We start from the raw sequence: 71,315 nt of genomic DNA, 5'->3' as shown, positions 1-71,315 counted from the left end.
TCCTCATACTAAAGACAGGGAACTGAGGCAAAGACACACGAAATGACTAGGCCAAGGTCATCCAGAAGCCTGGGGCAGAGCTAGCTTTCCCCAAGTCCCAATCCAGTGCACTCAGCACAGAGCCATCCTTCCTTTTGGAATAGACTCATAGACTTTAAGGTCCGAAGGGACCATTATGATCCTCTAGTCTGACCTCCTGCACAATGCAGGCCAAGGAATCTAACCCACCCACTCCTGTAACAAATCCCTAACCTATGTCTGTGCTATTGAAGTCCTCAACTCGTGGTTTAAAGACTTCAAGGAGCAGAGAATCCTCCAGCAAGTGACCCGTGCCCCACGCTGCAGGGGAAGGTGAAAATGCACATTCTCTGCTCTGGGCTCGGCACTCCCAGCAGACACTATTCCAGTGTGAGACCAACTAACTGAGTCAATGTCAAGGTTTGCAAGGGGACTCCCCAGCATGGAATTTCCTCTCAGCCAGCAGCGCGCTGTGCCCAATACGCTATATAATTTGGTCATTGCATCCTACAAAAAAGCTTCTATTGCTCGAGTCAAGACTGGCAGCATGCCCGCTTTTGAGGCTGCAAACCCAGCCTGCTGCCGCACTTGTTCTTTAGTTTCCCTTTCAGAGCCCACTCCTGTTCCCTCCTGCCTCAAGAGAAGCTTAGTGGCAGCAGCGTCAAGGCCTTTGGGATGCTCCCGCAGGTTGTGAGGCACCTCGCTACCACCTGCCTTTAGCATGAGGAGGTCCTGTCTGAGCCTGCTGTGGGTCAGGTCCCTGAAACCCCCAGCCTCTGGCAACACAAGCAATAGCTTCCAGGCCTCAATAGGCCTTGCCCTCTCTGCACAGGTTAGCAAGGGGCACCCACCAACCCCCAAGTCCTCCAAACGTCCACCTGGAGTGCCCAGCCCCAGTTCCACTGAGCACTCACAGAGCTCTCAGATTCGCTCCTCCCAAAGGAACAGCACACACCAGCTTACAGGTTTTAACTCGGGATGACCACTCCACTTAACACACAGCGCTTAGCAATATTTATAGTGAAAATGAGAGTAAGTTTATTATGAAAGAACAGAGAGATTCAAATGACAGTAAACAGGATCACTGGAAACAGACAGTTACATATACAACAAAATCATAACACGCGTTCTACAGCCTCAACTTAACTCCTGTCTCCTACAGGAGAGCTTACTCCAAGTCCTTTTCCCAGCATTCTCAGCCAGGTTGGCTGAGATCCCCCTTTCATAAGATCAAGACCACCGGCAGCTTGTCGTCACAGACTGAAGGATGCCAGAGTGTCTCTGTGCACCCACAGATACACCAGACTGGACCACTGACCTTCACTTCAAAACAGCCTCCCTCCCCACGACTTTTTAGCTCTTCCTGATCATTTCCTTTTGAAGTCACCCCAAGCTCTTCAGCAGCATTTGGCTCAGTATGCGGATAGATTTCTATTGTGAGACGCACAATACACTGTGGTCCAGCGGGGAGATAAGTGTTTCCCACCTCCCTTCCGGAGAAGTTTGTCACAGGGTTCATACCTTTGAGTGACCTCCCTTTAACTTACTACTAGGCCTAGAGCACATAACTTTCCAGCATATATCCATAACTCCTCACATATTCCCCATACAGTCATCTCGCAGTGAATGTGATGATCGGTGTGACACAGGCTTTTATTACAGACCTTGCACAATATCCTTTTGGTGAACCGAGGGGATCCCTATACCCCTATGACTCCTTGGGTCGCTGCCAATTGGCATCAAGATTTCCCTGGGTCACACAGCCTTAAACATCTTGACTGATGGCTGTGCTGCCAAGGCCAGGAATGGTGCACACAAGCGAGGGCTGGCAGGACTGGCGCCAAGTCCTGAGGTGAGCAGCAGATGCAGCCTAACACATAAAGCCGCTCTCCTGGATGTACAGTCCTGCACGTGAATCAAGACGGGATATTACCCTCCATTCTGTGTCAGGGTGAGGGCTTTTCAGGGGGCAGGCTATCTTCAGGACTGAACATCCTATTGAAGCCACTGCTCCTCATTTGACAGCCTACCATGAGCATGATCCAACATCCACTGAAGCCAGTGGGGGTCTTTCCACAGACGTCCATGGGAGCTGAATCAGGCCCCTTGCTGGGGCTACAGTACCTTTTTTTATTAATTAGTTTTGACCCTCTTCTCTCTTTGGCTTCTTTGCTCCATGAATGACATTTCTCTCCCCCTCTTCTAACCCTCCTGGCCTAGCTGCCTAAATATTTAGCTCCTTCCTGCACTCAGTCTCTTCAGTCTTGTCTACACTAGGTTCTTGCAGCTGGATCCATTTTAACATAGCAGGTTTCATTGACATAGTGATAAAAATCCTGGGAGCTACCAGAGCCATGTCCACACTAGGGCCCACACTGGTGTTTGCTCAGTAAAATTCCCGAGTGTAGCCATGGCCTGAATGCTTGATCCCCTTATAGCTGGGCTAATGACCTTAGCCTGCCCCCTGCACGCTGACACTGCAGGGCAGTGCTGGCCTGGGGGAGGTAGTGGGTAGTGAACTGTGGGCATGCCATTCTTCTGAGGGGCCATTAAATAGTCTCTTGTGGAAGATGCTCCCTGTGGAACTTAAAATCCCAAGAAGACTAGTCATTATCATCATCAACTCCATTTTTATAGATGGTAAAACTGAGGCACAGAGGCAAAGTGACTTGCCCAAGGTCACGCAACGAGCCAGTGTCAGAGCTGCAAATAGAACCCAGCTCTCCAGACCTCCCAGCCCCATGTCTCTGATCACTAGACAGGCTCCTTCTCTGCTGAGAGCACCCTCTCTTTGCTGTTCATTACAGAAATACAGAGCAATGTTTTTCTCTCTGGTCAGCCAGACCCACCCTCCCATTCCACTCCACTGCCTCTTCCCCACGCAAACAAGGATGGTCCTTGGCTCAGCTGTAGGGCCCCATTTCTCTGGCTGAGTGGGAAGCCAGCTTCACACTCCAAACATTTGCAACCATATTAGCTCCCCACTCACGTTAATTGGATTTAAGTAATGAAGATTAAGGCAGGTCTCTCCATGCTTTCGGCACATGTGCTCAAACTGTCAGCGATCCAAGCAAGGGGCAGGATGCTGGAGGAGACTGTGCAAAGCTATCAGCTGCTCTACAGATGGTAACTTCCCTTGTAGCCAACACAGGACAACTCACCCTTCACTTAAGGCCTGATGCAAAACCCACTGAAATCAAGAGGGTTTTCCCATTGACTTCAAGGAGCTCTTTATTATTGGCCTGCTGCTGCACTGTGCCGCCCAGTGCCACAAAAGCCCATCATCAAGTTAATTTTCTTTCTGGGGATGGCACAATAATCATATTGTGTCACCTGCACCTTCACGTCCCCATGCTGCTGTGTGCAATGATTTCACTGTGTCATGATGCTTTGTCCCAACAGCCAGATTAAATACAGGGCTCTAATTATCTGGCAAGACTGCAGGCTCCAGCCAGTCTGGTTGAGAGTCAGGGAGGGCAGCAATATGACATGTATGACAGTAGCACCTGGAGGCCCCGAATGGGATCAAAGCTTCATCGTGCTTGGTGTTGTACAGACCCACAGCAAGAGACCGTCCCTGACCCAAAGAGCTTGCAGTCCAAGTGGACAGGTATTATCATACTCCATTTACAGATGGGGAAGTGAGAAACAGACTGAGCCTGATTATTCTCTCAGTTTTGCTGGTTTTACACGAGTATAACTCTGTTGACTGCAATGAAATCACTCCAGTGTAAATGAGAGGGGGTTTAGGCACCAAGGCTCACATTTTCAAAAGTGCCTAAGTGAGTTAGGCACTGCCTAAGGCTTACTGAAAGTAACAAACTGCTGACCTCAGGTCACCCAGGGCCAGGAATTTAACCACGGTTGTGTCCTGTAGTCACTCCAAGCCAAGGAGTCTGACAGAGCCATGCTTCATTCAATGCAATAAAAGACCCGCAGCACCACTGCAGCTGTCCTGGGTCAGCTGTCTCAGGCTCGCAGGTCTTGGGCTGCGGGGCTAAAATTGCAGTGTACACATTTGAGCTTGGGCTGGAGCCAGACTCTGGGATCCAGTGAGGTGGGAGGGTCTCAGAGCTCAGGCTGCAGTCTGAGCCCGAACATCTACACTGTAATTTTTAGACTCACAGCCCAAACCCCACAAGCCTGAGTCAGATGCCTCGGTGCTGCAGGTTTTTTCTCTCAGCCTAGACATATTGTGAGTTCTCACTGATCAGCACCATGTAACATGAGCCTCTGCATAACATCAAACTAACGAGATCTTATTTAGATGAGATTACAAATTTGGTTGATAAAGGTAACAGTGTCAATGTAATACACTGAGACTTCTGAGAGGCATATGACTTGGTACGGCATGACATTTTGATTAAAAAACTAGAACGACATAAAATTAACATGACACACATTAAACGGATTAAAAACTGGCTAACTAATAAGTCTCAAAATGTAAGTGTAAACAGGCAATCATCATCAAACTCGTAGGTTTCTAGTGGGATCCTGCAGGGATCAGTTCTTGGCCATATACTATTTAACATTTTTAATAATGACCTGGAAGAAAACATAAAATCATCACTGGTAAAGTTTGCAGATGACACAAAAATTGTGGGAAAGTGGTAAATTGAGTAAATAATGAAGTGAAGAGGAGAGGTCACTGACACAGAGTGTGATCTGGATCTCTTGGTAAACTGGGTGCAAGCAAACAATATGGTTTTAATATTGCTAGATGGAAACACTTATATCTAGGAATAAAGAATGTAGGTCATACTTAGAAGATGGAGGACTCTATTCTGAGAAGCAATGACTCTAAAAATGATTTTGGGGTCATGGTGGATCATCAGCTGAACACAATCTTCCAATGTGATGTTGTGGTCAAAACGGCCAATGCAGCCCTGGGATGCATAAACAGGGGAATCATGAGTGGGAGTAGAAAGGCTATTTCACCTTTGTATTTGGCACTGGTGTGGCTACTGCTGGAGTACTGTGTCCAGTTATGCTGTCCACAATTCAAGAAGGATGTTGATAAATTGGAGAGGGCGCAGCGAAGAGCCACGAGAATGATTAAAGGATTAGAAAACCTGCGTTTATAGTGATAAACTCCAGGAGCTCAATCTATGTAGCTTAACAAAGATAAGGTTATGTGGTGACTTGATTACCGTCTATAAGTATCTACATAGGGAATAAAAATTTAATAATGGGCTCTTCAGTCTAGCAGAGAAAGGTATAGCACAAACCAATGAGTGGAAGTTGAAGATAGAATTCTGGCAAAATTCAGACTGGAAATCAGGCGTAAATTTTTAACAATGAAAGTAATTATTGGAACAACTTATCAAGGATCATGGTGGAGTCTCCTTATCTGCCCATTTTAAAATCTAGATTGAATGTTTGTCTAAAAGACATGCCCTAGGAATCATTTTGGGGAAGTTCTCTGGCCTGGGCTATGCAGGAGGTCACACTAGATGATTTCAATGGTCCCTTCTGGCCTGGGAATCTACAAATCTATTAATCGCAATGGGTTCCAAAGGGCTCTTGCCAGAACCTCTTAAAGGTACAGTTCCCCATATCTCCCTTCCCCAGACAAATGTAACAATCAACATTAACATAATACAGAATGTCAAATAGTTATAGCCTGCCTACTGACTAAACTAAGTAGCAATGTTCAATAGTCTCTGAGGTGCACTGTGCCATTGCATAGACCTGTTGGGTTCCCCTGAGACGTCAGCCCCATTGCTGTCCGGCAGCAGTGAGTCCATGAATTCTGGTTGTGCCGTTTCCTGGAGTTAGCCATCTCAACCTGCTGTGGTTGTCATCTGTCTGAGACATTCTCAGGCAAGATGGCCAACTCAGTGCCACTTATCTCCCTCCCTTTGGAGAAGGTGTCATCTATTGCACTGCAGTAGGTACTCGTCTGGGGTGCCAACCTCATATGATCTTGGGGCTGCCTCATGTGATACCACTGGTGTTTGTAACCATTTCCTGCTATAGATATGCACAAGTGTCATTTTCACTAAGTGGTAGCAGCTCCCAGGATATAAAATCATATTGCTGTTGTTTAGCCGTATCCATGTATATGTCTTCAAGTCCCCAGTGCTCTGGCATCAGTTTCTAACTGCAGGCATTTTTGTTTTCAGTTTTCTGTTGAACACATCAGCAGGTGCCAACCCATCCTTCACTGGGTCCGTTCGGTCATTTAACCGGGCTAAATATGGGTCAGTTTCTGACTCCACAGCCTTTTCCAGTAGATGCTTTGTTATTATGGCACCATTTTCCACCAACCTGTTGACCTGGAAATAATGGGGACTAGAGATTACATATCGAAACCCATACTTCATTTTAAACTCATGCCCACTAAACTGCGGGCCATTGTCAGACATTACTACATCAGGTATACCATGTCTCGCAGAAACAGATTTGACACGTATAATCACCTGTTTAACTGTAGTATCGTCCAGTGAGGCTATCTCAGGGAAGTGAGAATAATACTTTAGGACAAGCACATATTTTTCTTTGCAGCCAATGTAAACAAATCTATGCATACTTTGCTCCATGGTGGGCAATTTTTCCTGTGCCACTAATATGGGCTCTCTTGCTTGATTTGGCCTGTATTTTTGGCATATACGACAAGCCTTGACAGCTTCTTCAACGTTGCTGTTCATTTGAGGCCAGTATAAAATGTCTTTGGACCTTCTCTTCAATCCCTAAATTACCTTAATCGATCCCTTTAAACATTTTTTTGTAACATCATCCTAGTGAGTTTAAAAAATAACCCATTTAGTACTGAGAGCTCCACCGTAAAGTGATAATAGGGACCAGGAATATACTTCCCTGGACACACTGTAATAGCCTCAATTATTTTCTCCAGGGTCTCAGCGTGAGATGTAGGCCTAGCAATCACAGTCTACATTTCATCTGAGACCGGACGGGTTTTGTTGAATCAGATTAACATGTACTATACCTAGCTCCAGACTTCGCTCCACTGCCCTTCTGTCAAATTCTTTAGCATGTGTCTGCGATCACCAAATCTCCCCCATGTTTGTGTTCCATTTGCAAACCAGACATTAGTAGCTGAAAAAATAATCTCTGTATTCTTGGGGGAGGGGGTGTGTTTGGCAGGTCCTTTCTGGCAACAGCAATCAGTGGTTTATGGTCAGTTTCCACTAGCACCAGCCTCCCATAAAAAAAGACATGAACCTTTTGACCCTATTCTTTGTAAAAGATAAGAAAAGCCATCCCATGTGAAATCTCCAAGCAAATCATTTTCATCCTTTTCCCAGACAGAGGCTGACTTGGGGCAGACATGAGGCTAGTTGGACCCTGATAAATGGACTGTAGATATGCATGACAGTCATCAAGAAAGTATAAATTCAGCCCTAGCCACAGATTGCAGATTTCATGCTTCTTAGTGTGCACGATGGGTATTTGAAGAGCAGGAATCAATCAGGGGCTATAATTTTCATTTCCTTGTCATTCTTTAAAGTAAATGAGTGGAAGCTTTTCACTGTAATGATGCCTGTACAGTGATTTTGGGTTAGATTATGGTGATTACAGCCAAGAATTAATCAAACTCCATGTGCTTCACTGGGAATCTCCACCCCAAGTTCGAATGCTTACTCAAATAGGGAGAGGAAGATATGGGGTAAGATCTGCAGCTGGGGTAAATCAGCAATGTCCCATTGACTACATCATTTTACATCAGCTAAGGATCTGGCCATGGCTTAGATTGGTACATTCTCCCATCTTTAAATCCCTGCTCTGTGGAAGTATAGTCCTGTTCGTGTTCCCTCTGAAGTCAGTGGGAGTTATATCATTGATTTCAGTGTGAGCAGGATTGGGCGTTAATTTTGGAGTAGGAAGTCATTTCTTTTCTTGTCAGTAAGCATTTGATTTTGGGATCTGTTTTATTCATGTATCCATTGCACTTTGCACAAGTCCTTGTGTCTAATGGCATCCTACAGCCATTCAAATAGCCACATGTACTTTTTTTGCTGCATAAATCTTTGTACCACATACTCATGAGAGGAAGGAGGGTCTTTCGGTTACAGCACAGGTGTTCAGGAGATGTGGGTTTCAATTCCTGCCTCTGCCACATTCTATGTGTCTCCTTGGGCAAGTCACTTAATCACTCTGTGCCTCAGTTCCCCTCTGTAAAATGAGAATAATGATCCTCCCTTTGTCTTGTCTATTCCGATTGTAAACTCTTTGGACAGGGAGAGTGTCTTATTATATGTTCGTATAGCACCTTGCATAATGGGGCCCTGATCTAGTTTGGGGCCTCAAGGTGCTACAGAAATCCCACTAATTATTACAGTCTAATGGAGCCAGAGCGCTCATCTCAACTCGGAACGCTGCAAGTTGGGAGTGGCACTTCCATATTAAAAATGAGGGTGGTGGTCACAGGTGGCATTTCAGTTCTCCATGGGTTTGGCACATCTTCTAGGATGCCCTTTGGGGACTACTCTTACCCAGAGAGGAGGCCATTTCAGAAAAGCTAGGGGATTTTGTGCTATAAAGAAAGCTTCCTACAACAGGGGGACTTTTAAAGGAGAGAAAACCCCTCTATTTAAAGACTTCCTTCGAATCCAGAGATGCTGAAAGAATGCTCTGCATTCTCCAGCTCTCCACAGCCCTTTCATTCTGTGCTGGTGAGAAGGGAAAATGTATTTTTAGTAGGAAGGTAGGTGAGTCCAGTTACTCCAGTTTTCAGAGGCCGTCACTCTTCAAGCATCCAAAAGCTCTCTCCTATTACTCACCCTCTGCTGCCATCATGGGGCCATTTAATTAATCATCATGATGAATCTTTTCCTTGTGCCTTTCATCTGAGTGCTTCAAAGGGCTTTGCAAAACACTAATCGAGCTCCATCAAAGGTGGCGTGAAATTCAGGACTATTAACAGATCCCTGGAAAAGGAGAAAATTGCTTGGGTCCTTTTTAGCTACCTATGATGTTAAAAGAAGCCTGAAAGCTTTTTTCTTCTTAGTTTGTACATCCATGATTCAGCTCCCGTGCCTAAGAAGGGTGTCTGAGTCAAAATGCCTCTGGGGGCTCCTCCTAGGGTGGTGAAATTTACACACCATTCCTTGTTTAAGGCTGTCCCTTATAGTCACATTCTGGCCCTCCGTCACATTATTTATAACTCTGTTATCTGTTTGCTTTTGTTAACTCTCGTTTAACCCTAATGTATGCCAAACAGTCAGGATAAAAGATCTCTTTGTGAAAATTCAGGTCCCTTCCATCTCTTTAACTGAGAGCTGAGAAAGCTCCAATCCTCTACTCCTCCAAAGAATCCTCCAGAAAAAAACAGGGAAGACAAGACTTAATATTCCTCAAACTTCTATGGTAGAGGACAAGGAGATTCATTTTTTTAATGAAAAATACTTTCAAGCTACCTTATATGTCATGAAGATGCAACGAAAGGGCATAATTCTATTTTCTCTCTCTTTCCAGCCCTTTAAGAACATTGACTGAACCTAACCTGATCCAAAGGCCACAGAAGTCAACGGGAGTCTTTCCACTGATGTCAGTAAAAAGAAAAGGAGTACTTGTGGCACCTTAGAGACTAACCAATTTATTTGAGCATGAGCTTTCGTGAGCTACAGCTCACTTCATCAGATGTATACCGTGGAAACTGCAGCAGACTTTATATACACACAGAGAATATGAAACAATACAAAAAAAGTATTGTTTCATATTCTCTGTGTGTATATAAAGTCTGCTGCAGTTTCCACGGTATACATCTGATGAAGTGAGCTGTAGCTCACGAAAGCTCATGCTCAAATAAATTGGTTAGTCTCTAAGGTGCCACAAGTACTCCTTTTCTTTTTGCGAATACAGACTAACACGGCTGTTCCTCTGAAAACTGATGTCAGTGTATTTTGATTAGGCCCAGCCCATTCCCCACACAATTCTAAGTAGGCAGCCCACTGCTGAGCTGCAGCAAACTCTGCTATTCCAGGAAATGACTCTTCCCTGGTCTGTCCAGGCAACTCCAGTCTCAGCAGCATCAGCCTTGTTTTTCCAAAGCTGGGGTTATTCCTACCTAAGACCAGTCAAGGTTTGCCCTAAAATGAGTCAGAGTTTAAGACCAGAAGAGACCACCAGATCATCTAGTCCAACCTCCCCTGTGTATCACAGGTTGTCAACACCAGCCAGCAGCTGCACACTAAACCCAGCAACTGAAATTAGACCAAAGTATACAGGCCACCGGAGATTAGACTACAATGTGATAAAGGCAGAGAATAGGAAGGATCGAGGTGCACCAGTGCCCAAGGCCCCTACAATGGTAGGACAATGAGCAAATGAGATATACCCAGAAAATGCTGACAAGTGAGCCACCCACATGGTGCAGAGAAGGATGAAAAAAACCTCACCGTCACTGCCAAGCTGATCTGGAGGCTCCTTCCCAGCCCCACCTATGGCCGTCAGTTAGATCCTGCACATGTGAGCAGGGACCAGCCAGCCCAGCACCTCAGTGCCACCCCAGAGACCCGGCTATCCCCATCCAATATACCACTTCCAGCTGTGGCCATCCCTGATGCTTCAGAGGAAGGACATAAAAATCCCTCACAGAAAACATTTGGGGGGTAAGGAGGGGGGAGAATCTCTTCCTGACCCCTGCTGGTGGCCGGTTGAAACTTTGAAGCATGAGCTTTAGGAGTCCCAGCCTGGCCCCCCACTGTCACAAGCAACTCCATCAGACAACTGCACTCATAAATTTTTCAAGCTCTCAGTTAGGTTGTTTGCCTCCACAGCTCCTACTCTGGGAGGGTGTTCCAGAACCTCACCCACTGTGCAGATACTGAATCTCGACAATTACTGTTTGCAAATTATTGTAATATACATCCAAATATCAAGAGCGTTCCTTGTATGGATACACACACTCTCTCTCTCTCAGCTATTTGAAAACAAAACCCTAACAAAAATGGGGGAAATGTATTAAAATCCCATCAAGCAGATAGTTAAAGCTAGGAGAGGTCATGCTGGTGACATTCAAAACCAATTAGTCATTACTGATATCATCAGTATCAGTCCAGGGATGTTTGTCTGACAAATTAGTTTTATTACATCCCCAAAACAGGAACCAACAAACATTGGCAAAATGGTCAGTCAAACGGCTGTACCTACCTGCTTGGGTTTACAGTGCAATTAAAAATACATTTCAGCCAGGATATCAGTGCCATTAATAAATGTTAATCTCATTTCCATCTTTACCTAATTTAGTGTACCTGATAAGGGATGAATATTTATAGGGGGTACAGGCAAGAATGGATTAGTGGCACATCGCGGGTGTGAGAGAGTGAAGAAGCCCTGCGTGAACATAGCAAGTAAGTACTGAAAATCTATGCTGACATTTGTTAATGGTGCTGAATGGGAGGTGAATTAGACAGAGGGGCACATTTCTATTGAATCACAGTGTTTTCTCTTTCTTTGCAATGTAGAATATGGTTATCCAGTGGCCCTAGCTCATGGCTTTTATTCCCCCTGGTTATAGTAAGAGAATAATGGGTCAGCTGTTAAAAATGAATGTTAGGTAAATGAAAATTCTTCACATGGTAGGGTCAGAGCAAGGCAGTGAGTCAAATGCCAAAAATCAGGGTTTTAGAGAGGGCTGAATAATTTTCTGACCAATAGCAAGATTTGTATGCATGGGAAGAGGCAAAGAGGCTAATGACATCTGATCCTTGTATGTCAGCTTCTCACCATTCACCTCTGTGCCTTTTCTCATGGGGCTCCCTGTGCAGAGTACAACCTCCCAGAACTCATCTGCAAGGCCCCTCCCCTCCTGTTCCCTTTGCTTCTCTCTACTTCTCTCTCCTTGGATAATAAACTCCTCAGAGGAATTGCAGGGGAACCATATTCTGTCAGAATACGTAGTTCTGTCGAAATTGAAAACAAGGCTGATTTTGCTGGAATTCTGTTTCAGAAGAAAAATGGGGGGAAAGTTCCAACAATGTCCCATTTCGACATTTTCAGAACAATACATTTTGATTTTTTGTTTTGAAGGGACTTTTTGTTTTGAATTTTTTAAAAATTTGTATTATTAGTTTCCTTCGGAAACTATTTCAAATATGTTTGGCTTTCATTCTGATTCAGAACAAAGTCAAATTTAAGAATCTCAAAATCCTTTGTGAAACAGAACTTCTGTCCTCCTCACAGCTCTCCTAACATATTGGATGTTACCTTAAGTAATCTCTTTCCTACTGTCTGCTCAGATTCTCATTTGAGCATCCAAGCATGAGGACCCTGAATTCTGTAGAAGTATTCTACTGTTAGCTCTCACATGCACAGATATGCACTGAGGGTTTTGAACCAAGACATTTGGGAGAAAATTGTGCGTGTTATTTTGAAATTTAGGATCTATTTCTTTGCAAGCAGAAAACCATGATATCTTTGATCTGGATAGTGGTTTAATTTATCTATCCAAAGGAGTATATGGCACCACAGTACCTGAGCACATCACAAGCTTTATTTTTTCTCAGCACGCCTCTGTGAGGTAGAGAAGTACTGTTTGCATTTTACAGATGAGAACGGCGGCACAGAGAGGCAAAGTAATCTGCCCAGGTTCACAACAGGCAATCAGTGGTGGAGCAGGGACTTGACTCCAGGTTTCCCAAGCCCTAAGAGATGTGCAGTAGGCTAAAATAATTTGTGCTGATGGCATGGGCTTTGGAATGGAGCTGTTTGGGTGTCTGCTGGTTCAGGGGTGATCCTTCAGACTGGAATTTAGTGAAGTTTAGGTATTCTTTCTGTGGGGTTCTGGGGAACAGGGAGGCCAGTACATATCTAGTCAGCCTAGACAAAGCTCACTGAAAGGAACCTCTCATGTAGCAAGCATTCTCTGCAGGTTGCCACTGTCCTCTTCCTCCTTCTCCATTCCATCAGCCTGGAGTAGAACATGCTTCTCTTCCCACTGCTTTCCTATGATCTTGCCCTTTCTGGGGGATTTGTCCTTATTTATGCTATGGCTACACCCCAATGTCCATAAAACATCTCATGCTCCAACTGCAGGTGATAATCTTTCAGGGTTTTTAAAAAAAATACACATATAAACATCTGCCTGAAGATTTTCCTTGAAGGTGCAGATGTTGAGACTGGCTACTCACCCCTTTCCAGTGTCAAATGGATGCTTGCACATGGCTATAAGCACTGGCAAGCCCCCAGCTTGTCCGGATGAAATATAGTGTTGCATATACTTTTTTGCCTTACAGTTTGAAATATTAGACTTGGATTTTCTATAGGTATTTTGACAGCTGAATGTGTTCAGTGGTGGTGGTGAGTTTTTTTTAATCCTCCCAATTCTAAATATATGGCCAAATTCATCCATGGAGTTTTGACTTATATTGAGTTGCAACAGAGTGGGATTTGCTCCATTGTGTTTTGCCCCAGATGTATTATCAGTCTATTCATTCTATATTGCGCTGAATACCAACATTAAAACATCAAAACCGTGGTTTCACTGGGGCATATAGAGTACAAACAGCTTGTAATTTACTGGCTGGGCAAATTATTTGGGTCTGCTCATCTTTTACGTTTAACAGAATGCTCTCTCTGTTGGCAAGAACTGCCTTATTTAATTAGAATGGTGTTAGTAACATAGCAATATCTGGTGCTGTGCAACCGGTAAATTGTTCCAAACAAATTACAGGGTCATTCATTTTACTGCTCACAAAACCTAGTGCTTCATTTCAGGAGACATCATGGCCTCCCTGCTGACTGGACTCTGGCAGCTAGTTATTTCTGTGGTTGTCCTGTCTCAGCTCTCAGCAACGCTTCCTCCTCTAGAGAGGTAAGAGTCTTTTTGGGACTCCATCCCCCTTCTTCTTTCCATGACTTTCTGTTCTAAGGCTCCAGCAGCTAGAAAACTAAGGTCTAGTCTATATAGAGAAGTTGCAACTGTTTGTTTGGTTTTTAAACTGATTTGGCTAAACCAATGCAAGTTTTTGTGTAGACACTCTTATTTTTGGCAGTCAGAACAGAATAAGCTAAACTGAAATGACCCACTCACTCTTCAACCATTTTAAGTGTCTACACTCAAGTTTGCAACAGTGTAACTAAATTAGGGCTTTTCTACATAGCGAATTCATGGGGAAATTAGTACAAAATAGCTAGGGTATTAATTTAAAGCACAATAGCTATTCTGCACTAGCTCCCTGTGTGCATATTCTTATTCCACACTAAGAGTTCCTCTGTATAGATTAGTTTAGTCCAACCAACTGGTGACAAAACATGGGTACTGCCAGGCCCTCAGCCAGGGTAAATCAGTGTGACTCCACTAAAGTAGAGCCCCTGAAGGTCTGACCTTATGGGCTCTGAGGAGTGATATTATGTAGACCCTGGACATTTCTTTTCAGTGAAACATCCATTTAAGTGAGGTGTCTTTTTTGTTTTGAAGAAGTTCTTTGCTACACCAAGTATCATTACCTGATCTACACAATGCCAAAACATGCTAGGTGCTTTATTAGACCTGTAGGCATAGAGATCCTTGCACCAAAGAGACACTCTAGTGGCCCAGGCTTGCAAATCCCATCTCTCTCAGGCATAGGTGCTGGAACTAGGAGTGCAGGGGGATGCTGCAGCACCCTCTGATTTGAAGAGGTTTCCATTATATACAGGGCTTACAGTTTGGTTCAATGGCTCTCAGCACCCCCACTATAAAAACTGTTCCAGCACCCCTGCTCTCAGGTACTTTTATGTCCCCTATTACTCTACCACCTCAGAGACTTTGTTGTATTTCTCCTCACAGCACCCCTGTGGAGATAGGACAGTACCTTCCGCATTTTACAGATGGGGAACTACAGCACAGAAGGGCGAAGTGGCTCGCCCAACATCACACAGGAAGCCTTGGAGTGTTTGTCCCTCCTTTTTATAATTTCAGGGGAATCTTATAACTTCACATACAATGTTGCCACACACGTTTTACCAGGACAATACTGACCCACAAATTATGGGTTTTCAAACAATATGTTACAAGGCATACTTTGTAAAAAGACTACTACACTCGTGTGTAGGGTGTGAACACAGGGGTGTATTCCATCATATATGATCAGCAGGCTTTTCTAAATCTAGCAAGAAAGGAAAATAAGACATTTTTACTTTCTGGTTAGTTTAAAATATATTTAAACCTTTAAATATTTGCTCCTTCTATGCTTTGAACCTTTGCCTTTTTACCCTCTTCCCCCGCCCCTACTTGGAAAGCTCCCGTTTCCCATTTTGGGTCAAGGTCATTATGATTTCTATTAATGGCTAGCTATGATCCTGCCTCCCAGGTTCCCCCCCTCTCCCAAAGGGATGGTTTTAAACACCCACACCATATAAAGCATGGCATTGCAGCCATTTTGGTTTTCTGTTCTAAACTCCCAGGGCTCGGAGACATGCTGACGGGGTATTTAACAGTGAACTCAGCAAGATGAATGAAAATGCCTACGTGCAGAAGTTAGTCAAATCTCTTGTGGGCCTCAATCAAAGGTAAAAAATACTGGTTCTTCCCTGCTTGGTGCTGTTGTGACCTCTGAACTCCAAAGTATAAGAAGATCATGATGAGCCTCAAAAAAAAGAGACTATAGACTGGGTCTAGAGATCAAGCCAGTCATACTAGCAAGCAAACTGCCTGGCCTTCTCCGGAGCCTGATTCCAAATCTGGGGCCAGATCCTCAGGTGCACCTTGAGTTTCTGAACCGTCCATCCTGACGATACCCAGAAGCCAGATCAGCTGCTGCAAAAGCTAAAGCCATCTCAGGGCTGCTCTAACTGGCACACACTGTAATGCCCCCCCCCCCCCCGGGGATGTTCCAATGGCCCATTACTTCCAACAAGAGGGGGGCTAGGAGTGAGTGGCATAAAGCCAGCTAAGCCACAGGTGATTACTTTCCACACAGGAATCCATAACTGCTGCTTCAAGGCAGCTTCAAATTCTCTAGGTGAAATCTTTGGTAGCGAGAGCAGCCCAAAAGGGGAGCCAGCATGGGGCAGAATCCAGCCCTAGTGCTTCAGGAACATACCCTACCTTGCATGCAACCAGGTCTGACTCTAGAGAGCTCATTCATCAGCCCTGCAGAGCTCACTCAGGCATAGCTCCCTCTGAACGCACTGGAAGGGAGTTTTGCCTGAGGAAGGTTGGAATAAGGACTTCCCCTTTCCCCTGGGGTGTCCATGCCAATGGAGGTGTGGTGTGTCGCTGTACACTCACAATTCCAAGCCTGAGGTAACAAGTGAAAAAACAGAGAGAGTCTGCTGCCTTCTCCTCTTCCTTGCATGTCAGACTAAGGGGCTAAATCATCACTCACCCTACGTGCCTGCACACCAAGGGGGAAAAGGTTATCGCTTAGAAGGTTTTCTTACCCTGTATGTTCCTTGGGGCAGGGACCATTTTTTTTTGTTGCTCTGTCTGGGCAGTGCCTAGCACAATGGAGTCTCAGTCCATGACTAGGGCTCCTAGCCACCACTGCAATACAAATAATAAGGTACGGTGCTCCCTTACTCCCCTGCATGGGACACCCACATTTCAGGTCGCAGCACCGGTGGGAGAGCAGCTTCTGCAGGGCCAGTTCTCCCCTTCCTGAGCAGGTGCAGGGTGGGAAGGAGCAGGGACTGGGTGCAGCCATGGGCTGAGCTGAGCTGGTGTGAAGTGGGAAGGGAACTGCTCTAATGGTGTAGTCTGGTAGCCGGCGGCTTCCCCCCTCGAGCAAGTCTGAGAGTCGCAATTCCCTCCCTGGTGTGCTCCTGGGCCAGCACAGCTGCGCAGGGCCACTTACCCAGGGCAGGTGGTAAAGTGACAATCTAGCCAGAGGTAGGGCCACATCCAGCCCACGGGACCCTCCTGCCCGGCCCCTGAGCTCCTGGCCCAGGAGGCTAGCCCGCGGCCCCTCCCCTGCTGTTCCCCCTCCCCCACAGCCTCAGCTCACTGCACCGCCCGCGCAATGCTCTGGGGGGGGGGGCTGCGAGCTCCTGGGGCAGCGCAGCTGCAGAGCCGTGGCCTGACCCGGTGCTCGGTGCTGCACGGTGCGTGGCTGTAATGCCGCCAGCCACCGGTGCTCCAGGCAGCGCGGTAAGGGGGCAGGGAACAGGGGAGGTTGGATAGAGGGCAGGAGAGTTCGAGGGGGTAGTCAGGGGCCAGGGGTGTGGATAGGGGTCGGGGCAGTCAGAGGGTGGGAAACAGGAGGTTTGAATAGAGGCAGGGGTCCTGGGAGGGCAGTCAGGAAGGAAAGGGGGGGTTGGATGGGGCGGGTCGGGGGCAGTCAGGAATGGAGGGTCCAGGGGTGGTCGGGGACAGGGAAAAGGGGTGGTTGGATGGGGCAGGAGTCCCGGGGAGGCTGTCAGGGGACAGGGAACAGGGGGACTGGATGGGGTAGGAGTCCTGGGGGAGCCATCAGGGAGCGAGAAGCAGGGAGGGGCCGGGCCATGCCTTGCTGTTTGGGGAGGCACAGCCTCCCCTAACCGGCCCTCCATACAATTTTGGAAACCCGATGTGGCCCTCAGGCCAAAAAGTTTGCCCGGCCCTGATCTAGCCCAAGGTTTGTAACTTTATACAGATGCCAACATTTCAAAGCTATCGTTAAGGAACAGGGGGAAGCGACACACCATTTAACTCCCTTGAAATTCATGCAACTAGAGGATGTTTTTGCCGGGGGGCGGGTGGGGGGAGAACAGCACCGTTATATAAAAAAAATTGATCATCCTTTCTAAATATGAACAGCTGGCTTGATCGTATGTTGTCTAGAGTAAGCCATATGCCCATCTAGAACTGTTCCTTTTCAGTTACCTACGCCAGGGCATAATTCATACACACAAGAGAGGCAGCTTGTCTCCCCTTTAAGTTCTGAGCCTGTGGGACAATCCCAATACACAGTGCTGGGAGCAGGAGCCTATCTGAGCGGGAAAGGCCCCGCTGTGCAGCAATGGCAGGTGTAATCGAAGTCCCGTAGAACAGAGAGAGCAGCCTCAGGGCAGGTCCATGCCTCTTCTCTCTTTCCCGAAGCACAGGTACCAGAGGCACTCTGACGGCACGTTCACCAGCGAACTCAGCAAGATGAGAGGAAACGCTCAGGTTCAGAAACTAATCAAGTCTCTGGTGGGCTACAAGCGCAGGTAACAAATATATCCACTGGGAAAGGAAAGTGACTTATTGGCCATTCAACCCATCACAGGTGTCAGCTTACAGCTAGAAAACAGGCACCCAGAATGCAGAGTGACAGGTCCCCATCCTCCAGGGAGAGAGAGCAGTGTGTACTTCCTGGACTTCTGAAAGCCTCAGACACCAGAGCTAGCTCTGTACTGTTCCCCGCCCACTCACTACGACAGCTCAGCCTTCCTTGACTGCCTGTGTCTGATGTACAGTCGCAAGCATGTAAACACCCCTCTGCAACATGACCCCGCCCCCACTTGTGTAGCATCACCTATTAAGGTTGCCCTACACATCTCATCATACGACACACGTGCATTCACAGATAGTAAGAGAGAGAGTTTGTCCTGAAGGGCTTACAATCTAAATAAACCAGGCAGACACAGGGTGAGTGGTGGGCAAACAGAGGTGAGATGACTTGCCCAAGGTCACATAGCAGGTCTGTAGCAGAGCTAGGAACAGACCAGAGGTCTCCCAAGTACCCGTCCAATGCCCTTTCCATTGCCCCACCTGTCAAGTCTTGCCTTTTATATCAATTTGCAGCGACAGGGGCAGGGACTGTCTTTTTCCATGCAATACCTAGTGCAATGAGCCCCAATCTAAGTCAGGCCTCTAGGCACTTAGTACAATACATTCCACCCCCATCCCACCCCTGGGCTGTAGCAAATAACTAGAGCACAACGATCAATGGAAGCATTAAGGCCTAATTCAGTCCTGGCCTTTTCCTGGTCAAGAGAAGGGAAAGGAAAGGAACTCCCACTGGCAGTGCTACTGAGGGGCATAACAAGCCATCTCTTGGTGTTCTTTTCTCTGGGCATCACTATTTCCCCATCTTTTCTCCCCTTCTCATCCCCATTTGTGACCATTGACTCATATAGTAACTCTAGCCATGTAAGAATACTGTGCATCTTTCTCCAGAGCTAACATCTACAATGGATTAGAAGGTCAGTTTATAGAGAGATGTTGCAAGATTGAGGCCACTGTTTCCCTGCCTTATCATTCCTCTTGTGTCAGATGAGGTTATGATAATCCTGAATTTCATTTCCATGTCTTGAATTTCATATTTACATAAATGTTTCCTGTATATTAGGGGACAGATAAGTCACCCAAAAACAACTCTAACAGCCTCTCTCTGCTGCCACTTCTGTTCCCCAGCTGAGGTGTAGCTAGAGACACTGTCTGGTTCATTGACCCCTACAGTGCACCTATACGTACCCGAAGTAGACGTGATATTTTGTACAATACAATCATTAGCATAGCAGGAGTCAGCTATATAACTATAGCCTGTCCTCTGCTAGTATGCAAGGGGAAGATGGTCATAGAAGGAAAAATCATTCCTCTTGCTTCAATACCACAAACGAGGCAGAATCCTTCCACACTACACAAGAATGCACTGGGAGGAATGCCGGCTTAATTGCTGAGCATATCCAGCCCCCTACTCCAGCTGGCTAGTATATATACTGCCATCAGCAGCCAGGAAGGAGATCAGAGCACAATTTGCCCCTATTCAGAGGATCAACAAAGTGGATTTCTGTTGGAGAGGAAGCATCTACCGGCATTTCTGTTTGTCTTTGTTGTATTGGCTTCCTCTCCCTAGAACAGAAGTGAGCTCCTAGAATAGCAGCAGCAAATTAATTAAAGGCCCAAAATTTTTTGCCCCAGAAAATTAATGATTTTCAATGGCACATGTGCTTTCACCTATGTCACAACCGCAATAAGCCTTCACACCCAGCTGTAGCACATCCCATCAATAATTAGGCAGGGAAGTATGTGGGAGGTCAGTTTGATATGTCATCAGAAGTCACTGCTTCTACATGTCACAACTGCAGCCTAGCAGGAGGTGGCAAGGCAACCTGTGTCAGTCTGTGAACATGATGGAGATAGGCCCTGTAATGCCATGCTTACTTGCAGTATATTATTCAGCCACTAAATGTCTCTGTGTGCTACATAGCGTTCCAGGCAGCATGCAGACCTTGCTGAATAAGGGAGCCAAAACTGGGACTCAAGCTGTACAGGAACTTGTTTCGTTTGTATCAGTTGTTGTAGCTGTTTTCTTTACTAAACTTCTCTGGTTTAAGAAATACTAGAGTGCCTTTGGAAACACAGAAGGAAACAGGCTGTCACTGTATATTAAGATACAGGGGAATCAGTGTAACCTTCAGGAACTGGCTTTACTCAAGGTGTCAGATCACAACATCTTGTTCACAGTAGCTCAGCTTTTGCTTGGAAAAACATTCCCCAAAAGCAGGTGGCATGGGTGACATTAACAGTATTCTTCCCCCCTCTCCTCCAAATCAGTGATGAGGTGGATGGCTCTGAAGGATTAATCCATACAGATATACCAAGGACACATCAGACCGGCAGCTCTTACGATGACTTTTGCTTCATGTGGTTATACCAGAGCTTTCTGAATGATAGGTATGTACAGTATGTTTCTATTCTATCAGCAAGAATAACCTGGACTGATTGTGGTACTTCTATGGCCTTCATTATCATAGCATCTGAGTGGCTAAAGTATTTACTTGAACAGGGACTTGAACCCTGCCAAAGGCTGATGTTCTGTCAATGGGCTAGCCAGGCTCACATGTCTAATTTTATTACACTTCTCTTTTCCTTCCATTGGCTTCAGTGGAACACTTCACATGAGCAAAGCTGTCCATGTGTTTAGCATGTGATTTAGGAGCACAAATCCTATTGACTACATGACATAGGACCACATTTACAAAGTTCTTTGGGCATTTAAAGATGCAGATAGGTGCCCAGGCACCTCAGTCATTCTCAAAGCATCTTAGATGCCTAAGGCCTGTTGATTTCAGTTATGAGTTAGACTTAGCCACTTTTCAAAATCCCACTGGGAGCCTCTCTGCATCTTTAGGCACCTAAAAACCTTTGAAATCTGGCTCTAAGTCACTTCGGAAAATCCTACCCTTACGGGCTTTGCAGAACTAGGTCTTTAGCTCATAGCTTCAACACAAGGGGAAAAATGCACAGCTGAGATGACAAGTTCTATGCCAATGGACTCAAGAGATGGTAATTAAGGTTTGTAGTGTTTTGAAATAATGGGGGTTAATTATAATGCAACTGATGCCAATTCCTTAGATCTAATGTTATAAATGTGATACTCCGATAGGATCTCTATTAAATTCTCATAAAGGTAATGGTTAGCCTCAAAAGACAATGTATGAGAGAGGAAAATGAACTGGATTCTGTACATGCTAGATGGTGACATCTCATGACTGGGTACTATAGGTCACTCATTTTAGACTCAAAGTTGTGGCTTGATCCTGCAAATACTTATCAAGGGTTCTGCTCTCATGAATCCCAATGGGACTATTCCCACAAGCGAGAATTCACAGGATCACAGCCTTAACTTTACATAGAACCTTGGTGTACCTCACTATTATCATCAGAGACATTTAACACTAAAGCTACCGGGACAGAGTCTCAGCTGTGTGAATCAATATAGCTTAGTTGACCTCCGTGGACTTACAGCAGCTGATCCAGAGAAAATTTTAAACACATTTTTAACTAAATCAAACCTGCATCATTCCTCATCCCTTCCTGAAGCGTTTTATTGTTGCTTATTTGTCTCTTATTTTGGGTCTGTCACAAATTTTTACATCCAGTGTCATCCTGCCAAGGCCTGCATGTATGAGAGGTTGTTTGCATAGAGATCAGGGACAATTCCATAGCTGAAACACAAGTTAGCATGTAGCTATCATCATAGAAATGCATTTAAATTCTATGCAATTCTTCAGGATAATTTTGATGTTATTCTTATGGAGATCTAAGCGCATACGACACTCAGTTTCACCTTCTGACACTTACCTGTCTTTGAGATAGATGGCTAAAAAACCCCTTGTATGAGGTAGTTATTAAAATGAAGTAATATGGAGGAAAATAAAATATTTCTCTGATTGTAGAGAGGCTGGATCTAACATTCTGGACCAAGCCATCTTCCACTTCTTGTTGAAAAGTCTAACTATTCTAACTCATTTTCCATACCATCTTTATTTAGTTTTTCTGAATTTGAAATATTCTGAGCCAGGTCATCAGTTAATTTTTAAAGTTACTGACAGTGCCACAAAGGTGATCTCACTATTTTTTCTTATTGGCATTTAATCAACCATCCTGGTCCCCTTAGGAGAGGGAAGGGTGGTCTTGTGGTTAAGGAACTGGACAGGGACTCAGGAGATCCGCACTCAGTTTCTGGCTCTGCCACAGATTTCTTGTGTGATCTTGGGCAAGTCATGTAGCCCAGTCTACACTCAAAACTCAGGTCGCCATGGTGATGGATCTCAGGGGTCTGAAAAATCCAGAGCCACGGAGTGCCGAAGCTATGCCAACCTAACCCCCAGTGTGGCCGAAGCTATGTTGATGGAAGAATGCTTCCAGTTGGTCCAGCTACTGTCATTCAGGGATGTGGTGTTCCTACAGTAGTGGAAAAGCCTCTTGTGTCTCAGTAGGATGTGTCTATACTGCAGGGTTTTCAGAGCATAGCTATGATGCTGTAGCTAGGCCGCTTTAGTCCCTACAGTGTAGACATGGCCTTAATCTCTCTGTGCCTTAGCTCCTCCATCTGTAAATGGGGATAATACTTGCCTTCTCCCACCCTTTGTCCATCTTGTCCCTGTAGGTTGTAAGTATTTTGGGACAGCAACTGCCTCTTACTTTGTGTTTGTACTGTGCCGAGTACAACGAGACCTGCTCTGGCTGTAGTCTACCACCATCAGGTGGATGATGATAATTTAGGGCAACTGGCAGGTGTTTCATTTTACTTTTTTCCTTAACTTTGTAACTCAGTCTCATCACTACCCTCTAGTCCACTTCCCCTGTGGAATCCTGGACTTCTTCCCTGTTGTTTGTCCTACTACAGCCTGTCAGAGAGTGATGCAAGAGAAGCCACTCAGATGACCGGCCAATACATTTGCCCAGCCTCCAAACCACTGATTGAAGAGATGAAAGAAGACATGTCTGTTCTGGACTAGAAATGAAGGGGACAACAGCAGCCAAACCTCTCCATAAACTACAGCCTGGTGGGGTGGGTTCCGTGTGCAGCCTACAAATAAATAAGGAAGCTACTGAATCAGGTTCAAGTGTAAATGATGGAATCAGAAACTGCCAAAATAACAGTAAAGCATGTAATCAAGGGCACTGTGTATATTAGTGTAAAATAGAGGGTGGGGTTAGTAGATGGTGCGTGAATGATGGAAGCAGCTTACACAATACTTTGTTCCAGGCCTGACTGTTTCTAAACTTTAATAAAAATTCTTCAGCATCTATTGTGCTTTGGCTTGTGTTTTGGTTCCTCTGGTCAAGCACCAGAAAGCAGTTGAGAATACAGGAGCAAGGCTGCTATGCACAGCACTGTGGGGATTGCTAGGTCAGGGCAAGAAATGTCCTTCCCTCTCTGTCCCATATCTATATATGTATGTGTGTACGTACGTGTGCGCACACACACCCACACACCCCCCTCAGCTGGCATCACACAGCATAGCTCTAGTGAAGTCAGTGGATTTAGCCCAGCTGAAGATCTGGTCCTCTTTGTTCAGCGAGAGTCTCACCACTACTCTGGTACCCCGATGTTAGAAAGACAGAGCAGGAGACATCACACAGACAAAGAGATCAGTGCTTTTGTTTAAGCAGAAAACGTCAGATGGGCGGTGGGTTTTGTGACAAAGATCTCCGTGAGAACTATACTACACTGATGGCAGCTACATATGGATCAATTTCCAATAGATTCTGCCCTTCTGTTTACAGGACTGGTCTTCTAGCAGTTAGAGACAGGCACTGTAGCCAACCAAAAAGCAGAAATTCATTCTTAATACTCAAGTTTGTACATGCTACTCACACTGCATGGTTTTGATTATCTTTCCTGAAAAGATCAAGGGATCTACTTCTAATGCAGAAGTAATAGATTCAGCTATCATCTCTAAACATAAGGCAGCTAAAGAACAATGTAGAGATCATTCCATGTTGCCTGTAAGACTGTTTATGATGTAGCTCATCAGAAAACTACCATTCATTTTTCTTTCAGAGACATCTACAAAGGACTTAGTCTTACACAAACATATGTCTTTCCCTTAATGTAACACTTAAAGAACCATTTCCACATCTCACAGGCCAGCTTCCATTTATTGCAGCATGTGGGAAACCATGCTGTTGTAACTTTCTATTACAAAAACATTAGAAAAATCTCAAAGGAATATTTGGAGGAATTTTTATGTGATTAAACCACTAAAAGCAGCATGGCTAAAATTTTCAAACCTGGCTTTGACAGCACCTTGATTGGGATTTTCAGAGCAGTTTAAGTGAATTAGGTGCCCAAATCCCATTGAAATTCAGCCCTACATGTTTAATTAAGTGCCTAAAACATGGAATTGGACTCTTCAAATCTTGCCTATATTCAAACATAGCCTCAATTCAGCCAGAGTCCAGCAATTGTTCTAGTGTTAACCCCTAAGAATTTGTTTTCACTAGGAAATGTAATCATGTTTAAACAGGCTTTAACAATTGAGTTAGCTGGCACAATGCTAACCTTGCCCTTGTCTGCAGTGGTCAGTCAGTTAAGTCACATTTTGCTTTGTGCCAGCCAGACATGATGCTGAGTGGGACTTGCACTGCCCTAAACTGGCCGCTCAGCATTGTGCCAGCTAACTCAACGGCTAAAAAGCAAAGTTAAGATATGATTACATGCCTGGTGAGGAAGGTGCCTCAGTGTAGCTGGGGTTTGGACCTGCTGCGCTTATTGGAGTTCACCCTGATTACAAGGATTATCCTGATTAGATCTACACTTAGGGGGTCAGCACTAGTGCTAGCTACTGATGTACGAATCAGGGTTATCCCCAAGTGTAGACAAGGCCTAACTTTAGGTCCCCACGTTTGAACATTTTGGCCCAGCTGAACAGCAGTGAATACAAGGCATTGTCATTCTGCACCCATTTCAAACGGAACAAAGTTACATTCCTCTTTATATGACTCTGTCTCCCACCAGAAGACAAGCTGAGTTTTGGATGATGCAGGCACCTAAGAGACAGAGGAAAAGAAAGAAAAATGATGTAAAAAATGGTGTGCTGTTATATTGCCAAGCAGCAGAACAAGGACTAAGATGGTAGAAGCAAATAACAGCTTCAGAATTGTTGTTAGATTGGAAATCACTAGTAGCAGCAGGTAAAGGAGCAGAGCACTCCATGCAAAACACACAGCAAAAAAGCATGTGTTATTCAGCCTTCCCCCCTGAAAATAATCCTCAAAACAGAAGAATGCCCATAAGGTTTGCCAAGTGGGGTGAATATCGAGAGGAGCGTTTCAGATTAGATTTCTTACACTCCCTTCTGTATTTAAAACCCCATTATGAGAAATTGCTTTCCAACTCCACAGCAGAAATAAGAAGTGACACAATCATTGCAGGTAAAAGACATGGTGAAATGTAATCTCACAAAGCCAAGAGCAAAACCAAACCAAACCAAAAGGGGGGGCGGGGACAGAAATCTGCAGAGATCCTGGTCTTTTCAGCAAGAAGAAAGTCCACCGCTTGTGAAAATGATTGGATTTTGTTCAGATTGGCTAAACTGATTGTTCTAGTACAGCGTATACTCTCCTTAGTCAAACCTGGGTTCACCTCACAGACTACTTGTATGACCTTGGGGAGGTCACTTAAGGGTCTGTCTTTGCTACCCAGGCTTAAGCAGCCCCCTTGCAAACCCCTACCCAAGTTACCGTGCCCGGACTGGTGCTGTGCCCACCCACGTGTCACTATGGTTTCTGGGGACACATCCCATAGTTCTCTGCGCTGCAGTAAACTGATCCACTCTGATTCTTCCCCAGTGAATTGTAGGAGAGAGTTCATCCTTTGGGGACACGGTGGGGAGGAATTGTTGGAAGGCACCGGAGGACTATCAGCACTCAGGGATTTAGTCTGCGGATTATCCTCACTGCAGTGTGGGCAGTGTTACCAGCCAGAGGTAAAGCAGCACTCAGGTTTTAGCCTAAAGCCTTAGGCAAGTCAGCCAGTCTGGGCTGAAAGCACCACTAAACTCCAGTGTGCGCTGTGTGTGTGGAAGGGAGACAGGTTAAAGATGACACCCAAGTAAGAGGCCTGGTTAACTCTCTGTGAAAACAGACCCTTAGAAGTCATTGGAAAATGAGTTCCCACCCCCTTGAAGACTGATGAAAACAAGAAGTTTTTGTTCAAATTTTAGCTGAAAGTTTCAAAATTTCCATAAAACCACAAAAGTGCTGAAAACATTTTTTTTTTTTGGCTTTTTATCAAAAAATCAAATTTGGAGAAAGCAGCCACTTTCCAAAGATTTTGTTTAATCAAAATCTCCGTTTTCCATGGAAAAAGTGTATTGAGACAAAGATTTTCAACCAGCCCCCACACCTCATCTCTGCACCTTATTTCCCAAGGTTTAATAGGGGAAGATAATCCTCCCTTTCTCCCACTTTTTTTAGAACATGAACTCTTCAGGTCAGAGTATCCAGTACCGGGTTTACACTGGTGCCAGGCCCACACTCAGACAGGGCCCAGGCACCCAGATTGTGACCCCACCCCCTGCTCTGCCCCAAGACCCTGCCCCTGCTCAGCCTCTTCCTCCCAAGGCCACACCCACTGCTTACCCCTTTCCGCCCCCTCCCACCCTGCAAGTGCTGGGCGGGGCCTTGGGGGAAGAGGCCGAGTGGGGATGGGGCCTCAGGGCAGAACGCAGGTGGAGTGTGGGGGCGGGGCCCCAGTCCAGGCGCCGGGGCCCACAAAAGATTAATCTGGCCCTGAGAGTACGTCATTGTGTGTGTATGCACATTGCCCAGCACAATGGGACACTGATTGCAGAGAACCATTATTATGTCCCTAGTCACAGATATCATCCTAAAATACAAATTGCGAAGAGTCAGGAAAGTAACAAGCTTCAAATTATCCATCAACCATTTCACAGCCAGCTCTCAAGTTCCTTGCTTTGTAAGGTACTTAGTTACCTCACCATTCTGTTATGGAGATTAAACCTATTTTCACACTCATCTAGTCTCATTCTCAGTAAATTTTTTTCTATTAATGATTCTCATAAGTGAATCATACCCTACTAACAAAAGCCACCATATTCTCTGCAGCCCTCAAGACTTCTATCCTGAAAGTGGCAGCCTTGTCTCATTAAGTAATGACCTTGCATCCCACAAAGAATCCACTCTGCTTCGTGGCTGGCTCACTACAGCAATCAAACCTTTTAAACATCTTTAGCCAACGTGTGCCACACAAAGAAACATCAAAATGAATTAAAGCTTGAGGACAATGGCTTGTCATGAGAGTGCAAGATACTGGGTATAATAAGAACATAAGAATGGCCATACTGGGTCAGACCAAAGGTCCATCAAGCCCAGTATCCTGTCCTCTGATGGTGGCCAATGGCAGGTGCCCCAAAGGGAATGAAAAGACAGGTTATCATCAAGTGATAATAAAAATCTTTGCTTATCTTCAAGGCCAAGCCACAAAACACTGCTGTAAAATTCCTCTTAGGAAAGCTTTGCCATGTGCAGTATGACCGTCTGTAACCGCAATTACAAGACTATGGTGAATTTTGTACAAAGTATGCCTTGTGAAGTATCATTTGAAAACAGAGAAGTAACTGGTCATTATTGCCCTGGTAAAATAAGTGTGGCAACATTGTATGTAAAGTTATAAAAAATTCTACTGTATGACATTACTGAGACATATTCCAAATCTGGGGAAGCAGACACAAACCAGTTCATCAGAGAAAAAGGCAAACTGATGCCTCAGCCAGGTATCAACAAAATCAAATGGACCATCACCTGGTTAAGTGGCCATTCTTTGGCAGGAAAAACGGTGTGAGTGAGAAATTTACACTTTGTCTCCTGAACCCCAGCTGGAGATGATTCTCAAAGAAGGGAATAAGAATGGGGAACAGGTGCCCCCAAAATATTCCTCCCTTTCTCTCCATCCTCAGCAACCACAACACCTAGGGAACAAAGTAACAGCTTTGGACTGAGGGAGGGATCCTATCTGAAATGAATTCAGCCAGTAAGACAGCTGAAGCATGTGCTGAGAGACCTTTTGCTTTGAATTCACTTAGCTTGTTAAGTTAGGTATTACCTTTAATTTCTTTGTAACCAATTCTGACTTTTATGCCTCATTACTTGTAACCACTTAAAATCTGTCTGTAGTAAATAAACTTGCTTTATTATTTTATCTAAACTGGTGTGTTTGGACTGAAGTGTTTGGGGAAATCCCATTTGAGAACAGAATTTGTGCATATCATTTTCTATTAATGAAATGATGGATTTATATGAGCGTGTGTTGTCCAGGAGAGGGCTGGGCTGTACAAAATGCACATTTCTGGGAGAACGTCTGGGGCTGTGAATTTTCTGGTGTTGCTTGAGTGTAATTCATGAATAGCTGGCCATAGCACTCATACAGAACAGCTGGGCTTAATTTACATGCTGGAGGCTGTGTGTGAGCTGACCAGCAGTGTTTGCTCTCACAGCAAAGCAGTGTAAAAGGCATCTCAGGCTGGAGAATTGAGTCCAGATTGTACCCTGGTAATGTCACAAGCAGTCAGATGAAAATCCAAAGGAAAGGCAGGGAAGACAAGTTAGAAGTTGTTTTATTTGTGTTATGGTAGTACCTCAAGATTTCACCTGAGGGCTTGTACTTGAAATGCTGCAGCTGGACTGCTGTAGCACTTCAATGTAGACACTACCTACGCTGACAGGAGAGCTTCTCTCATCGGCATAGGTAATCCGCCTCCGCGAGAAGTTGACAGAAGATTGTCTACACCCGGGGTTAGGTTTGCTTAACTACGTCACTCAGGAGTGTGGATTTTTCACACCTGAGTGATGTAGCTGGGTCAACCTAACTTTTTAGTGTAGACCAGGCCTGCGATGAGGGCCTCAATGTGCTAGGTGCTGTACATACACATAGTAAGAGACAGTCCCTACCCTCAGGAGCTTACAATTTAAATAGACATGACAAAGAAAGGTTTATTATCCCTATTTTACAGATGGAGAACTGAGGCACAGAGAGTTTAAGTGACTTGCTCAGGATCACCCAGGGACTCTGATAGAGCAGGGAGTTAAACCCTGATTTCCTGAGTGCCAGTCCAGGGCCTTAAAACAGAGCCATCCTCTCTCATTTTCCCAGTCCAATGCTTTCACCACAAGACCTGTCCTCCTCTTCAAGCGCAGTAAAATCAGTGGCTCTCAACCTTTCCAGACTAACATACCCCTTTCAGGAGTCTGATTTGTCTTGTGAACCCCCAAGTTACATCTCTCTTAAAAACTACTTGCTTACAAAATCAGACACAAAAATACAAAAGTGTCACAGCACGCTATTACTGAAAAATTGCTGACTTTCTCATTTTTACAATATAATTATAAAATAAATCATTTAGAATATAAATATTGTACTTACATTTCAGTGTATAGTACACAGAGCAGTATAAACAAGTCATTGTATGAAATTTTAGTTTGTACTGACGTTGCTAGTGCTTTTTACGTAGCCTGTTGTAAAATTGGGCAAATATCTAGATGAGTTGATGTGCCCTCTGGAAAACCTCTGCATTCCGCCAGGGGTACATATACCCCTGGTTGAGAACCACTGCAGTAAATCAATAGTCCATGCATTCTTCTGTTACAGCCTCCAGTCATTCACCCTTTCACTTCAATGATCCTTTTAATAAGATTTTTTTAAAACCTATTTAGAAAGTTTTAGGTTTACAAATCCTTGCCAAGTAAATATAAGAGACAAAACAATAATGATTACAACAGTGAGTTTTTGTTCAGAGAAACATCATACAGTAATATCAGGTCTCTATTTAACAGGGTGTTACCATAATGCAGCGCGAGCCTCTTTACACAAATGAGATTTTAAAGCACATATTCCTCTATTGAGCAATCTTCTCACTAACTAGCATCTTTGTTAGTAACTCCATCACTTGTTAGGCTCTGACATGGTGCATGATCATATGGGAATCGACTGACTTATTCATGCTCCAGTAGTTTTATAGAGAGACAAAGGGAAACGTTCTATGATAGAATTTGAATACTCTGAATGCACCAGTGCCTTTCAGCCCAGGATGGCAAAATACTTTGCAGATACGGCAGCCTGCAGCATTTGCAAAAGTGATCGGCAATTCTGGGCACCCAGCTTGAAACAGTTTAAAGAGCAGGAGTACTTGTGGCACCTTAGAGACTAACCAATTTATTTGAGCATGAGCTTTCGTGAGCTACAGCCCACTTCATCGGATGCATTCAGTGGAAAATACTCACGAAAGCTCATGCTCAAATAAATTGGTTAGTCTCTAAGGTGCCACAAGTCCTCCTTTTCTTTTTGCGACTACAGACTAACACGGCTGTTCCTCTGAAACCAGTTTAAAGAGCGTAGATTTTCATAAAGTGCTAAGCACCAGCTCTCTGAAAATCAGCCTCCCTCAAAGGTGTCTCAGGTCGGGCAGCCAAAAAATACTTGTCACTTTTGAAAATTTAGGCCTTCTAACATCCCTCTGAGGTAGAGAAGTTTTATCAACATATTACAAATGTGTGTGGGGGGGGGGGGAGGGGGGGGGACCTGATTTGCTCCAGGCCACCAAAGAAAGAAGCAGCAGAGTTAGTAGGAGAACAGAGGCTTCCTGCTGGTCCAAACAAAGCAGGAGTTCTAGCTCCCAGTCCATTGCACTACCAAGATCTTTCATTGTAGTTAAACATCCCAGAGAGCTATGAGAAGCAGGAGGAGAGCATAGAGAATGTGCTGGAGAACACGGCTTGCTATGGAGCTGAGCATAGACCTGATGTGGGCTGCATAGGACAGTACTGGCTAGTAGTGAGTTGAGATCTGACACGGAAGGTTTGCTTAAGCCCATATTATTTCTACCATGAAACATTCCCATGAAGTAGGGTGACCAGATAGCAACTGTGAAAAAACAGGATGGGGGTGAGGGCTAATAGGCACCTATATAAGAAAAAGTCCCCAGAAAAGGGACTGTCCCTTTAAAAAAACAGGTCATCTGGTGACCCTACCATGAAGCAGAGAGTCTCTGTGGTACATCTGAAGTGCAGCCCTGCTCCAAATCATTGGCTCAGTACAACACTCTAGCATGCACTCTGTGATTACAATCGCACCTGCCACTGAGGAGCACTGGAGGAGACAGACAACGTAACAGGTGCCAACGTCCACCCCCCCTCCACTATATTTATTTGGGGGTATTCAACACCAAATCCTAACGCAGTTAAAAATCCAGAGATCCAGAGCCAAGAAGAATGCGGAATTCACAGCTTATCGCATTCTGAGAACAGGAACCAGTAAATAAGTCATAAATAAGTTAAACAATAAAGCAGGGAGGCAAAGGTTGAAGTGCCGAAGGTGGGAGTCTGCTCCAGACATGCAGTGTTCTTTTCTTCCTGGGGCAGCGAATGGGTGAGCACGCTTCAGTGACAATACGGAGAAAAAATGTGGTGGATTAGATTTGTCCAAAGACGTGGGCTTCCTTCTGCTTCCTGCATGGCAGTTTCTAATCAGTTCCCTGCTGTTGCACTCCTTCTGCTGCTGCCCTTAACACAAGTTCTTGCACAGAGCACCACAGGTAAGTCCGCATCTGTTGAGTCCTACGAGCATGGAGGAAATTTTCCCCATGAGCAGGTTATTCCATAACAGCCTATTGCAGGGTGTCTTGCACCTTCCTCTGAAGCAGCTGGTGCTAGCCACTGCCAGCAACAGGGTACTGACCTAGCTGGACCATGGGTCTGATCCAGTCTGACTGTTCCAATATCCAAAGAGAACTGGCTGACAATTTTGTGCCAACGTTGATACAAATGATTGTGTGCTTTTTCCAGAATGTTCTGTAGGAAATGAGAACCCAACAATAGACGAGAATAATCAGCTGGGGGCTATTGTTACCACCATTACAATGCAGCCTGGTGTCACAGTAACAATTGAGAACTCACTCGACTCCGGATCGTTTACCATTATTGGCACAGAATTGAGTCTAACCAAGTCCTTGGATTATGAGGTAAGTTTTTATTTGGAAAAAAAGAGACAATTAGCAGATGAGTTAATATTGTAAAACACTCTTCATAGAGTACAGGTCACATGAAAGGGACATGATCTAATAACTCTGACAGTCACAGCACAGCTGGCTTGTAAAATGGCGTCACCTTTTCCATTTTACTGACGTTCGGTATCCTGAACAGGGAACTTGTATGCGTAAATTCAACCTTTTCTGCCCCCACCAACTCTCTCTTTTTCAAGGGAACACTGGGGGAAAGCCGACAGGTGCAGAGATAATAAGACAGAAAATATCATAATGCCACTGTATAAATCCATGGTACACCGACACCTTGAATACTGCATTCAGTTCTGTTCACCCACCCCATCTCAAAAACATATATTAGAGTTGTAAAAAGTACAGAGAAGGGCAACAAAAGTGATTAGGGGGATGGAACAGCTTCAGTATGAGGAGACATTAAATAGACTGGAACTATTCAGTTTAGAAAAGAGACGACTAAGGGGGGATATGATAGAGGTCTATAAAACCATGACTGGTGTGGAGAAAAAAAAGTGTTATTTACTCCTTCACATAACACAAGAACCAGGAGTCACCCAATGAAATTAATTGGCATCAGGTTTTAAACAAAGAAGTACTTCTTCATACAATGCACAATCGGCTTTTGGAACTCCTTGCCAGAGGATTTTGCGAAGGCCAAATGTACAAATGGGTTCAAAAAAGAATTAAATATGTTCATGGAGGATAGGTCCATCAATGTCCATTAGCCAAGATGGTCAAGGAAGCAACCTCATGCTCTGGGTGTCCCTAAACCTGTAACTTCCAGAAGCTGGGACTGAATAACTGCCCTTTCTGTTCATTCCCTCTGAAGCATATGACACCAGCCGTTGTCAGAAGACAGGCTACTCATCTAGATGGATCACTGGTCTGGCCAGTATGCCTGTTCTTAAGTTCCCTACCCAGGAAGTCTATTCCAGGGGTCCATAAGGTGTGTTGGAGAATATGGTGCAGGTTTTAAAGCAGAGACTTGTAACTGCATTTCAGTGGAGTTTGGATACTCCCCACGGCTGGTTTAATATCGTACACATACATACACAAAATGACAACAGTCTAGAGCTGCGAGATGATTCTGTTCACCTTAGTGGAGTTCTAATTTGGAAATTGAATAGCAATTTAAATGGCAGAGTTGTTAACTATTTCACTGCCGATTATTTTAATAGCCAGCAAATGTGCCAATCCTAAACTGTCCCCCAGCAACAAAAGCCTCCAGCTCCTTCCCACCCTCTCAATAGTTTCTGCAATGCAGTCCTGCTTTTCCCAATGTACAAATCTGCAGCATATCGAACAATGAAAGATTTCCTGTAAAAACAGACTCTGTGGGGGACATTGTACTCATTGTTCAATATTAACCTCTGTTTAATTTACCTGGATCTGCTGCAGATTTTCCAGCCAGACTCACTGTAATGTGGGAGCAATGAAGGGGCACTCTAGCAGGGTGGATGTTAATTCTGCAGTCAGATAGACAGGGTTTTGGCTATGGGAACAGATGTAGCCATGAAGAAAGGAGCTGGACTGATTGGTATCTGTATAAACAGAAACCTCGCTGAGCATCAGCGTCAAAGAACTCTCTCTCACTGCCCCACTTTTGGTCTGGTCTAAACTGGGAGGGGGAGGGGGAAAATCGATCTAAGTTACACCACTTCAGCCTCATGAATAACGTAGCTGAAGCTGACATACTTAGATCTACTTACTGTGGTGTCTTCACTGCGGTGAGTCGACGGCTGACACTCTTCCATCAACTCCGCCTGCGCCTCTCACCCTGGTAGAGTACTGGACTTAACAGGAGAGCGCTCGGCGGTCGATTTATCGCATCTAGACTAGACCCAATAAATCGACCCCCGCTGGATTGATCATTGCCCGCCAATCCGGCGGGTAGTGTAGACAAGCCCTAGCATCACGCATGGGGGGGAAGTGTCCAATCCTATCTGCAGCTATGTAAATCTAGAGTAACTTCACTGAAGTCAATGGAGTGATTTCACACTGACACCAGTGTAACGGAGATCAGAAGCTAATTGAAGGCCTGTAAAAGGAAGAAAGAAAAATATCTTAAAAAAAAAAAAGTATAAACACAGCTGAAGCAAAGCACTTATTCACTAGCTTTATTTTAAGCATATACTTAAATTCTATTGATTTCAAATGAGATTTGTCCCTAAATCCCAACTGAAGTAAAAGGGATTTAAGCTCGTGCTTAAAATGCACAAAAGCATGTGCTCAATTACTTTGTTGCATCAGGACTGGAGTGAGCCACACCTGAGAAGAATGTTGGTGCCACAATGGATGTTTTTAAAATGACAGACTTTTTGTTTCTGTTTTTAAAACACAGGCAGAAAATGTATTACTAGTAACCCTGCTTTGCTGGAAAGGGGGTGTCGAGGTGAGTATAATTTCTAATATGCTGCCATATTGCTAGATAGAAACTAGAAACAGGACACCATTCTTGGCTCGGATGTTAACTATTCACAACACATACCCCTTGTGAGAAACTGCTCATTCTCATGGTTAAAATGTTGTCTTCTCCTGGAAAGAGCAAAAAAAAAAAAAACAAAACAACCCACTGCCCATGAGATTTCAGTGCCATCATATCCAAATTCAAACCCAGGCCTTCATTCAGCCTACAGCCCAAATGCACATGTAGTCCAGTTCCAATTCTGATTCTCACATGGTCTTCTCAGCTCATGCCTACCAGTCAGTGCTGCTCCGAACGGTCTTACTTTATTTGTGATTTTTCTCCCCTCTTCCTACCTCCCGACCAGGTCAATTCTGTGAATGTTGTAGTAAAAGTTGGCAATTTGAATGATAACAGCCCGACATTCAAGGAAACAAATATCACTGCAAAGGTTCCTGAGGTAAGGGTTTTATTAAAGTGTTGTCATAATAAAGGGAAGATTACAGATCGGATAATTCCAATTCATGTGGGACTCTAATTTGGCAAGAGGAAAATGATTTATAAGCATGTATGAAACCTGTTCTCGTCCATGAAAATTAGAGAACTATGCTTCCTTGACATTTCAGGTTAGAATTACTGCCCGTGCAGTCAAAGTCATTTAAAACCTGACTGTCAGAAGTGCTGAATCTTTGCTGCTTCTGTTGACTTCAGCTGTTTTGTTGTAGGTGCTCAGTACTTCTGAAATCAGTACTTAACCTATTTAGCCAAAATCAAAGCACACAGAGGAAAGCAAACTGAAGCCAAGAGTGGCACCCCTTAATGTGCAGCTCTCCAGGGGCTTTGTCTATGGAACCCACTTCTCAGTACACGTTACAGGTCCCCCTCTGTGCTGACTGTCACATTTCCTAAGGTAACTGCACCTCTGACCTCTTATGGGCAGCCTTGAGGGATCCCACCCAAGTTTCGGGCCTCTGGTGGTCGACTTTCTTGGGGCAGGTTTCAGAGGAACAGCCGTGTTAGTCTGTATTCGCAAAAAGAAAAGGAGTACTTGTGGCACCTTAGAGACTAACCAATTTATTTGAGCATGAGCTTTCGTGAGCTACAGCTCACTTCATCAGATGTATACCGTGGAAACTGCAGCAGACTTTATATACACACAGAGAATATGAAACAATACCTCCTCCCACCCCACTGTCCTGCTGGTAATAGCTTATCACTATCCTCTCCCTTCAGACTTAGGCTGCAGATTTCTGCAATTCACTGTGATCACCTCAGCAGAACTGATTTGAGTTCAGCACCTGCAGTCCTGCTCTCTCAGAGGCAAGGACAAGGTTCATCAGCGACCAGCCAGCTTTCATAAAGCAAAGTACTATTTAGTCAGAACAAAAGCTCTGCACAGAGAAGACGCATCTTAAAAAAAACAGGCAGTTTATATTCAGGCTTAGCTACCAGGTGTCACCCATCTTCCACATAGAGAGCCTGGCAGGTTTCAAAACACTTCAGGTCCTCTTGTGAGGCCTGCCCTTCTTGGTCACACTGATCAGAGGATAGGAACCTGTTGCAGCCACAGCTTGGGAAAACTTGACTCTTTAGCTCAAGCTACAGCAGCTCCTGCTTTTAGCTCTGGTTAAGTCCCTGGTGTGTCAGCCAAGATGGCAGCTATCACATCTACACCAGGGAATTTTAGAATACACACTTCTGCTGGCACCATCTCAGTTCAGCAACACCAGTTCCGATAAGGGCCCTAGTGTAGACAATGCTCTGGGGGCATCCAGCATTTTTACCACCATGTCAATTAAACTTGGTCAGAGGTGGCAGTGGGAGGATTCTCTCTAATTCAAGAGCACTGACCCATACAGCACAAGGGGACTAGGAAGGATTTACCAGTGAGGACACTATATCCAGCATGTGACCATTTGCCAAAATGGAAAAATAATCATGTATATTTGTTTTGAGGATACAAAAGTGAATACGATCATTATACCCGAGAAGAGCGTAACTGCTAGCGACCTTGATCTGGACAACATACAATATGAACTTACAGCGATCACCCCGGTGAGTACGTTCATTGCAAAAGCATAGAACTCTTTGTTAGTGATTTACACTGGCACCAACTTTGAGACAGGTGACAAGTGGGACATTCAACAAGAGTTGGTTATTTCACCTGCTGGAGTACATGTGAGATTTCCAGAAAGATAAAGCAAGGACAGAGCAAGGAGGCACTAGTGAAACAGAGAAATCCATGTTTTAGATAATTAATTCTTCAAAAATTCACACTTAAAAATATATATATTACCAGAGCACCTCTTCAGCATTAACATTACAGTAGTGCCTAGAAGCCAACACAAGGTTGGGGAAGAACTGTACTAGGCTGTACTACAAACACAGTAAGAGAGAGACCCTGTCCTGAAGAGCTTAGACTCTCAATAGGTCAGCAGACAGAGTGGGAAAGGAAGTACGATTACCCCAGTTTTACAGACAGGGAATTGAGCCACAGAGAGATTAAGGGATTTGCCCCAGGTCACACAGGAAGTCTGGAGCAAAGCCAGAAACTGAATCCAGATCCCCTGAGCCCCAGTCCAGGGCCTTAGCCACAAGATCAGCCTTCATCTTTAAGGATTTTGTTGAAAGACCAATGGATAATTTATATTCAGTTAAACTGATGCCAATCTGCAGTATAAAGGATGGTGTTTTGTCATTTTGTTTGTTTTAAGTTTTAATTAACAAAGGAATGGATAAAAACTTTTTTTCAAACAAAAAAAGAAGAGAATCATGTCAAGGGCAGATGGGGGTCAAAGTTCTGCATCAATTACACTTGTGAAACCTCACTGATTTTAATGGAGTTAAACAGGTGTAAATGAGTTCAGAATTTTACCCATCAGGTCAGATTCTGGCCTCAAAATGGTATAAATCAGGAAGAATGCTATGAAAGGCGCTGGTGTAAGTGAGAGCGAAGCCAAGCCTGTTATTTCCGACTACAGTAGAAAGCGATGTGCCAAGTTTTGCTCTCTGTTCCACTAATTTAAATCTGAATTCAGCCCTATGATCATTTTGAGAGAAGAATGTTCAAAATTCCACTAATGATCCATACTGAAATGCCAGAGATGATTCCATTTTACTAGCAAGAGACCAAAAAGAGTTCAAAGCATCAACAGATGAACTATGCATGTATTTCTCCTATAAATACCCCGCCTTGGATGTTATATATGTTAAGCAGCTAACAGTATTTCAGAGTGTGTGTCTGTGATGGAGACAGCTATCATCCTTCCCCGCCCCCTTTTGTTTTTCAGGAAGCAACTGACTACTTTAACATACAAGGAATTAATAACCCAAGCATTTACTTGCACAAAACCCTGGACTATGACAAATATAAATTTATGCAGTTAATCTTGTATGCAAGGGTGAGTTTTATATGTGAGCAAAACATTTCATTATTCACAGCTGCTATGTCCTGGTGGGTATTCTATCCACCAACATAGCTGTAATTGTCATACTAACAATAGTTGCAGGGCTAGATTCTCAGCGTGTATAAGCTGGCATAGCTCCATTGGAAAAAAACAAATCGATGAAGATACACTGATTTACATCAGTTAAGGATCCAGCCCATTAGATTTTGCAGGGGCTTCCGGGAAGGGGGTTCTAAGGTTGGAAATATGCCTTGCATCTAACAGGAATGTTCTGATTTTCTGTATAGGACAGGGCACCTGGCAGCGCAGATGGAAATACAGCTACTGCAACAATAAACATAGACATCCAACAAGCCGACACCAAACCGCCCTGGTTCCAACCGTGCACTTTCCTTAATGCGGATAAGAAAGTTTGCATCAGCAGCGGGTACATTGGAAGGGTCAACATCTCAGAGAAAACGGTAGGCAGCCCACACAGGAGCTTATGCTTTCAGTCTGTATCCCAGGACAGGTCTTTAGCATCACAGATATGGTCCAGGCCCGATCGGATCAGAGGCCTAAGGCCCTGGTTCCTGGATTCACGTGATGTTGGAACCTCAGATTTAAATTACTATATTCCTAGCTCCCATCGTGGTGCAGAAAAGCTTGAAAACATGAGGCAGGCGTAAGTCAAGGCAGTGACTTCTCCCTGAGTCTGCAGCACAGTCAACAGGGAGGAAGCCAACTGGTCCTGCAGCCACCATCAGGGAGCAGACCAGGTCCACTCCTTGGGGAAGGGGCTTGCCATATTTGGCAGGCATCCTGCCTTCCTGCCTTTCATTGCTGGAAGCATGGAGGAGACCACCCCTCTAGTTCACTCCTCTACTGGGGTGTAGGCCATGGGAACAGCCCCAGTGTCGGGGTGTGCCTACGGCTTCAATCCAGCCCTCAATACGGTGCCCTTTCTTTGAAAAAGCTTAGGAGAGATGCCTGCTGCTGCACCCATGTGATGCAGCCCGTATCTATGCCATCACCATACTCCATCAGACGTGCTTGTTGCTTGAGTTTACAGCACGGTATTACCATCCTAAGAGAGATGAGAGCATTGGCATAGAGTCAGTGTGGATGTGCTTAGCAAAACAGTTGCTCAAAAAGCCCTTTGGGAAATTAAGGCTTTGTAATGCGAGCTCCGGTAACTCCCTCTCAATAGTGAGGGACGATAATAATGACACTAGAACATCAACTCTGAACACCTGTCTAGCATTGATCAGCTCAGTTCATGAGGCGTTTGGAAAATCTGTTCTGAATCAGATACTGGTACACATTGGTCTCTCTCTTGCCTGAGGACGGGCTGCAGGACTGGACCCTTTGTGGGGTTTGCTCAGCTTTGTTCCATGAGACAGCTCTTTGCATGTCTTCACACCCCACACGGAAGAAGGTTACAGTGAAACATGGTTTGTTTTCCCCAGCAACTATTTGAGACTATGGTCAGCAGAATAATGCATGTTGGGGAGGCTGGGAGAAGACTGGTTACACTGAACAATAAGTCACCCTCTCCCCCAAGGATCATGCCCAGTACCAGCTGTATCACTTAGTCATGAGCAGGCTTTTGACGCCAGTCATAAATGAGGACATGTCAGTGCAGTGGCAAGTCTGAGTCAACCACTGAGACTGAAAATTCCCAACAGCAGAGGGTTCATTGCTTTTGATGCATACCTAGAGCAAGGAAGGAGCTACACAACCCCAAATCCTATTCTCTGTCGTCTCTGTTCTGCAATAGTCAACCCCTGGCAATAAGCATTGTGTTTTCCAGTAATAGAGTGCACGTGAGCTAAGTATCACTTGGATTGGAAAGTTCTGCAGGCATCTAGTGTCTTGTTTTTAAGAGTCTCGCCTTGTTGTTGCAGACTGAACCGCTGATCCTAAAACCTGGGCCCCTCTATGCCATCGACCCTGACTACACTTTGAATGAAAAAATAGTGTATAGCATTGTTGATGGTGAGTAAAGTTCCTATCTTCCCAAACATTCATTTCCCATTGGTAATATTGTCAAGTTTCCCTCACCAGTGGGGGGAATCCTCAGAATTAATATTTAGTCACAGCAATGTAGCTCTAGATCAGAAAAATAATTATTGCAATTAATTGCCTGTGTTCCTGTCGTGTCTAGAGGCCCCATCAGGATAGAATTAGGACCTCCATTGTGCTAGGTGCTGTATAGACACATAGTGGGAACCTCATAGGTTTCTTGTCTCTTTAGACTGTAGAGACGGGGAGAAAAGGAGCAGCACATCACTACAACCAGAGCTCAGCGCAGTGTGTTTGTTTGGGGGGGGAGGGGAGAGGGAGAAGCTCTTTTCTGTCAGCTGATACAGATCTTTATCCTAATGGCTGGGGCTGACTTTCTCCATTCCAGTCACACTGATTCCAGCTAGTCTTCAACCTGCCTGAACCAAAAATTCCTGAAACCTTCTGTGTTTTCATTTTTAGTTGAGAATTTTGTATTCGCACCACTGGACATTGCGAAAAGCTCTGACTGGGATTCCATGCGTTAGTCTTGATTTCAAAAGATAAAGGCTGGACTATAATCAGCTGATTTCTCCATGGTCAAACAGCACATTATTTCAGTCAACGTTTTTTTGTTTTGTTTTGTTTTTTTTAAAAAAAGAGGTCAGTTGATTGACAAATACAATTCATCCATATCAGACAGATTGTTAGTTCTCTGATCTTTTTAATTTGTTCTGTAAGGCGTGGCCTAGCTGCATACCCATATGGCAGTGCAGAACTGAGTAGGGAACATGATGCTGACAGTGAGCGACGTGTCCCACTGTGTTGTAAAAAAATCTCTTCATTCCTTCCCAAGGCTTGTGTTGTCACTAAGGCACTGGAGTGGGACCCAGGAGACCTAGATTCAACTCCTGGCTCAGCCCCACAAACTTCCTGGGTGACCCTAACCATGTCACTTAGTCTCTCTGTGCTTCAGTTCCCCCGCATCGGTAACATGAGGGGAGCACCTCCTTTGTCCTTTTAGATTGTAAGCTCTCTGAGGTAAGGACTGGCTCTTACTATGTAAGTACTAGCACCGTCGGCCTCATACATCAGCTGGAGCCACTTAAGTGCAACTTAAATAAGAAGTGTTGCTCTCTTACCTCCGGTCAGGCTTGCATGTGTCTTCCTGTTGTTCTCATCAGGCTGAATCTACGCTTTGAGGTAACACTGTGTCCATGTTACGTGTCCCCAGTCCTAAAGCCTGGCAAGGGTGATAAGGAGATGATGTCATGGGTTGCAATATCCGAGGTGCAAAACACATAAGCCACAGCGAAATCTCTTAAAGCTCTAGATACATTTACTAAAGTATCTCTTATGGTCAACACTAGTCCTAATTAACCTTCCCATTGTCTTTAGGAAACAAGGACGATGTATTCTTATTGGATAGTGATACAGGGAATATAACTATGAACAAAGCAGCAAATACTACAGACACGTTCATTTTGCATGTCATGGTAAGTCTATTGACATTCCAGAACCCCAGGTCTCAGCTCCAGAGCTTCTGGCCAGGAGGACAGTGACTTTACATGTGCTAGGAGTCAAGGAAACCACAGTGCTTCGGCTTGTGATGAAGAGTAATTAAACACAGGATTTCTTCTTGAAGCATCCAGTGTGCGACAGGTGTCTGGAAACGGGTGTTATCCTGCCTTGTTCCTACAAGCAAAATTCCTGCTGGGATTTCTTAGTGGGAATTTTGACCTGCGTAAAGATGACTGGATTGTGCCCTCAAATCAGCATGTAGGAAGCAACCTTAACTGAAGAGCCATCCATCTGGGTTAAAATGATCATAACTTAACAGAAAGGACTAGTGCTGGGGACTTGGGCATGATCTGTGTGGGCACAAAAGCAGCTATTTAGTCTGCCCATATGAATAAGCTCATTTTCCAACTAGAATATAATCAAAGGAAAGTCAAGAGTTTTAAACCGTTTTTGGGAAAAAAAAATATGTGCCAAGCTCTAGATTTTCAGGCTGTAAACACAGCTGCAGGTGGAACCTCTTGATGTTATGCAGCATAGCCGTGTCTGCTGGCTTGGATCATCCTATCCTAGTAATATTTTGCACTTCTGTAGCCCTTGGCATTGAAGAACTGAAGGCACTTTACATATATAAATTAAGCCTCAAGCACCTCCCATGTGATAGGGGGGAAAATTTTAGGCACAGGAAGGTTAAGAGACTTGTTCAAGGTCACAGAGAAAGCCAGTGGCAGAGACTGGGCTAGAACACAGCAGTTCTAACCATCAGTCCCCTGCTCTAAATGTTAACTTAGTCCTATCCCAGCCTCCCATCATGGGCCTCATCCAAAGCCCATTTGATCAACAGAAAAAAATCCCTTTGACTTTAATGGGCTTTGGATCTGGCCCCACATCCTCTTGTGTCTCACCAACAAAGGGAATAGTTGTGTGTCTGTATTGTCTCCTTTCTCTATAGGCCACCCAGGCCAACAATGCACTGAGATACTCCTTCACCACAGTAGAGATCAAGGTCATCGCTAAAAGTAGCCACGCACCATACTTTGAAAACTCCAGGTACACAGGGACGGTGTCTGCCGGGCTGGCCACTCTCAGTCTGGTCATGGACTCTAAAGCACCTTCAATACCCCTGAAGATCTTTGCAGCTGATGACGACTTCCCTAATGTAAGGAACTGGAAGGGTTTGGTCTGTTACTCTACATACTTCATGCGTGGATCTGGATTGGGGCTGGGGGATAGGAGGGAAGGGTTTGCCACTGACTTGAGAGGCAACCAGATCAAGCCCATCGAAAGCTGCTGATGGCATCCACTGTGACAGGGAAGCCCAGAAATCCCAAGTCCGGATCTCATAGCCTTTCAGTCTCACTGCAAGGCCCATCATTTCCTCAGACATTGAAGGACGGCTCAGCTTGATGGGGACATTACTGATAGGAGCAAGCGAGGATAGGTATTTATCTGTCTGCAACAGAGTGATTGATCCTGGGTAAAGAGAGGAGATTGACAGTTTTAATTGGCGTAAGGGCAGCCAGGAACACAGTATGGGTACCTGTTAAGGTGCACCCTCACCTCAGGGGCACTCCCTCAGGCTTGGATGCAGCATTGCACAGGGTGGGCTTTGTCTCTCTTGCACCCTTTGTTGACCATTTTTTCAGGCCTGTGATGGCCTGTCTCTCTCCAAGTCTTCCATGGCCTGGCCCTCCAGTCAGGTCTCCTCTTAAGTTCAGCCCCCTTCCTCTGCAAGTCCAAATAAATACCCACTCGGGTTCCACTGACGTTCACTGCTTCTTGGCCCTTTCCCTCAGCCCCTCCACAAAGTTTCTCCTATGCTGCTTCCTTCTAGCAGGTCCCCTGCTCAGGGATCTCCCTGCTCTTTGCAGGCCCCATCTTAGGCTCCCCCATAGGAACCTACCCTAATCCCTGTGGGCCTTCCAGCCTGACTCCCCCAGGCCCTTCCCAGAGAGGGAACTCCCCTTGTTCTGGTCTCCTCTCCAGGCTGAGTTCACAGCTCCTTTTAAATCATCCTTGTTCTGAGGTCTATCACTGTAACTAAGCTCCATCGCACCCAGCTGGGATCACTAATTCACTGCATCACCAGTGAAGCTGAGGGATAGCTCAGCTGCTCAGCCTAGCTTGCTCTAAAGGGCCAGCCAGCCTGTGACAGGAACAGGACATATATAGATGGAACAACATATAGAGATACAGCAACAATTACCTCAGTCCAGAAGCCCAGCAATAGGCTTATGCAACGTTTTTATCCCATTTAAACCTTCCCAACAGGATTCCCTTGTGCTGGTTCTTTGCATGGGAGTGAATTTCGCCCTGAGGGAACCATTTTTATAGGAGTAAGGATTCCGCTCATTGTTATGGGCAACAATTTCTGGGAAAACACAGACAGCCAATGCAGACGCTTAACTCACTTTCTTATCTAATTTTTCAGAAACTCAACCCTCAGATCACGTACAGCATTCAAAACAGCAGTGATTTCACTGTAACCAGAGACGGACTTGTCCTGACAAACATAATGCTGCAGTCAGCCGCAACTCTAACAGTATTGGTATGTCATCTTTCCTGATAGGCAGAGGATAGTTATCTGTATTACAGTAGCTCCCAGAGTATCTGGGGTCCCCGATCAGAGCTAGACACATCATAAAAATGACAGCCCCCACCCTAGAGACCTTACAATAGAAACAGATGATGAGACAACAGCTGGGGCGATAGGGAGCTCAAGGTAATAGTGATCATAGAGCAGAGGTGGGCAAACTACGGCTCAAGGGCCACAGCTGGCCCACAGGACCATCCTGCCTGGCCCTTGAGCTCCCAGCCAGGGAGGCTAACCCCCGGCCCCTTCCCCACTGTTCCCCCTCCCCCGCAGCCTCAGCTCGCCGTGTAGCCAGCGCTCTGTGCAGCGGGGCTGCAAGCTCCTGCCAGGCAGTGCAGCGGCGTGGCTGGCTCCAGCCGAGCGGCGCAGCTGCCAGACATGCTGCTCTGAGCAGCATGGTAAGGGTGCAGGGAGCGGGGAGGTTGGATAAGGGGCAGGGGGTCCCAGGGAGCCGTCAGGGTACAGGGAGTAGGGGGCGGTTGGCCCGGGGGGCCTGTCAGGGGACAGGGAGGGTTGGATAGGGGGTGATGTCCTGGGGGGGCAGTCAGGGGACAAGGAGCAGGGAGGGTTGGAGGGGTGGGGGGGTTTTAGGGGAGCAGTCAGGGGGCGGAAAGTACGAGGGGGCGGATAGGGATAGGCACAGCCTTCCCTATCCAGCCCTCCATACAGTTTTGGAACCCCGATGTGGCCCTCAGGCCAAAAAGTTTGCCCACCCCTGTCATAGAGCTAACATGCCTGAGAAGCCTGTAAAATACAGGACTGTCTGCCAGAGCCAGTCAAGAAATGGGTTTTCCCTCTCACCCATGGAAAATTTCAACGAACACACACACACACACACAAAAGTTTTCCAGAGTTTTCGGTAGAAAATTTCAACTTTTCATTTAAAACAAAACAAAATTTTCAGTTTTCCAATGAAAAGTTAACAAGTTTCAAAGAAATCAGACATTTTTCACAAAATTTTTTGTTTAGTCAAAAATCCAGTTTTCCACAGGAAAAAAATTGACAGAAAGATTTCAATGAGCTCCGCTGTCTACTAATCATTGCAAACCTGGTGTTACATATGCACAGAATTTAACAAAAAGAAAACAAAATTTGTCTTCTTGGAAGACTTTAGGACCCAGCTAAAAGGTTGACTGTGCAATTAACACCGTTCGTATCTACCAGGTTCCCATTTAGGATACAGACCAACTCTTGTTGGGAAGATGAAATACTAAGGGACTCATCCTTGGTGGATGTAAATCAGCATCAGTGGAGCTGTGCCATGTTCCAACAGCTGAGGTTCTGGCACTTAATATTTTAAGTTATTTGCGATTGTCGTAACAATGTTAAGAGCTCTCTTTTGTGTAGGATTTTTCCTCTGAGCTGGCTTTTTCCGAACGATCATGCACACAGAAGGGTTTACACAAAGAGGGGAAATGTTTCTTAAAATTAAGAATCTGCCTTCCGTAGACCCACAAAGTCACCAATGACTTAACTGGGAGCTACGTCCAAAAGGGACTGATGAGAGAGAAAGACTTTTACTGATTTGGTATATGCACCAGCTGTGGGGACTCTGAAATCCTCTGATAAAGCCTTTTGTTTTTTTCCCCCCTCTGAGCAAGAAAGGGGGCTTATGCCTTTGGGTTTTCTTAAAGGATAGATCTTTTTTGTCACATTGTGTATCCTTCTGCCAGTGCCAGATTGTTCCCTGCTGCATTTCTGGAGGAAATATGGTCTAGTGTTGAAAGCACAGGACTGGAACTCAGGAGATCTGAGTTCTGATTCCAGATCTGTCAGGCTTCCTGCGTGAATTTGGGCAAGTTAGTTTACCCCTTCATGCTTCAGAGTCCCCATCTGTAAAGCAGCAAAGAAAATGCTTCCCCACTTCATAGTTGAAAAGGATGCTGCAAGGATTGTTATAGAACGTGTATAAAGCTCTGAGTGCCTCAAGCGGGAGGTGCTGTGGGAGTGTACAGAGTACTATTACTTCAGGGGATGTTCGGAGAATGAATGAATGAATGAAGCAAGCAGCCAATGTCATCTCCTTCTCATGTCTGCATAGGCCACTGCTACCGATGAGGAGAGTCTGCAGGAGGCAAACACTGTGATCACGGTGGAGGTCACACCTTCCACAGGTACGCTGGGCATCCCATTGTTTTATGGTTCTCAAAGAGTTATTTTACATTGCCCCAGGCAATCTAGAGAACACAGATCACACATTAGAGACTATGGTCCCAATTCAAAGCCTATTCATATCCCATAGGAGGCTCTATTCTATTCTCCAGCTAGAGCACTCCAAGTGTAGCCTTAAAACACTCACAGCAGCCTCCCCCACCCAAAGTGCCAGGAATTTAGCCTTTGACAGCTCACTTTCCTTTTCCCATGTTTTTTATACATGTGACTAGAGCTAGGATCATGCTTCATTGTACATACAATGCTTCATTTTATTGGTCAGAATGAAGAGGGGTGCTGAGTGTTGGCAAAAGTGAGAGTCACAAGGGTACCTTGCTAACAGGTTTTTCCTAGTTTGCTTAAAAAGGAGCAGATGGCAGCTGCTCTTATCTTTAAAAAAGAGAAGGGAAGCCAAGAGGTCCCAGCATACTGTGCTTCATTTTGATCCCAGCAGCCTCCTACTCAGGTCAAGATGGAACATTAACTTCTGGGATCTTTAGCTCTTACTAATATGGAGCTGTGACTCATGCAAAATAGGATAGCCATAGGGCAATGCATGGAACTTTTCACGTGGCTCCCTGGCCATCACGGAACCTCTTTGGAACAAGGTAGTTTGTGCCTTCCATACTCATTAGCAATTGCTGTTGGACAGAATTTACACTCAATCAGATTTGAAAGCTTGATGAGCACCTCGTAGTCTGCATGAAGGCAGACCAATATTGCATTGCACATTAAATACACGGAGTGGGTCAGAAACCCCAGGCCACCTTGCCAAATATCCTTCTTGGTTTATATCCTACTACACCTTGCAGAATGTTGCAGTTGATGTCCTGCATTACCTCACCACTATAACAGTGTTTGGATAACAGCAGCAAAATGGTGCTTAGACGTGCACAGAAAGATACAATAGGCCAAGTGGCAAAAAGTTTTCCTGAAAAGTGTCCATTATACTTGAGGACACACCCATCTGTGTGGGCAAACACCTGCAGCTTCACATGCAGACAAGAATTTGCATGTGCAAAAACAGGAGGAGTCCCCTTATGAATGCAGATTTGCCCGCACTCACAAATATTGCTGGTGCATTTCGGAGGCCCTTTTAAAATATGGCTCCACAAGTCTTCTGCTGATTGTTAAGGTTCATGCCAGTCCTGGACTTGAGTAGGTTTTAAAATTCTGCCTGCCCATGAACATAATTCCACTTTTAAAGAGTTGCAAGGAGGGAGAAGTTTTAGCTCCTTCTCCTCCAGCCAGTAGAACACACACCTTTCTTGGTTATTTATATTGAAACTTTATGGCTTGTTGTATCAATCGTCACCTGCTTTACTTTTGCTCTGTTCTGATGAATAAAATGTTTTGCCATTGTCAAAAATAAAGTAACATGAAATTGTAGCTAAAAGTTAAACACCACCTCGGGTACCTTTGGGTCTCCAGGGACAACAACTCTTCCTACCTCTACCACCACCACCACCTCATCTGCTGCTGGGACAGGAACCACCACTCCAAAACCTTCTGGTTCATCATCAGCTTCACCACCTGGAGTAACTAACACGGCTTCTACATCCAATTCAGGACCCATAAAATCCACTTCTTCAGTGAACATGACAACCAACAATGCTGGCACATCTGGGCCAACTGGAAAGCCTGTGACAGGTACTCCCTCAGGCTCACTTATCCCGCCTCTTGAAACCACAACAAAGCCTGCTACCACAAAGTCTTCTACCAGCGCAGTATCCAGCATGCATCCAGTGGGGTCTTCAGAATCCGGAATCACCAAATTCCCCATAACAGGAACAAACCCAGGTGGAACTGTTCAATCCACTGCTCCGCCATCTTCCCCATCTGGTGGGCCCAGCCCTCCTCTTACATCAACTCTAGTAGCAAGCAGATCTCCGAGGCCATCAGACCCTGTGTCTTCTCAAACATCCTTCACAAACAGTCATCAGACAGGTAGATAGATGTGTGTGCTACTCAGAATCAAGGCGTTCCCCCCCTGCCCCACCCCGCAATAGCTCTGCGCTCAGCAAATTCAGTTTAATTCTCGCTGTCTGTTTCTGATTTGTCCTCCTTACGAATGGGAGAGGTTTCCAAGGAAGTCTCAAGAACTGCTGCAGTATTGATGACTCAGTAGGATGTACTCACCCTTTGGGATCAATATTCCTCAACATAGCAGTATGCTATTGGGGAACACTGTGCTACTGGAGATAGCCCTTTTTTGTGGTGCACAGCAAGGCTCTGACCACTTGGTGTCATCAAGGTCCCATGGCACCTTTTGCAAGAGAAGGGGGGGCTAAACCCCCATGTCCTGGGGAAAGCCCAATCTGGATAATTACTTTTTAGTGCCTAACTAAAATCCCAGTGCAGCTTTTACTGGATACAGCATTCTTCTTCACTTTCTGTTCTCAAATGTTGCTTGGTATTGCCCTGTGCTGTTAAACTGCTGTATTCCGAAGGCAGCTGCCTTTCAGTGTTGGGGAAAGGGACTCCTGTGCCTATTTAGTTTGTAAATTGCTTTGGAATTCTTTCAGATGAAACCTGCTAAATAGATTGTGACTTTAGGAACAGCCCTTTGAAGGCGGTTAAGTGTAAGGTGCTCCACCCCAGATGCAGCCATGAAGGGCATTGTGGCTCAGAGACCCCTCTCCAACTCAATTCTACCAGTACTCAGGAGGGTAGCACTTCATTGCTGCTGACCAGAGCTGGTCAGAGAAACTTTGATGGAACCATATTCTGTCAAAAATCAAAAAACACTGCAAAATCAGATTTTTGCCAGTTTTCTGAAAAATTTCAGTTTCTCATTTTTTGGTTTTCCGTGTTTTAGAGTGAAGAACTAATAGGGATTTTAAATATATATATATATATATATATATATAGTGCCACAGTACAGAATCTGTCAGAATCCATTCTAAACATCACAAAGTGTGAAGACTTTTGCCCTGGATAAGTCAGGCAGCAGGTCCTCAACCGGATAATGACTTATTTTCAATGTTCTGTTAAGTGGTTCTGGATCACTGCAAATCCTCAGTTTACCTGGAGATTCTCTCACCACTATTAGGCTGCCGATCCACTTTGAGCTAGTTTCAACTGGTGTAACAATGCCTCTGAGCAGTCTTGCTTCTTTTCAGACTTGCCAGTTGCTCTGTCAGTGGATTCATCAGGCTAAAACTGTTTAAGAGATCTCACAGGCAGCATGTGGGGATGGTTTTCTAACTTCAGCTTGCCCTTTAGGTGCCCATCTTCAAATATGGCCTTATATTCTGTTAAAATGCTGGGCAGGGCCCTTACTGGCTGTTCTTCCTCCTCTCTCATGCAGAGGATATTCTAGCGTTGTACTACAATCCAATCCACGGCTTGCACTGCCCTGCTACCTAGCAGCAGCTGGTGCTACTGTGCATCAACTTGTATAGACTCCAAGCGATAGCCATGAAACAGGAGACGTTTTCTTATCAACAGCCTGCTGTTCTCAGAATGACCAAGTCCTGGTGGTGTACAATGAAACCACATTTCTCCTGTCTCATATTGCTATGTCACTGTTGCTGGGATTACATTTGCTGCTGACCCCACAATCCAGCCGGAATCAAATTGGTCATTGAGCTAATAGCTGAATGGCTGACCGCCTTCTTTGTCAGTGCACACAGATAGCCTTCGGATTTGCTGAAGTCACACTGCAGACATACTTTTCTTCATTGGAAGCCTCTACATCCACAAATCGTTGCATGTCCTGCTGCTTTTCTTTCTTTCCAGGGTCACTGCAGCTCGGGGACAAAGTGGTTGTGTTTCCCACTCTCCTTGCAACACTGCCCATTGGCTGGGCAATTTCTTTTTTCCTTGTTATGTTGCTTTGCGCAGTACATACGCTGGACAATGATGCCTACTGTCTCAATTCGTCTGTCTCTGTCCTGCTTCCTGAGTCTGTGTATTTGTTCTGCACTAATGGCTATCATGGTTTTGATCTTTTCCCTGGACAGTTCAGCTGCTCTTGTTATTTGGAAGCCTTTCTCTAAGGTTAGACTGTTTTCCCTTCACAATCTTTCCTGTAAGCTGGAATCAGGTGTGCCGCAAACGACTCTGTCTCTAAATCATGGCTACAAAGTTACATGTGGATGCCAGAATTCTCAGCTCTGTAGTGTACGCATCTATTCTCTTTTCGGCTTCTTGGTTTGGGGTAAAAAAAACGATCACCTATCTCTACAATCTCATTCTGCTTGAGACCCCAGCACAGAAACACTTTCATCGGCTGTTCCAGTGTCTCACTCATGTCTCATCCCCAAAGAGGTAGTAAAAAAAGCTTTATCTTCTTTTTCTCATAGTTATTTTCCATGGTCATGTGTGTATATGACTCAGTTCTTGCTTCCACTGCTTCCCTGCTCGTGCAAAGATTTGTGTGTGGAAATCCAGCTTTCCCAGTCCCTCCATGCTACCAGATTGCTCCGTTTCTAGGTGCTGCTTAGTTTGCGTGTTAATCATACTCTCTTCTTTGCTGTGGGTCTCACTAGACTGACTGCTGTCACCGTGGTTTCACGTACTGCATTCTGGGTAACAACATATGAGGAGTTCATGTTTCTAAAACTAAACTGGCTCTTTAGTAAGAGAACTATTTGCAGAGGTGCTGTAGCTAGCATTCTAGCCATGTGCACCCAAATGGGGTTCTTGGTGCCTTCTCCAAATTTTTCCCTCCTCCAGCCTGTGTTTTTCTCCAAGATCCAGGCTAGAATGGGTACCTCCATTTCTGGATGCCCAGGCTTAGACTGATGGGGCCTTATTTTCAGAAATGCTGAGCACCTCCAGCTCCCAATGACTTCAGAGGGAGCTGCAGGTGCTTCAGCCTCTCTGAGGGAAAAAGAAAAACACCACCCCACCCCCTGGCAAGTTATTAAGTGCCAAAATTAGGCCAACATTTTCAAGTCTTGGTACCTAAAGTATCTAAGATTGAAACCCCAGAAACTGAGGTACCCAAACATAGATGTGACTTTAAAAATTTGGCCCTTCGTGTCTATTTATCAAACAAACAACATACTGGTAACTAGGCAAGGAAATGGTTTCACCGCTGTACTAAAAATATGTTGGCTTGGGGTACTTAAAGTGACAGAACTATTGCCCTATTTTCCTGTATACACAGTATATTTCAGAGGGCCAAGTCAGCACTATCAAAGGCAAGGAGGAATGAGCCAATAGGCCTGTTCTGGATCTAAATGCTCTGACTCCTATCCTCAAGGCTGTTCTTTGGTGTCAAGGGATTTGTATGCCAAGGACTGGAGTGTACTTTAAGGGTGTGAGCCAAAGTGCATTGAAGAAGTCAGTGGGAAAGTTATAGTACATTTTAATAATACTCAACTTATGGGAGGTTGATGCTGAAGTACACTTTAATTTCTAGGACATGTGCACCAAAGGGATAACTTCACACCCACTGACGTCAGAAAGAGTGAAGTCTTGCATCAGTTCTACAGACTGCATTTCCCATCACTAATCATGGTATCAAACACAATTAAGTAGTAAAATTTCATACAAGTGCCAGTCCTTCACTGTCACGTTAATAATAAACAGTTGGCAGTATCACCAGCCCAGGTAATATTCAAAGTCCACAATTAAAACATGCCAGCAAAAGGGCGAAACACGCTATTAATTATTGTGAAACTTGAAAGAAATTGGTTTACTATTCAAAATGAGGATGGAATAAGAAACAAATATTCCTAGAGGTAAGCTAAATAGATGAATCCTCTGGAAGTATAGTACTGTGTCTCAGTTTTGATGCTGATTCTGGTAAGGGCTTCTTGTACCTGCTAAATGCTGAAAGTATAACACAAACTTACAGCCAGGAAAAGCTGGCAATTTGCCATAGGCATGGAATATAAGAATCAGAGTGAGATGCTGTCATCAATGAAGGATTAAAGACACTTTAAAATAGTGCAACTTAATGCAACTCCTAAGTCAGTCACTTTCCTCTGCGCTTTACTGCAGCATAGCAACAAGCACAATGGCCAGTATAGTAGCTTTTATCAGCATGACAGCTGTAATATGGCACAGTAAGTCCACCTGTTAATAGGGTAGAAGGTGCTTCTCAGATCCCACTGACGTCAGTGCAAATTGCAGCCATGTAACAGAGATCGGAATGCTATTCTGGTCAAGTTTTTATTCCCTGTTTTTACTTGGCCCCAAATCTCTGGGCTAGAACGCTGCACAAAGGATGCCTCATTTTTCCACTAGAAAACAAAAAAAAATGTTTTCTTTTGCTGGTGGAAATTTGTGAAGCAAATATTGTCACAAAGGTCTGCTCTAGGAAACACCACTGTTTATTTGCTCATTCAGTTACACAGTCTAGGCAGTGATAAGCAGGTACAGGGATGAGAATGGATCCTACTTGCCTTTTAATCATTTGAAACTTAAAGTAATAAACTCCAGCCACAATCTGCCTTCCCACAATGGGTGTAAACTTTTGTCTGGCACTGTACAGAATGTGCCACAGACATGTTTGCTAAGCCACAGGTACTGATCCCCGCAGCACTGGGCACCTCAGCTCCCACCTCATTCAAGGTCCAGGATGAGGAGCTGTGATTAAGGAAAGGATGCTCTGGGGGTTAAATGTGGTAAGCCAAATGTCAACACAACACTCCTGTCCCAGTCCAGCAATTCTTTCTCAGGAAAAATTCCCCATTTGCTTAAATGGGAAAGTCACCTTTGTAAGGCCCAGCCTCTCCATTCGGTGTCCTTCCAAAAGCCGACGCCTCAAGCACGCCACTGCAGTACACCCTGTCAGATTAAATGGGTCCATTTCCTCACTTGCACTCTACAGGAGAGTTTTCCCCTTGATCTTAGAAAAGCAATTTTGTCTTCTCCTCCTCCAATCAAGTCTTGCATTAAAGGCCACCTATAAGTGATTCTGAGAAGTGTAACATCCATTTGTTTTCCTCGTAGGTACAAAAGGCGCAAGAGCTAACCTGCAATACACTGCACAGGACATGGCTGCTTTAGGCGCCACGTTGGCGGTACTTCTGGTAATAGCCTTACTGTTGCTTGGATTGATTGTCGGCAAGCATTATGCAAACACAATTAAGCATCTGGTTGGAAAAGAGAGCGACAAAGTAAGTGGTTAATTTGTAACTGTTTCGTTTCAGGGTTGCCTTAGAGCTCGGAAATGATGCCTTGGCATAAGGGCCAACTTTTCCTTTTCCCGGGGGATGCTCCACCCCCATTCTGCCCCGCTCTTGCTCTGCCTCTTCCTGTCCCCTCCTCGAGGACCCCTGCCCGCCCACTGCTCTCCTCCCTCCTCCCCCATCCGCTGATTGGTGCCACCGTTGCCGACCTCCTTTCCCCCCCTCCCACATCAGCTATGGCTGGTGGGTGCTGAGCACCACCCATGGAGTCAGCACCTATGTGTCTTGGGGTTAAAGAAAGAACCAGGGTGCTGGGATATCCACGTTCTATGTCCTGCTGCGTGACTGTGACAGGTCGCATGGACCAAAGTTTAAGCGTCGCACTGAGTATGCAGGCCTCCATTTTTTGGTGAGCCAAACATCACGCACTGTCACAGTCATTATGATTTGTATTGCCATAGCACGTCGAGGCTCCAGCCCCTCTGCTATGCACTGTACAGATATAACAGCAGGATGACCCATGCCCCAGAGAATTCAAAGAATAAGAGGCCAGATAATAGGTGGATTCAAAGAGATAGGAGTAGGAACTCAATGGGAGCTGCAGGTGTTCAGAACTTGAGAAGTCAGGAACCCAGAAATGGAGGACCCTAAAAATCAGTGGCCTCTTTTGAAAATGTTGGCTTTAACGTCTTTGGGCTTCCATTGTCTCCATCTGCAAAATGGCACTAATACTTCTGTTACAGGAGTGTCAGGAGGGGAGATTCACTAACGTTTGTAAAGCGAGACCCTTAGATGGAAGGTGCCTTAGAAGTGCAAAGTATTAGATACACTTCTTATGGGTGTCCTGTGACTGCAGCGGTGGTACTGAGAGATGCATCAAGTGCCTGCATCTCAGGTGATTGCTGCAAGCCTCTGAGATGAGACATGTTGACCCAAGTCAGGGCTTCCATAGGAACAAATGGGCCCCAGCAAATGCTAATAACACCTAAACGGAGTAATGGTGCTACTGGACAATCACTCTGCCAGGAATAAACGTCCCAATAATTCACCAGGCTACCTGGGGTTAGGAGCAGCTTACAAAAAAAAACCACTCTCCCTCAAGGTCTGATGGAAGAGGGGAGGAGTCATGGAGGTGAGGCTGCTGTTGATTAGTTCACTGGACTGTCTTGCATCCCCCCCACCCATCCTTAAACAAATCGAGCTGTTCTGAACTTGTCCTTTCCCATAGGGCAGGGATGGCCAAACTGTGGCTCACAAGCCACATGAGGCTCTTTTACTATTAAAGCGCAGCTCACACAGCCCCCCACATCCCCCTCCCATTCTCCACCTACCAGACTGGGGTGGGGGAAGCTTGGGACTTCTGCCTTGCAGCGAGGTGGTGGAGATCTCAGGGCTTCTGCCCAGTGGGATGCACCTGCCAGGGCTCTGGGCTTCAGCAGGAGCTGGGCTGAAGCCCTGAGCCCATGCAGGCACCCCCTGGCTCTTGGGCTTTTGAAGATTGTCGTATGTGGCTCGGAGGGTCAGTAAGTTTTGGCAGCCATGCCATAGATTGTTTGATTCAACTTTTCTGATGGTAGAAAGGAAGGGAGGGGAAATTACATCTCAAAAGTTACCACTAGGGTATCGCATGCCTCCTGTCTGGGTCCCCTCGACAGCCTGATCCTCAGCTGGCAGCAGGGGTGCAATTCCACTGATGTCCGCAGAGCGGTGCCCGAGCATTTCATTTCTCCCCCTCCCCTCTCCCCCCTCCATCATGAGACATTTCTGCTCTTGCCATTCCCCCAGGATCCCCTTGAGGATTTAAGTAACCAAGGCTACCAAGATGATGAAAATCCTGTTTGGAGCACGAAAGACAATGAATCGCTGAGAAGCGACACTTTGGAGAACGGTACCCCTGTCGGGCAGCAGCCGTCAGACGGCTTCCTTCCTCTGGAGCCCAGGGTGGAGAGCACCATTGCAACAGCTTCCGCTGCCACGAAGGGTGGGGAGGAGAACAAAGAGGGAAAGGACACAGACAGCAATAAAGAAGTGAAATCTATCCTCACAAAGGACAGGAAGACAGTGGACGATGGATACAAAGCTGTGTGGTTTAAGGATGATATTGATCCAGACACAAAGGATGATGTTGTAGTGCTTGAAGACCAGGTTGACAAAGAAGATGATAGTGATGGGGACGGGGATAGGAATGAGGAGGAGGAGGATGAGGAGGATGAGCAGGGCAGTCAGCACGGTGACCCAGTGGTGTCCTTCATTCTAGAGAGAGCTCAGCTCCAAGCAACGAATGGGAACCTCAAACCTGACCAGGATGCAGACACAGAAGACGACATTTTGTTATAGGCTCAGCAAAATGAGTTTTGCCAATCTGGAAATTGTGGGTAATTTGAAGCCACTTTTCTAAGGGTCCCAGGTTCTTTGTGCTGTGAGAGAGACAGGCCTGCTAGCAAACAGGTGGCTGGCAGATTTCACGAACATACTCTCCGTGATCCCCTTCTGCCTTCTAGTGTAAACAGATTTTAAGGCCAGGTAGGACCATTGTGATTATTTAGTCTGACCTTCCTAGAACAGGCCATAAAACTTCACTCAATGATGCCTGCACTGGGCCCAATAACTTGGGGTTAAGCTAGACCATCTCCTTCAGAGCTGATATTGATTTAAATCAAGTATCTTCTTACTCCAGAGGAGAGTCCAATCCACAGTTCCTAGCTTCAAAGGCCAGTGCCTTAGCTATTAGGCCACCGGCACTATGCCCAGGTCTTACTTCAGCCAGGGGGCTCCAAAAATACTTCTGTTCCCTCTTTCCAGTTTTTCTGAGGGGCAATCAGGAGAACTCTTTGGCAGTGATCTAGATACCCTTAAGCTTCCCTTGAAATGGCTGAATAGATGTGAATTTCCTATGGCTTTCTCTACAGATGAACCCCTCCCAACTTAATTAGTGGGGAAGTTCCCAGGGACAACTTCAGGTTTTGCTTCAAAATGATGCAGAGAGTCCATTTTAATTGGTTTTGACATGAAACAGGCAATTGCCACAGAAGTTTGCTTTGAGGCTCATTTAAATCCCAGTGCTAGTTACACCACTGAGGCACCACCATTTAGTGGCACAAAATTAAGGAAAGTACAGTTTCCCACTGAGACTGAATGAGCCTCATTCACCCCCCAGGTAAAATTAACAGCCTCCCACTTCACTACAAGCTCATTCTGCCCACAGAAGCTAGAGAGCATAGAAACAAGCGTAGTGGGAAATACCATTACATTTCCTGTTATTAGCATAACTTAGTCATTTCCTCCCTATGTCAGGAATGTTTATTTACACAAACTGGTAACACTTTAATGGAGTATTTTATTCTTTATTGTTTTTAATTTAAGACTTGATTCTTCTTGCGGGGACACCGCTGTGATATCAAGGCCATTACTCCCGATTTCCACTGGTGTAATTTAGAATAGGAATGTGACCCACTGTGGCTTAGCGAGTCCAAAGCCAGGCCCCAGTCCTGCAGACGTTTAGGCACATGCTTACATTTATGCGTGGGAATAGCCCCAATGAAGTCAACAGGGCAAAGCTGGGCCTCATCCAGCATTTTCCTAACCATGAAGACCACAACGAAGGATTAAACCTATTAATTTACAGAGGATTTCAGCATGTGCTGCCGCTGCCCGCAACTACTGTAAAGTAGCCCTCTGCTTTGGTAACCGTATTGTACTTGGTTTGTTCATTGATCTGATTTACTGTTGGGGCAGAAGAGGGTAAACTCTCCTTCACAGAGCCCTTTCCCAAATCTACAGGGACACTGGTATACAAATCTCTTCAGGGGGAGTCACACCTGGGGCCAATGCGAGGAGACCTGGGCCACGAGTTAGTAGAAGGCTCCTTGTTTCATATTTAGATGATGATCAAGGTGGGTTTTTTTATGGCTCTCTGATCGCTGTCATGCTAAGCCGAATGGACCACACATGTCTCTGGAATAAAGCTGTGGCATCCAGGAGTGCAGATAAGATTGTCATCTTTATTTCTTGGCTCATCACGAGGCATAGGTATTGGCCTTTTGTAACCCTATCCCATGGCAGGGCTTGGTCCCCACTGGCTCCAGCAGCTACATTTAAACCCACAATAAAGCAATAGTGATCTCTTGCCCCAGCAGGTTCTCTCTGCCCCTTAGAGGAGGAGAGCAGAATAATCTAACATCATTATCAGAACCAAACTGAACTGGCCTAGTACAGTAGCCAGCCTGAAAGCAGATCAGATCCTCCCAGAGGGGCAGGGAACCAGCTACCATGGGATATGTTAAAAACCTGCAGACTTCCTGCTGTGTTCTATGGTTTGGCTTCACAGAAGCTTTGTTTTTCCTTCTCCTTATTGTCCTCCTCTAGTACCCCCTTTATGCTGCCATGAACCTTTCTTCACAGTGGAGGGGTGACTACACCATTGCTTCCTTTACGGCCCATCACTGCCTGTCCTTGTGTCAGCCATTGGCAATCCCTAACTAACAAGGTGCTTCCAGACTGTGGAAGCAGAGAGTCTTGAGTAAAGGGATCGATTCTTTGGGCCAGATTCTCAGCTGGTGTAACCCCACTCCCAGGGCAGCGCAGTACTTCTCATGAGGACCGCAGAGGGGGCTTAATAGTCGACTCGGAGCAGGTCCGAGGGAGGCTTAGCAGTCGTCCCTCCTGGGCAGTCAAGGGGGGGAAGCTTAGTAGTCGTCCCCCAGGAGATCTGGAGGGAGGCTTAGCTATCATCTCCTGGGCGGTCCAGGGGGGATGCCTAGTAGTCATCCCTCGGAGAGTCGGGGGGGTAGTGGCGGTCAGCATCAGGCTTTATCATCAGCCTCCGGAGGGCGAGCATCCTCGGACACGAGGCAGCCACCGCTGAGAGGCAGACTCCAAGGCTGGGAACGGAGCGTCGAGTCTGGGGGGAGGAGGAGGAGGAGCAGCTGCGGAGGGGAGAGGAGGGGGTCCCAGGTCGCCACCTCTCAGAAGCTCGTATCCCAAGCTGAGAAGGGAGCACCAAGGTCGGGCGGAGAGGACCAGCGGGACTGCCGTCCCTCGGTTCTCGTGGGGTCAAAAGGCTCCCTCCGGCGGCTCAGTCCGGGGCCCCCGCGGAGGAAGCCAGGGAGGGGTGGGGGAGCCGGAGCCCGACTCCCCAGCCCTGGGTACCTGTGAGGCTCGGGCTAGGGGCAAGTGGCCGGGGCCCCAACGGTCGGCCTAGGTCAGGCTGAGAATCGGGTCAAGACCCCTGGGGAAAAAGGGCCAAAAAATTTTAAAAGTCTCCACTGGGACACCAGGTCGACCCCTGGGAAGCAGCCAGACGTTTTTGTAAGTCCCCTCTGGGACAGCAGGTCAACCCCAGGGTGACACCCGGCCCCGAAAGCAAACCGGCCACCAGGTCAACCCAATACATGCAATGGGTTAACCTGGTGGCCAGAAAGTTATGCATCACGGGCAAGGCATTAGCAGAGCAGGATTTCTGGTTTATTCCACTTGTTCAGCTTCCTATGGTATCAGGGTTTCATCAAGATAAGTCTGTTTTTCTAGAGTCCTGACAGCAATACACAACCACACCTATTCCTGAGCTATAAACTTGGGGCAAATTCTACTTTCACTGACACTACGGGCTTCAGTGGGGCTACTCCAATTGACACCAGTGTAGCTGAAAGCACAACTCCGTTTTAAGATGCTCATCGTCATCAAAAGGCAGAACAGAATCTTACATGTATTGATAAGCTGGGGTGCAAATTTGGGGCAAAATCCAACTTATTTACATCAATGCAACCCCACTAAAGTCACGCAGACCAGTTGTCTTCTGGACTTTGTTTTCATCTATCTCCTCTGGTCTTTATTAATATCCCTTGGTGCTACTGTACTTTGGCTGCTGAATCTTTGTGTTTGAATGACCACACCTGGGTTTCCATGGAGCAGCTGTCTTGCAGAGGGTGGGAGTTAGACAAGGAAGTCTCTGTGGCTCAGAATACATACACAGTTTATCAGATAATGGAGGAAGCCAAGCATTAGTTCCATCTGCATAGAAGGATCTCAGGCTGTAAAAGCATAAAGCTTCCACTGACATCACAAAAATTTCTCAATAGCAAATTGCTGAGCCTGTCACCTTGAATCAACATTATATGTGAGGGTATGGAATGGGCAGCTCTCTCAACTGCAGTACCATCCCAGATGAGGATTGTTTACTGCTGAAGTTGCCCCAGGGTTCCCCTTCACCTCATCCTGGGTCTCTGCTCTGACTCACTCCTGGTCCTAGTCTTCTTGACCTTGTGCTGTTACTGGCCCAGAATAACCCTGGGCCAGGGAAAAGTGGATGCAATAGTTACCATTCTGATTTAGCAGCATTTGAAACCCACCTTTGCGCAGGGGGAGGGGGAGGACAATTAACAACACAAGGTGCAGGGTAAGGGAGAATCTCTCTTCCATGTCCCCTAAAAAAACACCCCAACGAGGAATCCTTGTGGCACCTTAGAGACTAACAAATGTATTTGGGCATAAGCTTTTCTGGGCTAGAACCCACTTCATCAGATGCATGGAGTGGAATATACAGTAGGCAGGTATAAATACACAGCACATGAAAAGATACATCCCCTAGTGCACCAACCTCTCCACCATCACTGGACTTCTGGCTCTGCCACAGCCTCCTAGGAGCAGACCCTCAGCTAGTGTAAGTCAGCCTAGCTTCTGCGCAAAAGTCAGTGGAGCTAACCTGGTTTACACCTGTGCTTTGAGATGGAGAAGGCCCTGCTAGATCATCTAGTCCAGGGCCAGACTGGGCTCGGTCTAGTTCATATTCTTCAGTGCTTTGCCCAGACTAGCTTCACTCAAACAAGGGGACTTCCCCCACATCCCATGGGAAAATAGAGAGCGGATTACAATAAGCGTACTCAGTGCTGATGCTATCTAGAGCATGTTCCCAGCACAGCCCTGATAGGCTGGTGGTGGCGACAGGGAAGACGAGGAAGAGTCATTAGCAGTGCCAGGCAAACAGTATTTTTTGTAAGTTGTGTGTATGGAGTGAAAGGCAGGAAGGTGAGCGGGTGGTACAAGGGAGCATGGAAAGGAACAAGGAAAATACTTGCTCTGGGGAGGGAAGAGAAGAGAGGTGGGGGTAGAAAAGGCCCAGGACTTTCACCATACTGTTTTCTCTTTGTGGTGCTGCTCAGCCTACATCAGAACCCTGCTAATTTTAGGCACAGATCAGTCATGCTGGCTGCAATGAGCTACTTCTCCCTTAGCTAATCGATAAAGAGCTTTGAGCTGCTTTCATGTGGCATAATGACTTGAAAAGTTTCTGACTGACGACAGGTGGCAAAGAACCCAACTGGAAGATTCCTGATCCCTTTTATTAACCAGGAAATAACAGATCAGAGAGACAAGTTTATCAAGAAGGTAGAGTTCCAATACGGGCAGGAGTCCATCCCAGTGCATTCAAATGTTCACACTGATGGTGCCAAGAATCACATGTTGCCCTTGCACGAAGGTACATTGACTTCAGTGGAAGCTCGCAGAATTTGATCCCAGGCGTATTACACACACTTCAAACAACATTATATGAAAATGAATTATTAACAGTTTAATCCTCCAAACACTTATGCAGTTGAGAAACTCTACTTGCACAAATAATCCCCATTTAAATCAATGGGACTCCTCCCATGGGTGAATCTACTCACATGCATGTAGGATTTGCAGGATCAGGGCCTAAGTCAGCAGGTATCCTCCATGAGCATTAAAACAGCAATATTGTTTTAAATTCATCATGGCTGCTAGGACCGCATGCCTGAGCTTTAGCAGCAGGTGAACGTGGAGCATCCATTCATTCTAAAATGTAGCAGGTAAGTCAGATCACACTGGAAGAGATTTCCCCCCTCAAATATGCTCAGTGGAACAATCCCCTTTTCAAATGTTGTTTTCTCTTTAAATTCTTTTCCTACCAAGATCCACATGCAGGCAGCTACTATTTCTCTCCCCATCTTCCCCCCAACACAGATACCATTTTTTTGCCTCTGGAATATTCAAATGGAGAGACCCTTATGATCTCCAATTATAAAAGAGTGTTTCCCCATAGACTATTTCCATTCTCAAATCCCCTTCCTTGCTCCCTTGTTGTCCCCCATCTCTCACCCGCCGGTATGCTGGGGTGTGACATACACTGGGGTGCAATCCAGACCAGCAAGGGCCCGTGTCACTCCTGCCCTGCAACCTTGGGTGCCTTACAATGCCCTTGCTGAAGTAGCTCCCACCTGGGTCACTCACAAACAGCCTTCCGCAAGCCACACCCTGTGTGTGTGTGTGTGTAAGTGTGTAAGTGTGTGTAACTGCAACCGCCAGCCACACTTGGATTACACTCTGGCTTTTACCAACCTGGGTTACTTCTGCCTGGTGACCCCAACACACATGCAGTCTTGTATTTCTCCTCACCCGTCCCCCTAAATGTATGTTCTGTACTGTCCAGTCCTTTCCTGGATAGACCAGAGATATTAGGCATGTTGTCCCTTTAGGGGAACAATACACAACAACTTGCCACCTTAAATGGAGTTACCCAGCCCAGACAATTTAACTTAAACATACTGGATTAGCTTCAATTAAAGATTAACACAAATTTAACCATAATGAGATAGATTTTAAGTGAGTACAAGTAATGATGCATAAAAGTTAGACGTGGTTACAAGAAAAATAAATATAAGACTTCCTAGTGCCTAGCTTAACAAACTATACATGATTCAAAGTAAAGTTCTTACCATAACCTTCTAACAGCATTACTGACCAAACCTTCAGGTCAGGAGCCCACCCCCAAAGTCCAGCAGCTGTTTCTTTTGTCTTCTTGGGTACAAAGAGGCAGAGATACACCTTGAGGGTGTTTGCCCCCTCACAAAATTCTATTTCCTATTGAAGTCCTAAGAAGTTGAGCTGGCGCAAGCTAAAATTCTATTTAGCTGAGCAGAAGAAGACATGGAGTCTGGTAGGGAGGTGGGGGTTGCTAAGTGGTTTGCTAAGATGCAGATCTGTTTGTTCCTGCTCCCTTTCCTTGCCAAAGAATTTCCATTTAATAGGTGATGGCCCATCACCACTGATGACACCTGGCCAGGCATCAGCTTGTCCTTAGTCTTTGAGAAACAGGTTTTTTTTACCCACTTCCCAGACCTATCTGGAAAACACACTTCAGTCATGATTTCAGCTTATGTTCATAACTGTACATATAATATTGTCACATACACTATGATATCATTGACCAGTGAAAAGAAAAGGAGTACTTGAGGCACCTTAGAGACTTACCAATTTATTTGAGCATAAGCTTTCGTGAGCTACAGCTCACTTCATCGGATGCATTCAGTGGAAAATACAGTGGGGAGATTTATATACATAGAGAACATGAAACAATGGGTGTTACCATACACACTGTAACGAGAGTGATCACTTAAGGTGAGCTATTACCAGCAGCAGAGCGGGGGTGGGGGGGAGAGAACTTTTTGTAGTGATAATCAAGGTGGGCCATTTCCAGCAGTTGACAAGAACGTCTGAGGAACGGTGGGGGGTGGGGGGTGGGCGGGAATAAACATGGGGAAATAGTTTCACTTTGTGTAATGACCCATCCACTCCCAGTCTTTATTCAAGCCTAAGTTAATTGTATCCAGTTTGCAAATTAATTCCAATTCAGCAGTCTCTCGTTGGAGTCTGTTTTTGAAGGTTTTTTTTTTTGAAGAATTGCCACTTTTAGGTCTGTAATCAAGTGACCAAAGAGATTGAAGTGTTCTCCGACTGGTTTTTGAATGTTATAATTCTTGACGTCTGATTTGTGTCCATTTATTCTTTACGTAGAGACTGTCCAGTTTGGCCAATGTACCTGGCAGAGGGGCATTGCTGGCACATGATGGCATATATCACATTGGTAGATGTGCAGGTGAACAAGCCTCTGATAGTGTGGCTGATGTGATTAGGCCCTATGATGGTGTACCCTGAATAGATATGTGGACACAGTTGGCAACGGGCTTTGTTGCAAGCATAGGTTCCTGGGTTAGTGGTTCTGTTGTGTGGTGTGTGGTTGCTGGGGAGTATTTGCTTCAGGTTGGGGGGCTGTCTGTAAGCAAGGACTGGCCTGTCTCCCAAGATCTGTGAGAGTGATGGGTCGTCCTTCAGGATAGGTTGTAGATCCTTGATGATGCGTTGGAGAGGTTTTAGTTGGGGGCTGAAGGTGATGGCTAGTGGCGTTCTGTTATTTTCTTTGTTGGGCCTATCCTGTAGTAGCTGACTTCTGGGTACTCTTCTGGTTCTGTCAATCTGTTTCTTCACTTCAGCAGGTGGGTATTGAAGTTGTAAGAATGCTCGATAGAGATCTTATAGGTGTTTGTCTCTGTCTGAGGGGTTGAAGCAAATGCGGTTTGTATCGTAGAGCTTGGCTGTAGACAATGGATCGTGTGGTGTGATCTGGATGAAAGCTGGAGGCATGTAGGTAGGAATAGCGGTCAGTAGGTTCTGGTATAGGGTGGTGTTTATGTGACCATTGCTTATTAGCACTGTAGTGTCCAGGAAGTGGATCTCTTCTGTGGACTGGTCCAGGCTGAGGTTGATGGTGGGATGGAAATTGTTGAAATCATGGTGGAATTCCTCAAGGGCTTCTTTTCCATGGGTCCGGATGATGAAGACGTCATCAATGTAGTGTAAGTAGAGTAGGGGCATTAGGGGACGAGAGCTGAGGAAGCGTTGTTCTAAGTCAGCCATAAAAATGTTGGCATACTGTGGGGCTATGCGGGTACCCATAGCTGTGCCGCTGATTTGAAGGTATACATTGTCCCCAAATGTGAAATAGTTATGGGTGAGGACAAAGTCACAAAATTCAGCCACCAGGTTTGCCGTGACATTATCGGGGATACTGTTCCTGACGGCTTGTAGTCCATCTTTGTGTGGAATGTTGGTGTAGACGGCTTCTACATCCATAGTGGCCAGGATGGTGTTATCAGGAAGATCACCGATGGATTGTAGTTTCCTCAGGAAGTCAGTGGTGTCTCAAAGGTAGCTGGGAGTGCTGGTAGCGTAGGGCCTGAGGAGGGAGTCTACATAGCCAGACAATCCTGCTGTCAGAGTGCCAATGCCTGAGATGATGGGGCATCCAGGATTTCCAGGTTTATGGATCTTGGGTAGCAAATAGAAAACCCCAGGTCGGGGTTCCAGGGGTGTGTCTGTGCGGATTTGTTCTCATGCTTTTTCAGGGAGTTTCTTGAGGAAATGGTGTAGTTTCTTTTGGTAACCCTCAGTGGGATCAGAGGGTAATGGCTTGTAGAAAGTGGTGTTGGAGAGCTGCCGAGCAGCCTCTTCTTCATATTCCGACCTATTCATAATGACAGCACCTCCATTGTCAGTCTTTTTGATTATGATGTCAGAGTTGTTTCTGAGGCTGTGGATGGTATTGTGTTCTGCACAGCTGAGGTTATGGGGCAAGTGATGCTGCTTTTCCACAATTTCAGCCCGTGTACGTCAGCGGAAGCACTCTATGTAGAAGTCCAATCTGCTGTCTCGACCTTCAGGAGGGGTCCACGTAGAATCCTCCTTTTTGTAGTCTTGGTAAGAAGGTCTCTGTGGGTTAGTATGTTGTTTAGAGGTGTGTTGGAAATATTCCTTGAGTTAGAGACGTCCAAAATAGGATTCTAGGTCACCACAGAACTGTATCATGTTCGTGGGGGTGGAGGGAAAGAAGGAGAGGCCCCGAGATAGCCCAGCAGAAGAATCTGTCCTAAGAGTGTAGTTGGATAGATTAACAATATTGCTGGGTGGGTTAAGGGAACCACTGGTGTGGCCCCTCGTGACATATAGTAGTTTAGTGTCCTTTTTCTTTTGTAGAGAAGCAAAGTGTGTGTTGTAAATGGCTTGTCTAGTTTTAGTAAAATCCAGCCACGAGGAAGTTTGTGTGTAAGGTTGGTTTTTTATGAGAGTATCCAGTTTTGAGAGCTCATTGTTGACCAGTGAGTTATTAGTTTTTAAATGATCTCACAAGGAATATTTTGTACAAAGACTATTACAGTAGTGTGTAAGGTGTGTATACAGAGGGATATTCTGTCACAGGGTGAAATTTCTCAATAGTATATTTGGGGAATTTTCTAGCAGTATTTAAGTGGAAATACAGCTGGATTTCCCCATCACCACCACTCTAAGAATGCCATAAGTTCCTTAAAGCAATAGTTACAGTATTTTAGACAGAAGTAGCAAAGCAAAAAAGAGGAGGTTTACCACTATAGGAGGTTTTGGTGTTCAGTCCACAATGCCCATAACTAAAACCTAAATATTTGTGGAAAGGGTTGAGGTATTTGGAGGCTCAAATAATGAAAAAGGAGAGTGGAATGGAAACTGAAAGAAGGAATTTGCTTCCTGTGTTCACTTTCAGGAAGTACTCTTGCCGTTCCCATGATTATTTGTGTGTTAAAGAAGTTTCACTGAATATTTGGTATTTGTGTAAGTAAATCATAGAATCATAGAATCATAGAATATAAGGGTTGGAAGGGACCCCAGAAGGTCATCTAGTCCAACCCCCTGCTCGAAGCAGGACCAATTCCCAGTTAAATCATCCCAGCCAGGGCTTTGTCAAGCCTGACCTTAAAAACCTCTAAGGAAGGAGATTCTACCACCTCCCTAGGTAACGCATTCCAGTGTTTCACCACCCTCTTAGTGAAAAAGTTTTTCCTAATATCCAATCTAAACCTCCCCCACTGCAGCTTGAGACCATTACTCCTCGTTCTGTCATCTGATACCATTGAGAACAGTCTAGAGCCATCCTCTTTGGAACCCCCTTTCAGGTAGTTGAAAGCAGCTATCAAATCCCCCCATATTCTTCTCTTCTGCAGGCTAAACAATCCCAGCTCCCTCAGCCTCTCCTCATAACTCATGTGTTCCAGACCCCTAATCATTTTTGTTGCCCTTCGCTGGACTCTCTCCAATTTATCCACATCCTTCTTGAAGTGTGGGGCCCAAAACTGGACACAGTACTCCAGATGAGGCCTCACCAATGTCGAATAGAGGGGAACGATCACGTCCCTCGATCTGCTCGCTATGCCCCTACTTATACATCCCAAAATGCCATTGGCCTTCTTGGCAACAAGGGCACACTGCTGACTCATATCCAGCTTCTCGTCCACTGTCACCCCTAGGTCCTTTTCCGCAGAACTGCTGCCTAGCCATTCGGTCCCTAGTCTGTAGCTGTGCATTGGGTTCTTCCGTCCTAAGTGCAGGACCCTGCACTTATCCTTATTGAACCTCATCAGATTTCTTTTGGCCCAATCCTCCAATTTGTCTAGGTCCTTCTGTATCCTATCCCTCCCCTCCAGCGTATCTACCACTCCTCCCAGTTTAGTATCATCCGCAAATTTGCTGAGAGTGCAATCCACACCATCCTCCAGATCATTTATGAAGATATTGAACAAAACCGGCCCCAGGACCGACCCTTGGGGCACTCCACTTGATACCGGCTGCCAACTAGACATGGAGCCATTGATAACTACCCGTTGAGCCCGACAATCTAGCCAGCTTTCTACCCACCTTGTAGTGCATTCATCCAGCCCATACTTCCTTAACTTGCTGACAAGAATGCAAATCTCATATGCATGCAAAAATGTATGTGACCATTTGCACTGCAAATCTGACTTAGTGTTTTCCATGTTTTGCTTTCCAGCTCTTCTTACCTCTTACCAAACAGTCAAACCATTTTTTCTAACCATGTTTTAATTTTCTGTTTGGGTGTTTCCAGATGCTTTAGTATTGTGATCAGGTTTGTGCATTCATATGTATGAATATCAGGGGGTATATGCTGCTTCTAATCAATGCATATAGCTCTCAAAGCCATCAAATAGGCATTTAATGTCACAATGTGGCTCAAGATCACTCTGTGGATCCAAGTGATTTACGAGACAATATGATGGGCTATTTTCTGTTGTGTATCATTGGTTTTAATCAATCACATTTTTCCTGTGTGCAGATTTTGTCTTTCCTGGGGAAGTTCCTGGGGAAGTTCAGTAAATACTGAATGCAAATGTGAGTTCTCACCAGAGACCTGATTTTAAGAGTTACACTCAGCCAGCCAGAGAACAGAAACAATACCATATGACTTGTGTCCAATCAACACCAGCCCATGTGCTCAAATATCAAACACAGGCCAGGAATTTAAAAGATGCGTGCCTAAAGTCAGGCTTCCAACACTGTTTATAGGCACCTAAATAAACTGATCAATATTCAAAAGCATTGAGCAGCCAGCAGCTCCCATTCTACTTAGGTGACTAAATATGGATTTAGTAGCCTAACTTTAGGCAGCTTTAAAAATACATATCAATGAACAATCTGTGAACTTACAAACTAAACATTTCCCTGCAACAGGTATTTGCATTTCAGAAAAATCATAGGGCTGCTCCTGGAGAATTTGTGAACAGAAAAGAGACCAGATAAATTTGCTATGAATTATTTGCCTGTCTATCCAAAACAACTGTGCATACACTTACTGCCCCCTTATGGTTATAGGGATACTGGTCACTGCCATAACAGCATTGTGTTGCAAATGATCAGCTCATTCTTTCCAATGAAAGAAGAAAAGGAGTACTTGTGGCACCTTAGAGACTAACCAATTTATTTGAGCATGAGCTTTCGTGAGCCACAGCTCACTTCATCAGATGTGTACCGTGGAAACTGCAGCAGACTTTATATACACACAGAGAATATGAAACAATACCTCCTCCCACCCCACTGTCCTGCTGGTAATAGCTTATCTAAAGTGATCAACAGGTGGGCCATTTCCAGCACAAATCCAGGTTTTCTCACCCTCCACCCCCCCACACAAATTCACTCTCCTGCTGGTGCTAGCCCATCCAAAGTGACAACTCTTTACATAATCAAGTCGGGCTATTTCCTGCATAGATCCAGGTTTTCTCACTTCCCCCCCACCCCCATACACACACAAACTCACTCTCCTGCTGGTAATAGCTCATCTAAACTGACCACTCTCCAAGTTTAAATCCAAGTTAAACCAGAATATCTGGGGGGAGGGGGGGTAGGAAAAAACAAGAGGAAACAGGCTACCTTGCATAATGACTTAGCCACTCCCAGTCTCTATTTAAGCCTAAATTAATAGTATCCAATTTGCAAATGAATTCCAATTCAGCAGTTTCTCGCTGGAGTCTGGATTTGAAGTTTTTTTGTTTTAAGATAGCGACCTTCATGTCTGTGATTGCGTGACCAGAGAGATTGAAGTGTTCTCCGACTGGTTTATGAATGTTAGAATTCTTGACATCTGATTTGTGTCCATTTATTCTTTTACGTAGAGACTGTCCAGTTTGACCAATGTACATGGCAGAGGGGCATTGCTGGCACATGATGGCATATATCACATTGGTGGATGTGCAGGTGAACGAGCCTCTGATAGTGTGGCTGATGTTATTAGGCCCTGTGATGGTGTCCCCTGAATAGATATGTGGGCACAATTGGCAACGGGCTTTGTTGCAAGGATAAGTTCCTGGGTTAGTGGTTCTGTTGTGTGGTATGTGGTTGTTGGTGAGTATTTGCTTCAGGTTGCGGGGCTGTCTGTAGGCAAGGACTGGCCTGTCTCCCAAGACTTGTGAGAGTGTTGGGTCATCCTTTAGGATAGGTTGTAGATCCTTAATAATGCTGTTTAATCAAATTGGAGGGGTTTTAGTTGGGGGCTGAAGGTGACCGCTAGTGGCGTTCTGTTATTTTCTTTGTTAGGCCTGTCCTGTAGTAGGTAACTTCTGGGAACTCTTCTGGCTCTATCCAATCTGTTTCTTTACTTCTGCAGGTGGGTATTGTAGTTGTAAGAAAGCTTGACAGAGATCTTGTAGGTGTTTGTCTCTGTCTGAGGGGTTGGAGCAAATGCGGTTGTATCGCAGAGCTTGGCTGTAGACGATGGATCGTGTGGTGTGGTCAGGGTGAAAGCTGGAGGCATGCAGGTAGGAATAGCGGTCAGTAGGTTTCCGGTATAGGGTGGTGTTTATGTGGCCATTGTTTATTAGCACTGTAGTGTCCAGGAAGTGGATCTCTTGTGTGGACTGGACCAGGCTGAGGTTGGTGGTGGGATGGAAATTGTTGAAATCATGGTGGAATTCCTCAAGGGCTTCTTTTCCATGGGTCCAGATGATGAAGATGTCATCAATATAGCGCAAGTAGAGTAGGGGCTTTAGGGGACGAGAGCTGAGGAAGCGTTGTTCTAAATCAGCCATAAAAATGTTGGCATACTGTGGGGCCATGCGGGTACCCATAGCAGTGCCGCTGATCTGAAGGTATACATTGTCCCCAAATGTGAAATAGTTATGGGTAAGGACAAAGTCACAAAGTTCAGCCACCAGGTTAGCCGTGACATTATCGGGGATAGTGTTCCTGACGGCCTGTAGTCCATCTTTGTGTGGAATGTTGGTGTAGAGGGCTTCTACATCCATAGTAGCCAGGATGGTGTTATCAGGAAGATCACAGATGGATTGAAGTTTCCTCAGGAAGTCAGTGGTGTCTCGAAGGTAGCTGGGAGTGCTGGTAGCGTAGGGCCTGAGGAGGGAGTCTACATAGCCAGACAATCCTGCTGTCAAGGTGCCAATGCCTGAGATGATGGGGCGCCCAGGATTTCCAGGTTTATGGATCTTGGGTAGTAGATAGAATATCCCAGGTCGGGGTTCCAGGGGTGTGTCTGTGCGGATTTGATCTTGTGCTTTTTCAGGAAGTTTCTTGAGCAAATGCTGTAGTTGCTTTTGGTAACTCTCAGTGGGATCATAGGGTAATGGCTTGTAGAAACTCGTGTTGGAGAGCTGCCGAGCAGCCTCTTGTTCATATTCCGACCTATTCATGATGACAACAGCACCTCCTTTGTCAGCCTTTTTGATTATGATGTCAGAGTTGTTTCTGAGGCTGTGGATGGCATTGCGTTCCGCATGGCTGAGGTTATGGGGCAAGTGATGCTGCTTTTCCACAATTTCAGCCCGTGCACGTCGGCGGAAGCACTCTATGTAGAAGTCCAGTCTGCTGTTTCGACCTTCAGGAGGAGTCCATCTAGAATCCCTCTTTCTGTAGTGTTGGCAGGGAGACCTCTGTGGATTAGTATGTTGTTCAGAGGTATTTTGGAAATATTCCTTGAGACGGAGACGTCCAAAATAGGATTCTAGGTCACCACAGAACTGTATCATGTTCGTGGGGGTGGAGGGGCAGAAGGAGAGGCCCCGAGATAGAACAGCTGCTTCTGCTGGGCTGAGAGTATAGTTGGATAGGTTAACAATATTGCTAGGTGGGGTGAGGGAACCATTGCTGTGGCCCCTTGTAGCATGTAGTAGTTTAGAAAGTTTAGTGTCCTTTTTCTTTTGTAGAGAAGCAAAGTGTGCATTGTAAATGGCTTGTCTAGTTTTAGTAAAATCCAGCCACGAGGAAGTTTGTGTGGAAGGTTGGTTCTTTATGAGAGTATCCATTTTTGAGAGCTCATTCTTAATCTTTCCCTGTTTGCTGTAGAGGATCTTGATCAGGTGATTCCGCAGTTTCTTTGAGAGCGTGAGGAAAGAAACTCAAAGAAAGAGTTTCACTTCAATCTCTCTGGTCACGCAATCACAGACATGAAGGTCGCTATCTTAAAACAAAAAAACTTCAAATCCAGACTCCAGCGAGAAACTGCTGAATTGGAATTCATTTGCAAATTGGATACTATTAATTTAGGCTTAAATAGAGACTGGGAGTGGCTAAGTCATTATGCAAGGTAGCCTGTTTCCTCTTGTTTTTTCCTACCCCCCCTCCCCCCAGATATTCTGGTTTAACTTGGATTTAAACTTGGAGAGTGGTCAGTTTAGATGAGCTATTACCAGCAGGAGAGTGAGTTTGTGTGTGTATGGGGGTGGGGGGGAAGTGAGAAAACCTGGATCTATGCAGGAAATAGCCCGACTTGATTATGTAAAGAGTTGTCACTTTGGATGGGCTAGCACCAGCAGGAGAGTGAATTTGTGTGGGGGGGTGGAGGGTGAGAAAACCTGGATTTGTGCTGGAAATGGCCC

The 71,315-nt window shown here is 45.4% G+C and overlaps 2 protein-coding genes across 4 annotated transcripts; both read left to right on the top strand.

Annotated features, from left to right (window-relative positions):
* The first annotated feature begins 13,667 nt into the window (after positions 1 to 13,667).
* SCT (secretin) lies at positions 13,668 to 23,383 on the top strand. Its single transcript, XM_048854702.2, has 5 exons — positions 13,668 to 13,795; positions 15,370 to 15,474; positions 17,989 to 18,093; positions 20,426 to 20,545; positions 23,004 to 23,383. Exons 1-5 carry the CDS (start codon positions 13,707 to 13,709, stop codon positions 23,113 to 23,115), a joined length of 531 nt encoding a protein of 176 aa, XP_048710659.1. The 5' UTR covers positions 13,668 to 13,706; the 3' UTR covers positions 23,116 to 23,383.
* Positions 23,384 to 31,237: 7,854 nt separating this feature from the next.
* CDHR5 (cadherin related family member 5) lies at positions 31,238 to 57,309 on the top strand. 3 transcript variants are annotated; one of them, XM_048855225.2, is made up of 15 exons: positions 31,238 to 31,713; positions 31,964 to 32,139; positions 34,517 to 34,567; positions 34,947 to 35,039; positions 36,536 to 36,634; positions 37,870 to 37,980; positions 38,274 to 38,447; positions 39,873 to 39,963; positions 41,368 to 41,465; positions 42,440 to 42,646; positions 43,919 to 44,035; positions 46,122 to 46,194; positions 47,663 to 48,178; positions 53,141 to 53,307; positions 55,105 to 57,309. In XM_048855225.2, the coding sequence occupies exons 1-15, from the start codon at positions 31,581 to 31,583 to the stop codon at positions 55,654 to 55,656; spliced, it is 2,658 nt and encodes an 885-aa protein (XP_048711182.2). In that variant the 5' UTR covers positions 31,238 to 31,580; the 3' UTR covers positions 55,657 to 57,309. The 3 variants fall into 3 exon arrangements, with proteins under 3 accessions (XP_048711182.2, XP_048711183.2, XP_048711184.2); XM_048855226.2 differs by having other exon boundaries at positions 31,243 to 31,713; positions 47,663 to 47,881; XM_048855227.2 differs by lacking the exon at positions 47,663 to 48,178 and having other exon boundaries at positions 31,249 to 31,713.
* The last annotated feature ends 14,006 nt before the right edge of the window (positions 57,310 to 71,315 follow it).

This window comes from Caretta caretta, chromosome 6 (genome assembly GCF_965140235.1).
Source record: "Caretta caretta isolate rCarCar2 chromosome 6, rCarCar1.hap1, whole genome shotgun sequence".
Taxonomy (NCBI): Eukaryota; Metazoa; Chordata; order Testudines; family Cheloniidae; genus Caretta; species Caretta caretta.
This window is presented reverse-complemented; position numbering and strand designations above follow the sequence as displayed.

What these genes read in the sequence shown, in the direction of transcription:
- SCT (XM_048854702.2), top strand. Translation starts at nt 13,707, where the DNA reads ATGGCCTCCCTGCTGACTGGACTCTGGCAGCTAGTTATTTCTGTGGTT. An exon ending in CTGGTGGGCTACAAGCGCAG is followed by an intron (nt 18,094 to 20,425) that starts GTAACAAATATA and finishes CCTCCAAATCAG; the next exon opens with TGATGAGGTGGATGGCTCTG. An exon ending in CAGAGCTTTCTGAATGATAG is followed by an intron (nt 20,546 to 23,003) that starts GTATGTACAGTA and finishes GTCCTACTACAG; the next exon opens with CCTGTCAGAGAGTGATGCAA.
- CDHR5 (XM_048855225.2), top strand. Translation starts at nt 31,581, where the DNA reads ATGTGGTGGATTAGATTTGTCCAAAGACGTGGGCTTCCTTCTGCTTCC. An exon ending in GCTGGAAAGGGGGTGTCGAG is followed by an intron (nt 34,568 to 34,946) that starts GTGAGTATAATT and finishes CCTCCCGACCAG; the next exon opens with GTCAATTCTGTGAATGTTGT. An exon ending in GGAGGTCACACCTTCCACAG is followed by an intron (nt 46,195 to 47,662) that starts GTACGCTGGGCA and finishes TTGGGTCTCCAG; the next exon opens with GGACAACAACTCTTCCTACC.